The sequence below is a fragment of the Nerophis lumbriciformis genome, linkage group LG09 (assembly GCF_033978685.3).
Source record: "Nerophis lumbriciformis linkage group LG09, RoL_Nlum_v2.1, whole genome shotgun sequence".
Lineage (NCBI taxonomy): Eukaryota > Metazoa > Chordata > Actinopteri > Syngnathiformes > Syngnathidae > Nerophis > Nerophis lumbriciformis.
Genome location: NC_084556.2, coordinates 27,912,845 through 27,973,792, shown reverse-complemented (window position 1 = coordinate 27,973,792; position 60,948 = coordinate 27,912,845). Strand labels below are relative to the sequence as shown.

The 60,948-nt window shown below is 38.3% G+C and overlaps 1 protein-coding gene and 1 long non-coding RNA gene across 2 annotated transcripts; one reads left to right on the top strand and one right to left on the bottom strand.

The window, feature by feature from the left end:
• Positions 1-3,280: 3,280 nt before the first annotated feature.
• Positions 3,281-42,167, top strand: LOC133607443 (uncharacterized). The gene is made up of 3 exons (XR_009815415.1): positions 3,281-3,370; positions 22,919-23,041; positions 42,095-42,167. It is a non-coding gene; the product is annotated as an uncharacterized lncRNA (long non-coding RNA).
• hrh2b (histamine receptor H2b) lies at positions 37,340-52,052 on the bottom strand. The gene is made up of 3 exons (XM_061962060.1): positions 51,942-52,052; positions 43,625-44,443; positions 37,340-38,645 (listed from the first exon to the last, which is right to left on the bottom strand). Exons 2-3 carry the CDS (start codon positions 44,243-44,245, stop codon positions 38,208-38,210), a joined length of 1,059 nt encoding a protein of 352 aa, XP_061818044.1. The 5' UTR covers positions 44,246-44,443; positions 51,942-52,052; the 3' UTR covers positions 37,340-38,207.
• Positions 52,053-60,948: the final 8,896 nt, after the last annotated feature.

The window sequence follows — 60,948 nt, the reverse complement described above, 5'->3', positions numbered from 1 at the left end:
AGTTTGTGCATCGTTCTTGTTTTCTGTTCTATTACTCTTGCGTGACGTTGTTTTCTCTGCGCTATATAACTCATTGCCTTCTCGCCACAGGGAAAAAACAACCGCTTTGCATTCAGTGGGGCTATCAGACACCAAAGCAGTTCCCTTGACAGATGTTTGCCATCTCAAACTGCATTTCAGCATGGTCTCACCCTCCACACAGCTGTGCCAAGGCTGCTGCACTGCAGTCTATAACTTCATTATCTTTTCATTATCTCCTTAACAGCTCATGTGCTGCAGCACACAAACCATCCACGTGTGACCTCATCTGGAATATAACTCATGTCAGCCATGACTCCATGTACAGATTGTCCTTTGCATGTATCACCACCAGGTCAAATGCACATTCATTTGACAAAACAGCCCAGCAGGCTGTGGAGGCTTGTGGCCATGAGCACTAAAGATACACTGGACTGTGATTAGTGTAGCCGTGATTGCATTGACACTGAACAGCAATAGAGCTGAAAGGCAACCCGATAGTAGTATATCACTATCACCCTGCGTCCTACCCGTAAAGCCCTGCGTAATGTAAAATGGATAAACATGCAACGTTAGCCAATTCAGTGAATATTCCACCGTTGAGAAACATTGTCTTATTATCAGAAGACATTATGATATTTGAATTACAAATCTGGAAAAAGGCAATTAATTTATAAAGACCTGATTCCTTTTTTCCTTAAAGTTATTGAAAAAGTATTGATCAACAGATTGGGAAAAATTTATAAATAAATGTTGAACATTCGTGGACAACCAATACGGATACAGAGCTAACATCTCAGCATCGATGGCATTAATCTAAATCAGGGGTGTCAAACTCATTTTAGATCGGGGGCCACATGGAGAAAAATCTACTCCCAAGTGGGCCGGACTGGTCAAATCACGGCACGATAACTTAAAAATAAAGACAACTTCAGATTGTTTTCTTTGTTTAAACATAGAACAAGCACATTCTGAAAATGTACAAATAATAATGTTTTTTTTTTTTTTTACACTTACATGTTGCGGTTAATAGTATTATATCTTTATTTGTCATTACTTATACTGTCTTAACAAATTATGTGATAATGTTCATAAGTCAACTCATTGGTGTTCATTTTCAATCTATTAAGATAAGAAAATAATATCAAAATCAAATTGCAGGATGTTATTTATGTAGTTTGCTCATTTTCCTCGACTGGTGTACTAACATCATCTGGTTTATTTTTTTTAAACATATTTAGCATAATCTACAAAGATACAAATAATTGCTATTGTGACATCTAGTGGACACATGTAAAACAGCAGTTTCTTTCATTCAAAAATTTTGGCTCATTTTTATACTTAGCAAACTCATCCCGGGGGCCGGACAAAACCGGGCCGTACGTTTGACACCCCTGATCTAAATAATGGAGAAAATTACCAATGCAATAGATGATGAACAGTGTGCAGCTGCAATGTTTATAGACTTAAACAAATAATCATAATATATTAACTAACACATTAGAACAGTATGCCATCAAGATTCAATTCAAGATTCAAGATGCTTTATTATTGTCCATTCTTTAACATGTACAAGACACATAAGAACTGAAATTTCATTTTCAGCACAGTCCCACTAAGAGCAGACATACATTACAAGGGGACAAGATGGGACCGCCAACGGATCAGCCACTTACAGCACTCCTTAAAAAAGGTGGGAAAAAGGTGACATTGGGAAAAGGGGAAGAGTAAAAAAAGTATCAGTCTAAGGTTGGACCCTCGGGAGGGGTCCAGACCGAGTCCAAGGAAAAAACCTCACATAGCATAGCACACATAAACATGATACATGTAATCACAACAACTCACAACAGAGGGGGAGGGGGGGGGGGGGGGGGGGGGGTTTGGGGCCCTGGAGGCCGGCTGCCGCTATAAAGCGCTACTCAGCCGTCCAAAACCCCGAAGAGGAATTAAGCAGTGGTGAAGGCGTTGATTGGGGGAGGGGCGGATGCGTGCATGTATGCCCAATTAACTTGGGTGAGATGTTGAAATGTTTTTGTGGACTGGGGCCGATCTCAAAGTTCGACACCAGGTGTTATTGAAAAAAAAGAAGGTCAAAAGCATCCATCGTTGAGGAGTCCTTGGGGGAGTTTTTCAGAACAGCCTGTTCCTGATAGCGTCAAGGCCATTCGAAGATGTTTTCTTCAAGCAGTCAAAACAATGACATTCCTGCTCTGTGTCCGTGCTGTTCTCTCAAATTCAATTTCATTCTTCCTTCTCAGCAAGCTTCTCCATGATGAGATCCATTTTGCGATTCAAATCAGAAATCGCCACAGTCTGTGTTCCCACAGCCCGTGTTCCCACAGCCCGACCCCATCCTTCCATTGTGATGAACAGCCGTTGGGCTCCTTGAGTGGCTGCCATCGTCTTCCGAATTTGACGATACACCAGAGCAATGCCCAGCCCAATCAGCAGGTGCCCCGCGATCACGGTTCCAAATAGGTAGATGTCTTCCACGTCCTCGATGGAAAGGACTGAGAGGCACATGATTCTCCATTTATCCCAGGAGTCTCTCACGTACCCCGCAGCAATGGTTCCATCAGGGCAGCCAGGCTCCCCCGAACTTCTTTTCCTTGTCGAAAAGACTTTGTCAATTGCGTCGAGAGTCCGGCTGATCAGATCCATGTTTGATGTTTAGATTTGAGGACAGCGCAAAGAAAGAGGCTTCAAAAAAGTTCAGACAGGACAAGGACACGAAGAAAGCAAGCAGGGAAGGAGGGAGCGGAGAAAAATGCGACCGCCTTCACCAAGAGGCAAGACAGAAAATATTGAATTGGGTAAAGAGCTACTTAACCAACTGGAAGTAAAAGGTGGAGCTAAGAGAACACACGTCAACAGCTATAAATATATCTTGTGGCGTACCCCGTGGATCAGTACCAGGACCAAAATTGTTTATTCTCTAAATCAACGACATTCGTACAGTTACAAAGTACTTAAAAGTTAATACCAACCACATTTAGTACAGAAAAGATCACAAATTAAAGAGATATTTTTACACGGTTTGACCTGTCACGGCCAGGTCAAACTTTCTTTTGGTTTTGTGGTGTTTTGTTCTTGTTTAGCGCTCTTATTTTGGTTCTACTTCCTGTTTTGTGTTTTGTCCTGCTGTGACTTTCCTTCCCTGCCTCTGATTAGTGATCAAGACACTCACCTGTGTCTGATTGCTAATCAGAGGGCTTTATATGCCAGCCTCCCTTCTTAGTGGATGCTAGATCATACCGCAGGGCTCAGATGGTAGACCGGTCGGCCAAAAACTTGGGGGTTCCCGGTTTGAATCCAGCTCTTGCCATACTAGTCACTGTCGTTGTGTCCTTGGGTAAGATACTTCACTCACATTGCTCCCAGTGCCACCCAAATTGGTGTAAATGTAGCTTAAATGTATATAATTGGTTTCTCAATGTAAAGCGCTCCAAGTCATTAGAGAAAAAGTGCTATATGAATATACACTTCACTTCTTACTTCACTTCGTAGGTTTGTAACTTTCATTGTTTGCTTTACCCATGCCATGCCATGCCTTGATAAGGACATTACAATGTGATATGTTTCATGTGCACCTCCTTGCTGCACTCTCTTGCGTTTTTGTAAAAAATATAATTCATACCTGCATGTCGTCTTTTGTCTCTGCATCTTGGGGGTCACAACTATCGCTACACCCCAAATCTGATTTTTTTCCCAAAAGTGACAAAGATCCGATTTTTTTTTTTCCAGTCTAAACGCTCCAAAGTGCTTAAAATCTGATCTGTTAGCATTAGATTCAGGCCACATCAGGAGGAGTCCAAATTGGATTGGAATCTGATCTCTTTAAAATGTGACTTCAGTCTAAACCGTAATGTGACCCGAATGCGACCCGTGTGTGATTTTTTTGTCAGTTTTGGGCAAGCTACGTCATTCGTGTGCGCGGGGAAAGTCGCAGCTCCCCAACGGAAGTGGATACTTCATCACAACATCCGGTTTCGGTGAGAAAAGTTTTTTTTGACGGCCAAATTTTCGGTGCATCACTAGCCAATAGCGCACAACTAACAGACTACATGTAATATATCAATACATATATTTACATATAGCCGTATTTGCTTACATGTTTTGTGCATTGCATTAGTTGTTTACTTAAGTGAGTTGAAATATGAAGTGAATGTAGATCCACGCTGATGTCCGTGTTGCCTCTACTTAACTGCCATAAAAAGATTAGAACCCTCCCAAATATATTACGCTATGTATATGTCTTGAGAAGTGGTTCCCATGGTCTGGTTATGTCAAGGAACCCATTCAATTATTTAATCTGTGTTTGTCGCCTCATTGCGTCACCAGCAGGCTCCATGTTCTATGAGATAGTCACATTCTATGAGCTGGGCAACATACGGTGACGTCGTGATGAGACAAAAGAACTGCCTGGAGAATCAATTAAGGTGTGGATGTCTTTCTTGAATCATAAATTATGCACAATACAATACCGGTACATCCATTTTGGAAAGGCTTCATTTTGTCTCAAAGTGTGCATTTTCCATATATTAATGCTTTAAAAAGCAAGGTGTAAATATCTAAGATTGCAAAAGCTGTTTTCTTTCTGGATTTTTAATATCTTTAGTAAATTATTCACAGTAAATCAATGAAGTGAGCAAAAATGATGGAAACTAATTAACACTGGCATTAATATTTAAAATTTTCCAATTAACTATGTTGCTACTGGATATGTATACAGTAGATATGCACGTACATTCACCACCAGCCATACAGAAATACAATACAAGAGAAAAACATGTTTGAAGGGGTGTCATTCGTCATCCGTTTACTTCATTAGTCCCCGAGGGGAAATTCAGAGGGTGTCAGAAAGGTTAACAATATTTTGATAACCTTAATTGACTATTCGGCAGCCCTCAGTTAGTGCAGAGCAGTTATTCACCACTGCAAACTACAATTGATTGAAAATATATGATGCACATATAAATGTTATACTAAGTCAGGGGTGTCCAAACTTTGACTTACAAGGACTGCACACAAAAAAATTACCGAGTAAATAAATATAGTTGATTTTTACAAGAGAGTCCATTTGACACACACACACACACACACACACACACACACACACACACACACACACACACACACACACACACACACACACACACACACACACACACACACATTCTTGTATTTGTTACCTTGTTGAGACCTCTGAAAAAATGCTTACTTCTTTAGGACCACCCTTTTTAGATATATAAAGATTTGTATTTACAACAAAAATAATATATTCAAACTATGCATATATAAAAAAGCTTGTTGTGAAAGATGAGTTGGAATTTCACAAGAAAAAGTCACAATTTTACAAGAAAAACTCAACACAAGTCAAAATTATTATTATCTTTTTTAATGTATACAATATTTTAATAAAAATTGGAATTTTACTCAATAACAGTCGCAATTTTACAAGAAAAGCTTAACATTTTGGCAATTTTATGAATAAAGTCAACATTTTATAAGAAAACTTTCAAATTTTTGCGATATCATAATAATAATCAGAATTTTACTTGGCAAAATTTTGACCAAAGTCATCATTTTACTCAAAAAATGTCACTATTTTACAAGAACAACAAAACAATTGGCAACATTGTGATACAAGTCAGAATTTTATAACAAATGTCACCATTTTGCATCGAAAAGTAGCAATTTTACATAAAAAAGTAATAATTTTACGAGAAAATATTGCAATATTACAGAAACAGAAAGAATATCAGAAATGTTTCCCAATTTTATAAGAAAAAAGTAGTGAGAAAAATACTGCTTTTTGTTATTTCTTTTTTTTAAACTTTTTTGTTTATCGGTTTTATTCTTCATTATTTACTTCAAGTTATTACAGTATGTCTCTATATACATTTTTATGAATTTTTTTTTAAAATCAATTTTGGCCAGAGGGGCGTGCATTTCAATTTCTTACACACACTTGTTATTACATATGTTGGCCAGAGGGGGAGCACTTCAAATTTTTACACACATTTGTATTTCATATGTTGACCAGAGGGGGAGCACTTTTAAAACGACACACAGTCAAATAGAAAAAATCCCTCCTTTTTGGGACCACCTTAATTTTGATAGATTTCACCACCATGGGTGCAAATGAGACATTCTCTATCAGATGCAATGGTTTTCCGTATTGGGACCATGATTTCGGTTCTAACTTGTTCACCGGTCCTCATATGGAAGGTACTTTTCCTTGTTGATGTCTCAAGAAGGGTTGTAATACAAGAACACACACACACACGCACACACACACACACACACACACACACACACACACACACACACACACACACACACACACACACACACACACACACACACACACACAGACACACACACACACACACACACACACACAATTATAATTTAGAGACACATTGCTTAGTATTTAATTACAATATAATTGATTCTGAAAAGGTATTGTTAACATATTTTCTATCCTTGTTTTTCCATCATGTATTGTCTTGTTATTGCTGCATAGTTCCACAACGAAGTGTCTAAATATATAAACAAGCATTACGGCATGCATATGAGTTGATATAACCATGATTTGTGTCACTTCCCTGTTCATCTGATCTGAAACTGAACCAATGAAGCACACGCCGACATATTTTAAGTGTGATGTCAAGCAATGAACAGCAGATGGCAGCAGAGCTATGTATTGCTTCACCACACAATTAGAGGTGTTTCCAATAGTTTTGCCTATCGTGCAATTAAATAAGGTAAACAAACTAAAATACAGCTTTCACCAGAGGTGTGGACTCGAGTCACATGACTTGGACTCGAGTCATGAATTTGATGACTTTAGACTCGACTTGACAAAATGTAAAGAGACTTGCAACTCGACTTAGACTATAACATTAATGACTTGTGACTTCACCTGGACTTGAGCCTTTTGACTTGACATGACTTGCTACTTTCCCCAAAACCCAAAGATATTAAAGTTATTCAGAAGCGCTATGTATCTTTCATTTTGTACTTATAAATAAAGTTGATTTGATTTGATTTGATGTGTGTGTCTATCTATCAGCGTGTGTGTTGTGTGTGTGCTGTCAGTACAATAACCAATCAAATTAGATCTACATTGTTTTCATCCCACAGCACTCATCCAATCAAATTGCAGGAAAACCAACGAAGAAGAATTGTCAAACAACGCGGCAGTGAGAAAAAATGATGCCAAAGTTGCTTTCGTACGGGTATAAAAACTACGACTTGGTCAACAAAAAACGATTTGCCGTATGCAAAGCATGTAGTTCGAAGATTACAGACGGAGACACAACAACTTCCAACTTCGTTCGACATTTGAAGTTGCACAAAGAAGGGTAAGTTTTGAATGTAAAATAACGTTTATTGGCTAAGTAACATAACTTGTGTTTGCTGTGTAGTTAAATCAATGAGGCTGAAAAAACTCACTGCTAACGTTATAACCATAGACACCTTCTAAGGGTACGCAGCATCGAGTGCTACTGCCTGCTGGCGCTGACGAGACGCGGGGGCGCCATCTTGGAGTGGTGATTTCATCTTACCTCACTGAATACCACTGATTTTCACGTGTTTTTTTGTCATTCATGTAGCTATGATAAAGGACACATGTTTTGGCGTGTTTTATTATTCATAGTTTGCTTAACAGTAATAGAATATTCTTATATGCTATCAGGCCCGGCCCTAATCAATCTGGCGCCCTAGGCAAGATTTTAGGTGGCGCCCCCCCACATCGGCAGTGAAGTGTATATACTCACAAGAACCCGAATAGCTTTGTCTTTGACCTTTTTTTTTTACTTACAACTATACCTAATATATAAAGGGGTGGAAAAGTGACTATTACCTGCAGGGCAAACATTAGCTAACCAGAAGGCAATAATGTAAACAAAAAACACCTGCTTAAAAGATCTAGTACAAATGTCCCTGAGGAATGTAAGGTGGGAGTACTGTAATTACCTAACGTTACATTATTATTTTCCATAACAATTTAGCCCCCTCCACAATATTAACCCGACGTTAAAACAGAACTAGCTATTTATTGATTAGCAATTGCCGAATCATGTAACATTAGCTTAATGCTAAAAAGCCAGGTTACTATCACATTCTGTAACAGACAAATAATTTCATGTTAGATAACGTTACCTACCTGCTACCTCTGTCTTTTCTCGTTTCTCCTCTTCTTTTCTCTTTTTTCTTCCCTGGGCACCTGACAGTTTTGGCCGTTTTGACATCTTGTGTTGATTTTTTGATGTGGTGACGTCCAAAAAGAGTCATGGTACGGGAAGGGAGGGGGCGCACCGTGCGGGGAGAGGAGGGGGGGCGTAATGTTGTAACAAATAATATTTCTATTAAATAGGCTTTACTTTGCCTTTTAATTAACGTGAGATTATTTTTTGTATTTAGAAATAATAGTAACAACTTTTTTTTTTCTTTTTTTTTTCTCCAACATTTGTGGCACTGGCATGGCGCCCCCTGATGGACGGCGCCCTTAGCATTTGCCTATACGGCCTATGCCACGGGCCGGCCCTGTATGCTATAAGTGACCACACGTCCGAGATCAAAACTGGGAATATAATCCCAGAGAAGGGGGAAAAATACGGTCAGCTATTTTTAAATTGAAGAAACAATATGATTAGGTTATATATACATGCGTATATCCTACATAAACAATGTATGAATCAATTAGATATCTATATATGTTAGGGACCTATAGACTGTATCTCTGTTGCTTCAGCAGCAGAGAGTTTATTCTGTCTTGACACTTTGTATAGATATTTTGTATTACATTCTTCCCTTAAATGATAATGTTTGCAGTGATTGTTTTATATGTATTTTTTATGTATGTCGCTTTGGATAAAAGCGTCTGCCAAATACTTAAACATAAACATATATAAACACCTGAAAGTCTTTATATCAGCTAAAACCACCAATCTGTTTCACTGGATTCAGAATAAAACCAAATTCTGTTTTACCCAACAATGTTAGTATTTGAATATTGTTACTTGAAGACTTATTTCTGGTTACAATTAAACTGCTAAGAAAGTATTGTCTTATATTTTGCCTAAAATGAGAATGCATCATAATCAGTGGCGGCTGGTGAATTTTGTTTTAGGTGGGGCTGAAAATGTGTAAAGCAAACCCCTGTAGGGGAGTCATCCTCTCCCAGAAGATTTCTTTGTGATTTTTACAACCAAATATTGAAGATCTTTGCTCCATCTCAACTCTGTGGTAATATTCTTTTCACAAAATACTACCAATAGTACGTTAATGTTAAATCTTACTTGTGAAAAGTAATCCCCCGATTCCTATTTTCAACAGTCCGCTCATTTGAGCAGGAAAACGCTGAACACTTTCTACCTGTCAACTGTGAGTTTAGGCTGCTCGCCGGCTCTTCATCACCACTTCAAGATGGCGGCCAAATTACTCGCGCCACAGCAGCCAATGCTCTGTCTACTTATAAGATGTCAATGGTTATAACGTCATTGCAAACACGGCAATCTGTTGCGTCCACTACAGTTCGCTACCTTATTCATACTTTTTGTCAAGTGATTTTTTTTTAAGCAGGGTTGCATGATGTACCTACACATAACGTTACGTTAGTCAATGTATCACACACAGTAACGTAACGTTAGACGGCGGTCAGCAGCACCGCGTATTTTAGCCACTTACAAATAGACAAACATAGTCAAATAAAGGTCAGTTAAAATGTATACTATATTAAGAATATGTGTACATATTGCATAGGGCCCTGACATCTAAAAAGTACAACTCCGTTCATTGTTATGTTCATGTATTTGTTATGTTTTTCATGTGTATGCACACATAAACACACATATAGTATGAGATGAGATCAATGAGATAAGGTAAAAACAGGATAGAAACTGCTGTGGAACTAATTACAATGCAATATGCCATGGAAATACAATGTTAACACTTTTGTGCAAATAAGTACAGTTGCACTTGTTTTTTCAAATGTGTTTATTCTGTAAAGGAATGAGTTAAATGTTTAAAATGACTGGTTAATAGTGCTATTATGAAGTGCAATGTCAGCCCAATTTTTTTTTCCTGCAATTACAAATGCACTTGTTTTAATAAATAAATACAGTGTTTTAAAAGCATACACAATCTGTGTAAATATATTAGTCTGTGGTTAAAAGAACTTGAAAGAACTCGAAACTCAAAATGCGGGACTTGGGACTTGACTTCAGACTTTCCAGTCTTGACTTTGGACTTGACTCAGGACTTGCCTGTCTTGACTCGGGACTTGACTCGAGACTTGAGGGCAAAGACTTGAGACTTACTTGTGACTTGCAAAACAATGACTTGGTCCCACCTCTGGCTTTCACCACCTTAAACTTTAACCACAAATTAAATAAATGATAACTTCTCTAATAATGCCAATCACAACTTCTTTGGAAAATAAGCAGAAAGGTGTAGGGTACTTAATGTTGTGTCAGGGTAATAGTAAGCAAGAACATAACCACGGTTGACTGATACTATATGTACATTCTGAAAAATAACATGCAATGCAAGGTTGAGGTAGTCAAAAAAAATAAAAACAAAAATTATAGCGGTTATATAAAAGCCCGTAGTGATGTAAAAAATTAAATAAAAGGAGAAACACATTGTCCATTAAAGTTCACTGCTTTTACAGCAAAGAACAGAAAAAGAACCATGGCAAAAAAAGGATAAAGGGTAAAATACAGGGCAACTCTAGTATAACCTTGGGCGTTGAATATGTTTTATGCAAATGAACGGGCCAGTGAATCGGAATATTTTCCAGCCTTGGCTTGAAGTGATGTATCCTGTTTAAATCTCAAGTGTTGTCCCCAGTGTGAGCTCAGCTGCGATGTAGTTCTCTTTGTAATACTGGATTCTGTAGGCTAGTATTTGGTTTAAAAGCTTCATTCACCAAGATCGAGCCCTATTGCTACACTCCGGCAGTGATGGGCAGTAGCAATTCATATTGCTGCATGACAATGTTTTAACCTTCTCTATTAATTAAATATATTTAATATTGAGCCTGCTAATCATTGTGTAATAGAGGAGTCGACCAGAACATGTTATAAAAGAATTGACACAATATTTCAGCCAGCCAGAAAAAAAACAACACCCATATTCCTAAACTGATGCATTAGCATTTCTTTAGGTGCAATTATCCCAGAAAGCATTACAAAATATCTCTGACAAAGCATGATCGTAATGGAACACATTTTTATTTTGTTAATGTCAGGGTTTCTCCTAAATTGCCAAAATGCCTGTGGCGGTGGGGGTGTTTCTCCAATCCTTTTAGTACATTTTCTGTAATAAAAACAATTGGCAACAAATCTAGCATGTATTGTTGGTGTTATTGGCGACAGTACTCGTGTTTAGAGACTGTTAAGATTCTGCCGCGCCATGTCTGTGATGAAAAGTGCCGCAGAGAGCCTGACGTCACACCTACCGGTAATTCACGTTGTTGGGAGCCTTTCTCTCATTAAAAGCCGTCAGTGTCATCTTAAATTGTGAAGATCCCTGTTCGCGGGTGTATCTCGAATATATTAAAGTACACCCACAGCGCGGACACGCTGCCAACCCTGTGCGTATGTCTGGTGTTAATGTGTATGTTAATGTGTTATGATGGTCATTTTTCCCATGGTTTTTGAACACACCTTGTCTGCGGAGAATGAACAAGTGTTGTGTGTCTAGGAGTGAAACACGGAGACAGACGTGTGTGCACGGAGGAAATACTTGCTGGAATTGGGCCCGATGTTAGCATAAAATTGGCCATAAAAGCTAAAAAGAGTGTCAGACTTTGTTGGTTTTCTTCTGGACGCTACAATACATTATTTGACTTTATTTTGTTAGGTGTGGCGGCTCATATAAAGCCCGTAGATTAAGGAGAAACCCTAAACGTAGTTAAACCAGATGTATAGCGTAGCGCTTTTATTTTGAAGCCGGGAAAATGTGTGAACGGTTTGAGAAAGTGTCTTGACATGTTTGGATGTCGGATCCAGTGTTGGCAATAAAAAGTCTCCTTTTGCCATGCTGCCGACCGTCTTTCATTTCTGTTGAGCTTTTATGTCATCTTACTTACTAAAGCAGTCACAGTAACAATCTAAATGTAATGTTATCACTCCAACTTAACCGTAATCTGAACACGGAAGTGAAGCACCACCCACCTCTAGAACAACGCACGCAGCAGGCGTTTGCTGCAGGGATGTCGCCTCTTCTCACGGCGAAAACTAGTCCTTTCAGGAGAACAAATTGCTATGGCTTTAAACCTGATATTTCCACAAGGTAGACTTTCTTTTGTCAATTGCTGCTTGCTTGTGTCTTATCAGTAGCAAGCAAACTGCAGCCAAGTTCCCCCCGCTACGACACGGCCTGAGTGTCAAAAAGGAAGTGTTCGCGTTAATCGCCCTTTAAAAACATTTGTGTCGTTATTGAAATGTATACAAATCCCGTTTCCATATGAGTTGGGAAATTCTGTTAGATGTAAATATAAATGGAATACAATGATTTGCAAATCATTTTCAACCCATATTCATTTAAATATGCTACAAAGACAACATATTTGATGTTCAAACTGATAAACATTTTTTTTTTGCAAATAATCATTAACTTTAGAATTTGATGCCAGCAACAAGTGACAAAGAAGTTGGGAAAGGTGGCAATAAATACTGATAAAGTTGAGGAATACTCATCAAACACTTATTTGGAACATCCCACAGGTGAACAGGCAAATTGGGAACAGGTGGGTGCCATGATTGGGTATAAAAGTAGATTCCATGAAATGCTCAGTCATTCACAATCAAGGATGGGGCGAGGGTCACCACTTTGTCAACAAATGCATGAGCAAATTGTTGAACAGTTTAAGAAAAACCTTTCTCAACCAGCTATTGCAAGGAATTTAGGGATTTCACCATCTAAGGTCCGTAATATCATCAAAGGGTTCAGAGGATCTGGAGAAATCACTGCACGTAAGCAGCTAAGCCCGTGACCTTCGATCCCTCAGGCTGTACTGCATCAACAAGCGACATCAGTGTGTAAAGGATATCACCACATTGGCTCAGGGACACTTCAGAAACCCACTGTCAGTAACTACAGTTGGTCGCTACATCTGTAAGTGCAAGTTAAAACTCTCCTATGCAAGGCGGAAACCGTTCATCAACAACACCCAAAAACGCTGTCGGCTTCGCTGGGCCTGAGCTCATCTAAGATTGACTGATACAAAGTGAAAAAGTGATCTGTGGTCTGACGAGTCCACATTTCAAATTGTTTTTGGAAACTGTGGACGTCGTGTCCTCCGGACCAAAGAGGAAAAGAACCATCCGTATTGTTATAGGCGCAAAGTTGAAAAGCCAGTATCTGTGATGGTATGGGGTGTATTAGTGCGCAAGACATGGGTAACTTACACATCAGTGAAAGCGCCATTAATGCTGAAAGGTACATACAGGTTTTGGAGCAACATATGTTGCCATCCAAGCAACGTTACCATGGACGCCCCTGCTTATTTCAGCAAGACAATGCCAAGCCACGTGTTACATCAATGTGGCTTCATAGTAAAAGAGTGCAGGTACTAGACTGGCCTGCCTGAAGTCCAGACCTGTCTCCCATTGAAAATGTGTGGCGCATTATGAAGCCTAAAATACCACAACGGAGACCCCAGGACTGTTGAACAACTTAAGCTGTACATCAAGCAAGAATGGGAAATAATTCCACCTGAGAAGCTTAAAAAATGTGTCTCCTCAGTTCCCAAACGTTTACTGAGTGTTGTTAAAAAGAAAGGCCATGTAACACAGTGGTGAACATGCCCTTTCCCAACTACTTTGTCACGTGTTGCAGCCTTGAAATTCTAAGTTAACTATTATCAGAGGTGGGTAGTAACGCGCTACATTTACTCCGTTACATCTACTTGAGTAACTTTTGGGATAAATTGTACTTCTAAGAGTAGTTTTAATGCAACTTACTTTTACTTTTACTTGAGTATATTTATAGAGAAGAAACGCTACTTTTACTCCGCTACTTTTATCTACATTCAGCTCGCTACTCGCTACTAATTTTTATCGATCTGTTAATGCACGCTTTGTTTGTTTTGGTCTGTCAGACAGACCTTCAAAGTGCCTGCCTTACTGGTGACGTTTCACTCCGTTCCACCAATAAAATGCAGTCACTAGTGACGTTTGACTCCGTTCCACCAATCAAATGCAGTCACTGGTGACGTTGGACCAATCAAACAGAGCCAGGCGGTCACATGACCTGACTTAAACAAGTTGAAAAACTTATTGGGGTGTTACCATTTAGTGGTCAATTGTACGGAATATGTACTGTACTGTGCAATCTACTAATACAAGTTTCAATCAATCAATCAAAAGTGTGAAGGAAAAAAGACACGTTTTTATTTCAACCGTACATCCCGTCAAAAGCCTAAAGACTGACTGCACAGTTCCTGTCTTCACAATAAAAGTGCCTCTCCATCGCGCCTGCACTTACAAAATAAGAGTCTCCGAAAGCCAGCGCAAACAAGCTAGCAAGCTACGGAATTTGCCGCCAATGTATTTCTTGTAAAGTGTGTGAAAACGAATATGGAAGCTGGACAAATAAAATGCCAAAAACCAACCACTTTCATGTGGTATTAGACAGAAAGGAGGAACTTTTCTTCTCCTCCATTTGAAAACGTGGACGTTACCAGCACTACTGTCTGATTACAATCAATGCAAGTCATCAGAATCAGGTAATACACCAACTTATATTCTTGTCTTCATGAAAGAAAGGAATCCGTATGTTAAACATGCATGTATATTCATTAAAACACCTTTAACATGTAAACAAAAAGGGCAAACTAAATAAATATAAATGATATACTGTATACATCAATTTATGTGTGTATATATATATATATATATATATATATATATATACATATATATATATATATATATATATATATATATATATATATATATATATATATATATATATACACACATATATATATATATATATATATATATATATATATATACATATATATAAATACATACATATATATATATATATATGATATGTGTGTGTATGTTACTCATCAGTTACTCAGTACTTGAGTAGTTTTTTCACAACATACTTTTTACTTTTACTCAAGTAAATATTTGGGTGACTACTCATTACTTTTACTTGAGTAATAAATCTCTAAAGTAACAGTACTCTTACTTGAGTACAATTTCTGGCTACTCTACCCACCTCTGACTATTATTTGCAAAAAAAAAATAAAGTTTATGAGTTTGAACATCAAATATCTTGTCTTTGTAGTGCATTCAATTGAATATGGATTGAAAAGGATTTGCAAATCATTGTATTCCGTTTATATTTACATCTAACACAATTTCCCAACTCATATGGAAACGGGGTTTGTACAAGGTTAATAAAGTTCGCTTCTCTTTCCACCCCTTCATTTATCTGCATTCTTTTGTATTTCAAGTAATCATTACACATATGTATTGTTGCATTTGAAACAATTGTATTGTTGATAATAAAGGTAATTATTGTTATTATTCATTTTCAATAGTGCTATTTCTATTGGTATTTGTATTGCTCCATTTGTAGTGTAATAATGCTCATTTGTGTTATTAATATTAACTGCTTCTTTGCTATCACTTTTACCCTCACATGTGTACATCTCCTATTTGCTGATGCTGTTCTGTTGTTGTTATTGGTATTGTTGTTGTTGTTGTTGTCTCTTTGTCTTATCCCACTCTTGTCCCTGCAATTTCCCCCTCTGTCTTTCTTTTCTTTTCTTTCTATACCCTCCTGCTTCGGCCCGGCTGCACCAAATAATAATATAAATCAATTGAATAAAGTCAAATACAAATAATGCAACAAGAGAAGTATCCCACACTTCTCTTTTGTAAAGTAAATTCTGTACAGCCGACATGGTCATCTAAATCAACAATATGATTTGCCTGAGTAGCTGGACAAGACAAAATAAAAAAAATAAAAATAAAAAATGCCGAATTTGGTACCTACCATGTAGGATACAGTAAACCTTATACTACATGCAAAGTCCCTTGTTATTGTTGTTGGTAATGTTTAAGCTAGTTCGACAGCAGTTGGTGTGAGTAGTACTTCCAAATATATTCCATATGATGAACATTACAGCAGATAGTAAAGACAATACCATCCATCCATCCATTTACCACAAAACCATTATGAAAACAGTTTGTATTCAAACTTGATTAGAGCGACAGAGTAACATTGAAACATATAGAGATAAGGCTTTCAGGGTAAGTATATCAGCATTCTCCCTAGGCCCAGCTCTTGTTAGCCTTGAATGTTTAAATGATGAAGATGAATATGGATGCTGCAACTTTTGCAAGTCACCATTTTAAAAGGTGGACTATTTCATGCCTCGTGTCACTGTGCATGTGGCGTGTGCAAGCACGACAGCACAACAAAATAAAAACTAAGTAAACGAGTGTTCTTTACATTTTCCAGTTTACCTGACATGCTTGCCTGTGTGATGATGAATGTGTGTGGGAATGTGTTCATGTCTTCTTCATGCATAAAAGGTGATCACGGGTGAGCTGCTTGAAAGGAAGGCTTTCAACCTGGGACATCACCTGAGTCATGCAAACAAGGGAGAAAGGGTAGGCTTTACATATTCATGCATATTGTACATACATGCAGTACATTCACACAAACTTACACATATTTATAAAAGCAAGAGGTAATTGGATTCTTTACAATAAATGCATAGTTAGCAACATACTTCCAGAAGCAATTGCTAAAATGCTATTGCATAATGGGTCAAACAATAATGCATTTAGGACAGGGGTATCCAAAGTGCGGCCCGATTCATTATTAATGAGGTATTGTCAGGAATTGGAAAGCGATGCTTGCAGCGTGACCCCAAGATGCAGAGAACAGCAGATGGAATGCAGGGGGAAAAAAGCTAGTGCAGCTAGAAAGTGCACACAAAAGGTAAAACAACACAGGGGTACAAAGCAGACTAGCTAGCAAAGGTTGCAGAAAATCACTACACAGTGAAAGATGATCCAGCGACAAACTAAGGATAAGGCTGGCATATAAAGAGCGACTCTGATTGGCAATCAGGAACAGGTGTGTCCTGCTTGCCAAACAGTGACCAGTGTGGGAGGCAGCGTTTATGGTGCGTTCCATTTGTACTGGGAAGTCGGAATTTCCGAGTTCCTATTCGGAATATGAATTGGAACGGCCACTCAATGTCGGCTTTCCGACTCGGAAAGTCGGAGCATTCTCACCACCCCTGAATTGGTTTCAAAGATGATAGCTCTGGATGTACACAATGATATCCGCTTCTATAACATCCGTTTTTAGCACTTATGATTGTTTTTTGTTGCAGCATATCAGCCATATACAATGTATTATTGTGTGTTTAAGGGACAAAGGGTAGTAAATGGATGGATAGATATATATGGTAACGTCACTGTAGTGTAAACTACATTTGGTATACATGCAAAACATCGCCAGCAATAGCGTCTTTTTCCTCTTCATCCACCGTGTTTGAAGGTTGCAGAAAGAGTGCATCTTTTCCCATAAGTTGTTTTATATTTAGATAAAACAAGCGCAAAAATGGCTTTTGTTGATGTGACCTTTATCGTTTACGACATTGTAAGTGGAACGCTCACAACTTGGCTGTGACGTCATTTACGGCTCCGACTTTCAACTTCTGAGGTAACTGGAATGCAGTAGGAAGTATAGGAACTAAAACAATAAGACTCACAACGAAAATAACACCCACCCAGGAAAAACAACGAAAGTCCAAAAATTGTCAATGAGGGTCATGACACTAACAACTATTTTCATTGTCACCTAAAACAGAATGGCTAAGATAACAATGTTTTATTTCAAATATCATAGCATATATAGATGTACATTGATTAGTTTTTAGCATCTTTAATACCGGTATACAAAATGTATCAGGGGCCCCAACATTTTCATTTTTCCGTATGCCGCACTCGGTTGAAAAAGTTTGGATACCCCGGATTTAGGAACTTCACATTCAATCAAACACAATCAATATAGCCATTACAGTCGTAATATTTATGATATGTGCCAATATTACGTCGGACATCAGGTACAACAGAGATAGGCTGTTGACTTGTAATGAGCCGCAGATGCCTGGTGTGACGTCATAGGTCAACCTATGTTCCCCCCACCCCAGTGTACAAGAGGCACACAGCAAATGACCAATAGTTGCATTAGAGAGTGTACATGGACCCTGGGATATCAGTAGGTGGGAAAAAACAAAAAAACTAACGATTTGAGGAATCAGACTAATTTAGTGCATGGAAACGTGAACGTTTAAGGCAGACGGATGAGCTGTTTACTGATGTCAACCAGGTGGATCGATTAGCCCATGGTGGTAGGTTTATGGTATGGACAGGTGTATGTTATGGACAACAAACACAGGTTCATTGTAGGTTGCCATTTGGAATACATAGATATCGTTATTAGATCCTGAGGCCCATTATTGTGCCCTTTATCAACGACATGTTAGAACAATCTGTACACAATCACTTCAAGCTGAAAACATCCCAATACTTGCATGGTCGGCATGATAATGCACAGCCCCATGTTGCAACAACCTGTACACAATCACTGGAAGCTGAAAAAAACTGTGTTTGCATGGCTAGCATACTTGCCAGACATTTCTCCCATTGAGCATGTTTACGGACGCTCTGGATCGGCATATACGACAGCGTGTTCCAGTTCCAGCCAATATCCAACAACATTGCACAGCCACTGAAGAGGAGTGAACCAAATCTGTACTATTCCACAGGCAACAATCAACAACTTGATCAACTCAATGCAAAGATACAGTATGTTGAGAGAAATGGTCCCACTTGATACTGAAGAGTTCTCTGACCGGGGTCCCCCAGATACGGTAAAACTGCACATTTTGGAATTGCATGCTATACTGGCCATCTTAAGGCACACCTGTGCAATACTTATGCTGTGTAATCAGCATCTTGATATGCCACACATATGAAGTGGGTGAATTATCTCAGCAAACAAAAGGTGCTCACTAACCAGTGTTGGCGCGTTACTGTAAGGCGTTACTGTAACGCTGTTATTTTCAGCGGTAACTAGTAATCTAACGTGTTATTTTTTATATTCAGTAACTCAGTTACCGTTACTACATGATGCGTTACTGCGTTATTTTACGTTATTTTTTATGTAGTATCGGCTAGAAACAGAAGATCTGAGTGTGTTTTATTGAAGAGCTGCGGTGTCGTCCTTCTGTGTCACAAGGAAAAGAAGAGGCGTGCTGTGGGTGGGAGGGAGGCAGCTCCCAGACCGTAGTCGAGGAACGCAGGGGAGACGTTCTTCCAGGGCCTATGTACTTCGGGGCTAACAACCTTCACTTTACCCGGCAGTGGGTCTTTACAGCGCCGGACTCGAGGGTGAATGACGAGGCCGGCGGTTTGTTGCAACTTTGTGACTTTATTGGTGTCTTGCACACCGCTCCCTCACTTCTCTCGCCCACTCACTCACTGACGTCACTCACCTCACATGCTGTCATATCTTAAAGGGCCACACACACACACATACGCTACTCTCATAACAAGTAACAAGACATCATGGCGAAGCCAGAAGTCGAGTTTCCTAACATGGAGACATTCTCGCTACTTTTATTTTGTCGAGCACAAAGAAAAGAACATTTTAGTTAAATGTATGTTGTGTCTTGGATCAAAGATCCCATCTCCTTAAAGTTAAAGTTAAAGTGCCAATGATTGTCACACACACACTAGGTGTGGCGAAATTATTCTCTGCATTTGACCCATCACCCTTGATCACCCCTTGGGAGGTGAGGGGAGCAGTGAGCAGCAGCAGTGACCGCACCCGGGAATACTGCCCAAAACAGCAATTCAAATCTGCTGAAACATCTACAAAAGCAACATGCTTCGACGAAGCTTGTAAAGAGAGACACAGACTCCGATGCCACTTCAGCTCCACTTAAGGATTTTAACGGAGGCACTGCTAGCCAGGACAACATTGATAGAGCTATTGCAGCGTATGTGCTAGAAGACATGCAGGCAATTTCTACAGTGGAGTCACCCGATTTCAGGCAGCTAATTAGCATGATACCGGCTTCAAACAGCAACTGGCACAGAAAACGTGTTCCAAGTACCTGGACAGTGAGTACATAAACATGGAAAGCGAGCTAAAGAAAACACTCCAAACTCTGCCTCTGCTCATCATTCATCATTGAAGGTACACACTCCGTCAATTCTCTTATATACGCTTTCAGTCTAGACTTCTAGAGTGTTTGATTATCACATCACTCTAAATGTATAGACTATAAAGTTCACAAACATAAAGAGAGATCCTAGTGGGCCAGGCCAATCTTTCCTTTTCTCTTAACTAAAACTGGGGAAATGTGTAGAGTGTTCTGGGCTTCAGTACAGTGTTGATCTCCTGAATACATGATTTTATTTCCGAATTCCTTGAGAGAAAAAAATGCCTGGTTAGGCTTTGTGTATGTCATGTGTGCCTTCCTTGGGTAAAGCCAGGTTTACAGCTATATTGTTATTATGCTGTTTGTTACTTATGTATGTTATGTTGCAGCTATTTAAAATAGTGTTGTCAATTTGTTCTGGCCTGAAATAAATTGGCCCTTTGAAACATATCTTTGTCTTTGTATGTTGTATGGAGACCACATTGCTTAGCAGCATGACAGCATTTAAAGGGGAACTTTTTGACATTTTGCCTATCGTTCACAGTCATTATGAGAGACAAGAACACACATGTCTTTATTTTAATTAGTATTTTAAAGATGATAAAAACACCCCTGGAAGATGCAGAAAATGGGAGTCACCATTGTAACCTTCAAAGCCCTCTAAAACAACTTAAAACCCTCCAACGTTTTGTATACACATTGCAAGTCTATATATAATGTAATAACAAGTTCATAACAATGTGTAATATGTACAATATTTACCGTATTTTTATAAATGCGGGGCTGACTCCTTCCATGCATTGATTTTAGTTTCAATAGCTGCACACTTCTGACTTCTGGCAACAAATGTGTGTTCCTACTTCCGGAAACAAAGGCGGCACGTTTTAACCATGGCAGACTTGGTAACAGACAACTATTTTTGGACAAATGTGCATTCACAACCTTATCTTTCTGAAGCTGAATGAAGAGTGGATGAACTGCTGGTTATAGAGGCCAGCAGAAAGAAGAAAGTCAAACTTTAGAGCAGACAGAAGTCGATAGAGTGAGGTGAAAGTGATACAAAGCTGCAAATGTGGAATTTGGAGACAAGCTATTTTGACATAAATGGTGTGCTTACCCCACATAAACTGGAAAAAACGTCCCCAGCCAGCTGGACCAATCAGCCAACTGTCCATCGAGTGAGTCACACTTTGATTTTGATTATAATACACGCAGCACGTCATGCGTGTTATTACAAATTCAGCGTGTTATTACAAATTCAGTACATACGCTGTTTTGCTACCTGTGTACAAACAAAACATAAAAATGTGGGCTAATACTTTACAGATACTGTAATATGATCGTTCATGTTTTTCAGTCTGTACAGATTGGTGTCCTATCCCATTGAGTTGTGCATTACAAACTCAAACGCGTTTCGTGCTGAGTTAGAAGCTATCTTATCTCTTTCCGTAGTTAGCTTTTATGGCTAATACCGAAACACGCCAATGTGTTACTACACTAGAATGAACGTTTATCTCTCTTACAACAATGTCACTACAGTTTGGTTATTATACAGGTTACAGAACGTAAATGAAGTATTGGCGACGGTTTTTGAATGCGATTTTAAAGTGATTTAGAGGTAGAATTGATTGCTCCCATTAGCTGTATTGCTAGCCACCTAGAACGAGCTGAGTTTTACATGTTGGACTGGAAAAAACAAACAAAAAACTTTTGTCTTCTTGTCTCTAATAATGATTTTGAACAATAGGTAGAATTCCCCCCAAAATGCTGTTCCCCCTTAAGCCAGACAGTGAGCTAGCGCTAGCTTGCTTCTCCGGCAAATGAGTATGAGCAGCGGTTGGTGAGTTTATCAAAGTTTTGATTTAAATTTTGATTTGTTGAGAGTTTTACTGAGCTTTAGCATTATCCAATCCATCATTAACACCATCACAGGTGCCATATTGTAATACGTAGATCTGTTTTTAAACCCCTCGAATATTCGTCACGATTATAAATCAGCAAAAATGCCTAACTTGTATTTAATAACACTACATTTTGACAATTCATCAGCATATGCGACATATGGAAAGTGAAGGGTTATATTACCTTTTGCGAGGCCTCCTGAAAGCAATCTCTGGACAGACTGGATCAACTTGAGCACCCCCTGTCGGCAGCGGCAGGCACAGCCCGCCATCCTCGGTCACAAGGATGCTTGAAAAAACAGCTTCTTCAAATATATAAAAAAAAATAATTTGGATTTACAAAATTTTTTTGTGAATAAATTTTGAGGGTCTGTATACTCTCAAGAAATCTGCCTCAACAGTTGGTAGAAAGGACACCAAAGTCCATGATGGAGATGGAGAAAAAAGTAGACAAAAGAAAGGAAAAAGTGCTCAAATGTATATGTTGTATATATATATCCTGGAAAGAGTTTTTCCTCTGGAACAAACCTCTTGTGGTCGAGAAAGTTGGGAAGACAGCAGCTAAAACCTGCAAGAATTACAGCTAAAATGCAAGTTCCACAAAAAAAAGCACAGAAAATGTTACCCGAAGACAATTATTTTCTGCAGTAAAAAGTAAGGACTCTCATCTTCATCTTCTTAAAGCATCTTTGTTGTATGAGCCATCCCTAAATTGTATCATGGTCTTTTCTGAGGTACGAGGTTTTTTTTCTGCTTTTCCGAACTGCAGGATGTTAAGGATCTCTCCTCTGGTGCCTGTAACAGATTTGGACTGCAGAGTGCACAGCACTTAACCACCTCCGCCTACGTGCTCCCTCCTCCTCGCGTCCATATGAGTGGCCTCCCCCTCTCGGTATGTCTAATCTTTAGAATCTGTTCCTATCTTCTTGCAGGTCCTAATGTGCAGTTTGGTGCTGGTTTTTGAGGCTTAAGTCCTGAGTCTCTTTTTTTTTTTTTTTTTTTTTTTGGTCATGAGAATCTTACACTTTTGTTCAAATCAAATATTATGTAGAAGCTTTACTCTAGCCTTTAATTCCTGTATAGGAAATTATTAAAGCCCAGTGAACCTGAAATGCTTACATTAGAATAATAAGACATGATATGTTTGACACATTGCTGTGTAAACATGAAGCAGTGCGGGAATAAGATAATACACTGCATATTTGGCTTCAACTAAATAAAAAAAATAAAAAAGTTTATAGTTCAATGCATCATACTGTGGAGTGCTTTTAATATGTTGGTTATACTTATTGGCAAAATATTAGAAGCTATGTAGATGTAGTGCAGTTTTAGACTACAAACTATCTGACACATATTAATATTCGTTATTCCAAACTGAACATTAATAAGGACATACTTCTTTATAAAGCTCCTGTATTAAGTCTTATTGGAATTTGTATCTAATGCAGTGGCCATGGAAAGAGCTACAGTATGAATATTCTAACAATTAGTTCTATCAGGAAAAGACGAGTTATGTAATCTTGCAGTTTGCTTGTAGAGACAGAGCTCTTTTTCTCTCTCTCTCTGCACTCGTGTTGGCAATGCTCTGGCAGAAATGGATGCTACACACCTTTTTTCTTTGTATTTTTTTTTTATGGCATTCATCTATCCCAGCATAATCACACGGGACTTTCTAATTGGACATGTTTTGAAATAAATTAAAAAAGGAAACCCACTAAAATAATTGGAGAACATTATAAATACAATAGGACCACTATAACATTGCTGTAAAGCAGTTGGGTCCAAACTTTTTATACTTAAAAAAAGTATGTTTTGGTAGTTAATATTTGGTAAAAAACAACAAAAACAACAACAACCCAAAAACAAAAAAAACCCAAATAGATAAATGCAAAAGTTTGTGTTGTAAGCAGTAACTGTTCTAGCTTCAATGGGGCCCTGGGCGAGGTCCCCTGCATCATGAGTGAGACAGCTGGTTGAGGTAGTGACACCTTGGTTTTTTTGTGCTGTTTAAAGTCAAAGTATTTCATTGCTGACGTCCTTCTAATAAAAATTATATATAAGTTCCCACTTCGTGTCCATATCTAAAACTGCTACTTGGTGGAGGTGACAAAGTGTATTGTTAGTATTACTACAGGTGTTGTGGAATAGTCAACTCTTTGACGATTCAATTCGGAAGTGTCTGATTCACTATCAACAATCAACCTCGCCAATGTTCCCTCTAATTGTTCATGTGTGTGAGCAAACGCACAAACTCCCTGAGCATTCAGTGGAGCACATGTGAGCAACATCAGACGTGCACACTGTGGCCACACCAGCGTCACACCTGTCCCAAACCTGACATCATAACAATTTAAATGTTTCATTAAAGTAATTTTCTGATATACCGGTAAGTGAATTTGCCCTCTTACAATGACAATAACAAAAAAACATGTTTTTCATGACCTATGTGCTAGTATTGTATGTCTGGCTGCGGGTCCTGCCTTTAAAAGAAATGTTACCCCTTTCAGAGATTACATTTAGTTCCTGTAACTTTCTGTCTGTAAAATACATCTTTTTACTAGCATTTATAAAATCTAGTGACAATATTTCATGAATAATATCCTTAGATTAACATTCTTAATAAATGGCAGTAAAATAAGCACACATCTGATTGTGGAGTCAGAGTGTTACAACCTGGCATTTACACATTGTGTGGCGTTGGGGTTGTCCGACTTTTTGTGTGGTCATAAACGCAGCACTGGCTGTCATGGGTGCGTGTGTTGGTGCAGGTAAGAGAGCGAGCGGCTTCTATTGAAACGACGGATGATAACGTTGGTTTAAGCCTGGTTTGTATGGCAGAAAATGATCAGTTTTTATAGATAAAAGTTTTTTTTACTCATGTTTTTGGTGTGGTTACAAACAGTTTTGCTCAATAAAGTGATTGGTGGAATTCCTGTCCGTAAAGTGTCTCGACAGACGATGATTGAACTGTGTTGACAAAGATTGTTTTATTCATTGGGGCCACTCTTGTTGTCACCTGTCTCTCACGGAGTTGCATTGCAAAATCATACAGAATAAATTGTAATGTGTTGATTTTGTTTAAAGTTCAGATGGGATTTTTGATTTCCTGCGCGGCATTAATTTGCTGTGCGCAGAGGACGCGTGAGCGGTGCGCAATTGCGCAGGCGCGCACCTTAGAGGGAACGTTGAAGCTTGCAGTCAATCATTGGACATTCAACCCCCTCTTTTTCTCTGGAAAAGAAACGAGTACGGTACAGCGGGTATGTTGGGAGGATGTTGCGAGATGGACCGGAACCCAAAGTCGGACACAGCCAAAGCCCGCCGTCCGCCCGGGTGAGACTCATCGGAAATTGGACACATAATGCATCGGGACGGACTGCCTCAGTCCAGAAGTGTAACTTCGACCAGTTTGCTCAGGCTTAAGACATCCCTCAATGTGCTCCTCTGGCAACGGTAACAATCCTTTTGCAGGTTCCCCGACACCGAGTCGTTTGTTTTGGGCCTCCGAATGCTGGCAGCCAAAACTTAATACATATTCATACTGACCTCCTTCAAGCTCATACTGTCATTGATGGCATGTCAGTAAGGCTATCCATTGTATTTGCACTATAAAGTAGCTGTATTATTTACATTTAGGCTATTTGTGCCCATTGGCACCTTTTCAATTTGGCCCTTGGAGGCAAAATATTTGAGCACCGCCCTTGACAGTCAAGTTGAATTGTCTTCTCGGCGCTCTGCCAATATTGGGCCGATCCGAGGTCTTTACTAAGCATTCCAATAACTACTGGGTTATTTTGTTAACAGTATCCGAGTGTTTTAGCCTATTTAGCCTATTTGCTAAAAAACAACAACTTTAAGACCAATGTCTTGGGAAAATACATCACTCTTGAATCAACACCGTTTATCGTTACATCCCTAGTAAGGACTCCCTACATTACAGTCTTTTTTCCCAGTATTTTTTGCCTTTACAAAGACAGTAGTTCTGATTGGACCCCTTTGTGATTTATCCCCGCCCCTCTCTCATATGTAACTGTGATTAGATAACTTGTACCGCCTGCCGTAAAATGAACTAAATATGAATGGATTTCGTCTGTCAACATTTTATTCGTCCACTAAATTGTCAGTTAATTTTGTCCGTGTTTTCGACAACATGCATTTGTTTTGATTCATTATCGTCCTATTTTAGTCATGGGAATATCATCATCGGGCAACAGTGAGGGCCGGGGCGTACTCGATTGGACATTGCCACACTTTGGGGTTCGCCAAAGTACTATCAAGCCCGCCATCCCTTGATAGTACTTCTGGGAAGGTGAGGCCTCTGTGGCGGACTGGGCCGCAGGGTTTCCACAGCAGTAGTGGCTGAATGTTTACCCCAACGTCACAATAGCAGTGCCCAGCCAACGAGGGCCTCCTTCTAAGATAGTGGCATAATATCTCCGCATATATGCTCTAAGGAAGCATGCTCGGACCAGTGGATGTTTTGGACGAGTCTGAGCAAGTTGGTGTAAGCTCTGTCCAGGCGCTTCTGTTGTGTGGTGAGAGTCCACACTTCTGCGCCATAAAGGAGAATAGGCTCTATCAGTGTTCTAAAGATGTACATTTTCGTCTCATTACCAATGTTCGAGTACCATAACTTATGCAGCTTACTGCAGGCTGTCCATGCTGAGGCTTTGCGGGACTTCCAATCTTTTGCGGCGTACATTATGTAAGACCCAAGATACTTGAAGTCGGTTACTTGGTTTATACTGTTGCCAGAAGATGACAAAAGGCAGCAATTTGGAACTGAAGAGATTACTTCAGTCTTGCTTTTCTTGCAATGGGGTCCTAATAGGCAGGCAGGAGACATTTTCCAGTGAGTGGAGAAGAGATTCATCGTTTGTGACAAGATCGAAAACCAGAGCGATGTCATCTCCAAAATCAAGGTCAGTAAAGTGCAGTGTTGGGTTAGTTTCTGAAAACCAGTAACTAGTTACAGTTACTAGTTACTTTATTTCAAAAGTAACTCAGTTACTAACTCAGTTACTTACACCAAAAAGTAATGTGTTACTGTGAAAAGTAACCATTTAGTTACTTCTTTTTTCTTCTTCTTTTTTTTTAAAGCTCCCATTAATTCCCTTTTAGCCTTCATTTCAGTACTGTTATTGCACTGGAGAATAATACAATCTGTTGATCAACTTGACATGCATTTGCATCACTGAACTCTGCTAAACAATGTGGTCTACATACAACACACAAAGGTAAAGATATGTTTCAAAAGGCCAATTTATTTCAGGCCAGAACAAATTGACAAAACTATTTTAAATTGCTGCAACATAACATACAAAAGCTACAAACCGCATAATAACAACATAGCTATAAACTTGGCTTCACCCAAGGAAGGCACACATGACATACACAAAGCCTAACCAGGCATTTTTTTCTCTCAAGGAATTGTGAAATAAAATCATGTCTTCAGGAGATCAACACTGTACTGAAGCCCAGAACATTCTACGCATTTCCCCAGTTTTAGTTTAGAGAAAAGGAAAGATTGGCCTGGCCCACTAGGATCCCTCTTTATGTTTGTGATCTTTATAGTCTATACATTTAGAGTGATGTGATAATCAAACATTCTAGAAGTCTAGATTGAAAGAGTATATAAGAGAATTGACAGAGAGTGTGTGTATCTTCAGTGCTGAATGATGAGCAGAGGCAGAGTTTGGAGTGTTTTCTTTAGCTCGCTTTCCATGTTTATATCCTCACTGTCCAGGTATGTGAAAATGTTTTCCGTGCCATTTGACGCCGATATCATGCTAATTAACTGCCTGAAATCGGGTGACCCCATTGTAGAAATAGCCTGCGTGTCTTCTAGCACACACGCTGCAATGGCTCTATCAATGTTGTCCTGGCTCGCAGTGCCTCCGTTTTAATCCTTAGGTAGAGGAGAAGTGGCATCGGAGTCTGTGTCTCTCTTTACTAGCTTCGTTGAAGCATGTTGCTTTTGTAGCTGTTTCAGCATATTTTAATTGCTGATTTTGGCAGTAGATAGGATCTTTGATCCAAGACACAACTTACATTTATCTAAAATGTTCTTTTCTTTGTGCTCGACAAAAGAAAAGTAGTGAGAATATCTCCATGTTAAGAAACTCGACTGCGGCTCCGCCATGATGTCTTGTTAGTAAACACAGACACGCCCCCCCTTCCCTCCCCCCCTCCCCTTCCCCCTCCCCACACCCACACCCAGACACACACAGAGCGCGCCTCTTCTCTCCCTTGTGACACAAGAAGATTCATAAGGACGACACTGCAACTCTCCAATAAAACACACTCAGATCTTCTGTGTCTAGCCGATACTACATAAAAAATAACGTAACATAACGCAGTAACGTGTAGTAACGGTAACCGAGTTACTGAATATAAAAAATAACTCGTTAGACTACTAGTTACCGCCGAAAATAACGGCGTTACAGTAACGCATTCCTTTGTAATGCGTTAGTCCCAACACTGGTAAAGTGTGTGGCAGGTTGCCTTCTGCTGCGTCTCGGGTCGAACAGTAGGCCTTTGAGGTTAATTGTTTCCAGAGAGAGGCGCAGGTTTTAGTCCAATATAATGATAAACAAGAATGGAGCTAGTGTGTCCCCTTGTAAAATTCCCGCCTTGATTTGGAAGAACGCAGTTTTACCATCAGCTGTATTAACTAGCCTGAGTGTTGGCATAGAGTGCTTTAATGGCGGCAATGCCAGGTTGGGGGATGCTGTAGAGGGGGAGGTTATTGAACATGGCTTCACGATTGATAGAGTCGAATGCTTTCCGAAAGTCCTCGAAGCAAATTGTTAAGTGCTTGTCGAGCCTTTTCATTTCTTCAATAATGCAACATAAAGACAACATTTGTGAGATGGTAGATCGACTCCTTCTAAAGCCATTCTGTTTTTTGCGAAGCAGCGGATCAACTGCAGGCACAAGCAGATTAATGGCATGCCTGTCTTGAGTTTCCAATATTTTCTACAACTCTTATTTTTTTTGTGATAGAGTGATTGGAGCACATACTTGTTGGTCACAAAAAATGTTCATGAATTTTTGAGCACTCCACTTGACAATTTTGGTGTAATTCAACTAAATGTGTTGATTTTTTGACATGGACTTGTTTCTTCAGCATTGTCCACACATTTAAGTCAGGACTTTGGGAAGACCATTCTAAACCCTTAATTCTAGCCTGATTTAGCCTTTCCTTTACCACTTTTGACGTGTATTTGGTGTCATTGTCCTGTTGGAACACCCAACTGCGCCCAAGACTCAACCTCCGGGCTGATGATTTTAGGTTGTCCTGAAGAATTTGGAGGTAGTCCTCCTTTTTCATTGTCCCATTTACTCTCTGTAAAGCACCAGTTCCATTGACAGCAAAACAGGCCCAGAGCATAATACTACCACCAGCATGCTTGACGGTTGGCTTGGTGTTCCTGGGATTAAAGGCCTCACCTTTTCTCCTCCAAACATATTGCTGGCTAAATTTGTGGCCAAACAGCCAGCTCAATTTTTGTTTCATCTGACCACAGAACTTTTGTCCAGAAGGTCTTATCTTTGTCCATGTCCAAAAATCTTCAGTAGACCCATTATAAATTCATTAAAGAACTAAACTTCATGAATGTTTTTTGTGACCAATATATATATATATATATATATATATATATATATATATATATATATATATATATATATATATATATATATATATATATATATATATATATATATATATACATACACAGTATATATAGATATATATCCATCCATCCATTTTCTACCGCTTGTCATATATATATATATATATATATATATATATGTATGTGTGGGAAAAAAATCACAAGACTATTTCATCTCTACAGGCCTGTTTCATGAGGGGGGGTACCCTCAATCATCAGCACTATTTTTTGGATAACCTTATTAAGACATATATATATATATATATATATATATATATATATATATATATATATATATATATATATATATATATATATATATATATATATATATATATATGTCTTAATAAGGTTATCCAAAAAATAGTGCTCGATACCGTAGTAGAGCGCAATATATGTATGTGTGGGAAAAAAAATCACAAGACTATTTCATCTCTACAGGCCTGTTTCATGAGGGGGGTTCCCCCAATCATCAGGAGATGTTAATGGGAGCATTCACATACCATGGTTTATATAGGGCACAGAGTGGGTGTGTGCAGGCTGGCGTAGGGGCGTGGTGATTGGCTCATGTGTTACCTAGGAGGTGTTTCCGTCTGTGGCGGCATGCTGTTACAATTTCGCTGCGCTTGTTGAGGGATGACAGGTCTGGACGGTAAATAATAAACAGTTTCTCTTTCAAGCATAGGTTGCATCTTTTATTACCACTATTGTAAGGTGTGCTGGATGCAAGAATTTGCCATGTTATTGAATATTCAACATTATTGTCTTTGAGGTCCCAAATGTGTTTGCTGAGTTCTGTGGTATTCCGCAGGTTTTGGTTCCTGAAAGAAGCCTTGTGATTGTTCCATCTGGTTTTGAACTCTCCCTCGGTTAATCCTACATATGTGTCGGATGTGTTAATGTCCTTGCGTGTTACCTTAGATTGGTAGACAACTGATGTTTGTAAGCACCCCCCGTTGAGAGGGCAATCAGGTTTCTTTCGACAGTTGCAGCCTTTGTTGGTTTTGGAGTTGCTCTGTCCGGGGGCCGACGGCTCATTTGCAATTGTTTTGTTGTGGTTTGAGATAATTTGTCGTATATTGTTCATACAGCTGTAGCTCAATTTAATGTTGTTCTTGTTGAATACTTTTCTTAGAGTGTTGTCTTTGGGAAAGTGTTTGTCAATCAGATTGAGGAATTGTCAATCAGATTGTCAACTAACATTGGACACAAATTCCTCAATCTGATTGACAAACACTTTCCCAAAGACAACACCCTAAGAAAAGTATTCAACAAGAACAACATTAAATTGAGCTACAGCTGTATGAACAATATACGACAAATTATCTCAAACCACAACAAAACAATTGCAAATGAGCCGTCGGCCCCCGGACAGAGCGACTCCAAAACCAACAAAGGCTGCAACTGTCGAAAGAAACCTGATTGCCCTCTCAACGGGGGGTGCTTACAAACATCAGTTGTCTACCAATCTAAGGTAACACGCAAGGACATTAACACATCCGACACATATGTAGGATTAACCGAGGGAGAGTTCAAAACCAGATGGAACAATCACAAGGCTTCTTTCAGGCACCAAAACCTGCGGAATACCACAGAACTCAGCAAACACATTTGGGACCTCAAAGACAATAATGTTGAATATTCAATAACATGGAAAATTCTTGCATCCAGCACACCTTACAATAGTGGTAATAAAAGATGCAACCTATGCTTGAAAGAGAAACTGTTTATTATTTACCGTCCAGACCTGTCATCCCTCAACAAGCGCAGCGAAATTGTAACAGCATGCCGCCACAGACGGAAACACCTCCTAGGTAACACATGAGCCAATCACCACGCCCCTACGCCAGCCTGCACCCACCCACTCTGTGCCCTATACAAACCATGGTATGTGAATGCTCCCATTAACATCTCCTGATGATTGAGGGAACCCCCCCTCATGAAACAGGCCTGTAGAGATGAAATAGTCTTGTGATTTTTTTTCCCACACATACATATATATATATATATATATATATAATATTCTGCTGATTACATTTGATGATAAATCGTTCTTCAATCTGCCTTCATTATCAGAGACCGATCATTAAAAGAAAATGTTTTTTCTTCTTTTTTATTAAATCCACATTCTTCGCCCACCTACCATATTTGTATTATACTTGACAATTGCCATTCTACTGTGCTCAGCTTGAAGATAATTTGACTGCGCAAAAACCAACCTGGACTTGATTCAAACAAATTGTCAGTTTTTACACTCTTCCGCCGCACGACTGAAATAGCTATTCAGAAGAAATTAAAAAAGATTTTTCTCTTTTTCCACACCACCTACACAGTTGCATAATGTGTGCATAATGTATTGAAAGTCTGTAAGGCCACTTGCCCTACAGATAACTGCTGAATATTTCAATGCATTCTACTGTTCAAAACTATTCTGTATTGTTAGATCATCAAAAAACAATATTATTTTGTTGACTTGATTGTGGGATTTTAGCTCATGGGAGCTTTTGCAACACAACACAATCCACTCTTCCTACATGATAAAGGAATCATATATTTCAGTTTTATTAGGCTTTTCTAAACCATAATAGATGAGTGTAATACTATCGTAATAATAACTGACAGTGACTATAGACCACTCATATACAGTAGTAGAACAGCCAATCAGTACTAAAACCTGATGGCTAGTTATGACTGCCATCTAGTGGACACAACTTTCATTTCATTTTCATCTTTCCTTGCCATCTTTTCTTTTCCAAAGCCTGCAGCAGTCACCTTCGGCTGTATTCCAAAAATGAGTGTAGTTTGTTAACTTGCTGCCCTGTTTTCTAGCGTAAGGCTGTCGAGTATTTTTCCTTCATTAAAGGCCTTCCGCCCGAATGCAGCTGAGCTCCAGCACCCCCCGCGACCCCGAAAGGGACAAGCGGTAGAAAATGGATTGATGGATGGCTAAAGGACAACTGTTAATCTAAGATAGAAATAAATACATACTCAAACAATTAAATGTTTCATTACTTTATTATAAATGGAATTAAATACTGGCATGTGTTAATTAAATGTGTCATTAACTGATTCAATGTAAAATTACATTTTATTTATTCATTTAATCAATAATTGATTTCATTATGTCATGATTTAAATGGTTGGTTATTTCGTGATTTAATAAAAAAATAATGGTTTCATTATTACGTGATTTAAGGGTTAATTTTAAGATTTAATTAAATAAAGAAACAATTAAATAATTATTGAAGATACTTTTTTTCTTTTTCTCTGATTTTGACGGCCACATGGGACAACATTAAATCAATACATCAATCATTACAAAATTTGTTAAATATGTCGTCAAATAAACTAAATAGATAATTCAATCATAACATAATGAAATCAATGATTAATAACATTGTGAAATAACTTATACAAACATGGCATTATTAATTAAATCATGAAATCCCAAAATAACTAAATGATTAAATAATTGAACATAATCTTACATTAAATCAATTGATGACACATTTATAACACATGTATGTATTTAATTTGAATTATAATCATACACACATTTAAGTAATTATTCAAATATTTATTCATTTAATTTTGTCCCATTTGGACTCCATAGTCCAGTGGTGTCAAAGTCCTGAATGAATTATCTCTGGCCCCCAGGATGATATTTGATTAGTATTAGAACCGGCCCGCAGGCCACAGCCGCCTGCTGCTGTTTTGCAGGCACCGATACTCTATCAGTGTTGCTAGGAATTTTCAAAATGGGGTTCCAGGGACCCCATCAAGTCATAAAAATGGGGTCCCAGAGTAAATTTTTGGGGTCCCACTTTTTTGTAACCGTTTTGAAAACAAATGATACATGTATGCCTTATCCTGTTATATCCATCCATCCATTTTCTACCGCTTATTCCCTTTTGGGGTCGCGGGGGGCGCTGGAGCCTATCTCAGCTACAATATCTCACATTCTATATTGTGTTTTGCAAAAAGGTTGTCATAAACGTTACTTAATTCATTAAAACAAATAATACAAAAGAAAACAAATGTTTATGCATATGTTAATTTATTCAGTCATAAACATTCATTCACTTTCTTCTCTCCTTCATGGATCTAAACTTTACCGCTGCCTGTATTTTTTTTCATACTTTTATTGTAATATTTTCAGAATGTGTTTTTTTATTTTTGGCCAAAGTAAGACAAAGAAAACAATCTGAAGTTGTCTTTATTTTTTTGTTATAATGCCATTATTTTAATAGTCTGGCCTGCGTGTGCACAGATGTTCCTCCATGCGGCCCCTGAGCTAAAATGAGTTTGACACCCCTGCCTTAGTCTGATGCATTGCACAATTTAAATACATTTATATTTTAGTCAAGAAAGTAACACCTTTTCCAGTTGCTCTTTGGGTAGAAAATAATGATCAAATACCATTATTTGTTTAATGAATAGGATTTTATTCACAGGCTGAAAAATTAATTCAGCTTTTTTGGACTGTCCTATACTAGATTAACCCACAAAATTATGCAGTTAGAGCTTGTTTGACAACCATTAACCCATGTAGAATGTTTCTCTACATGTGTATAAAAACAGATTATTGTGTTTCAGACAGTTTCCCAACAAGCAGTGGTGAATAAATAATGACATATTCATATGCAGTTAATCCCTGCAGTCATTCGGCTGCCAGGGTCGAGTCAAGCATTTGAATAACACATACCAACACATTGTTGGTCACTCATTCACTTTCATTGTCATGGTTGAGGAGGAAAAAGACCCAGATGGCAAACTTTTAACCAATTTTGTCTCCGAGGAGACTACTTGGGAAGTCAAATAGAAGTTATGAATTAAATTTGTCATGACGTATTTCTTCAATGGCAATGTCATTGAGATTCAGCCCCACTTGAGAGTACCAGTAACAGTACACCATGATCACAGATTGGTACATTCCTCAGTTTTAAGGTCACAGTTCTGTTTATTTTTGGTACAGTAAGTACCAAAAGTAACACAATGCAAAACATAAGGTTACTAAGGTTACTTTTTTTCCTTTTTTATTGAGACAAATATTATTTATGTACAGTATTTAATATTTGTATGCTTACTATGGTATATTATTTATTTGTTCACTGTTCTGTTACAGAGAACAAGGAAATTGGATAAAATTGCTATGGTATGAAAAGGGGTAGGATTAAATAAGCTCTGCTTCTTCCTACTCCTTTTCGGACGTGCTGTAATGAAACAACTGGAATTGTGTGTGTCATGTCTGTTGATCCTGTTTTTGTTTGGCCATGTGCTGTTTGGTTTTTGGACACTTAGCTCCCGCTGTTTTCACTCCATTGTTTTTGTCACCATAGCAACTTATTAGTTTCACCTGTTTCACGTCTTGGACTCGTGCACCTGTCACTAATCATGTCACTGTTATTTAAGACTGTCTTTTTCTGGTGGTCGTGCTGGCGACATTACCTCTGCTCACTTCATGCCATGATTACCTCTGTTACGTCTACTACCCATGCTATCTATGATACTCATGTTTATCATAGTTCATGCTGTTCATTCTGGTCACAGTAAGTTTTATTTATTTCATGTCCATAGTTTTGCCTTTGTGCTAGTTTTTTGTTTCATGGTCAAGTTTGCATTTCCGCCTTGTGCGCGCTTTTTGTTTGTACCTTTTTATAGTCATTATTAAATCATGTCCTTACCTTCACGCCATGTCCGCTCCAATTTCTTTGCATCTCGGGAAAACAAACCCCGCCAAAGTCCTCGCCTTGACAAGGTGATGCATTACATTGTATCGTATGCGTGTTCGAAATAAACTGAAACTGAACTGAACTGAACTTAACTAAAGCTTTTGTGTTTAGTGTTATTTATAATGAACCAAAACAAATATTTCCAGGTAATTCTCCATTAAACACAAATCTACAAAAAATAATAAAAGTACAGATACAGCATACAGAAAAATTGAAGCGGGCACACTTTCATGGATTGTGTTCGTTAAAGAAGCTAAGACCAGTCCAATGCAAGGGTCGTGAGCTAGATGACAGTTTGGGGTTTTTTGTGTTGTTTTCCTGTGCTTCAACGTTCCTGACTTTTATTTTTGTTCCAATTCCGGCTTTGGTTGTCTTGCACTGACTTCACCACTATTCCTGAGCTCTGTTCTCCGCACCTGCTCTTTATTAGTGGTCACGGGATTTACCTGCCTCTGATTACTAATCAGGAGTGTTTATCCCGCAGTGTTGCTTCCTTGCGACTGGTTTGTTGTTTATTGTGACTAATATTCACGGTGTGCCTTTTGTTGTTTTTGTTCATAAACCTACTTAGATACAATTGGTCTCTTTCTGTGAGCATAATTTTAGTTGCAAGCCTCCTCGCCACTAGATAACGTAGCAAATGCTACAGTGAAAGTGCAGTAACTTGGCTCATAGTACATGCTGGATCTAATGAGACGGGAAGACAGCAATCAGAAAGGACCAAAAAGGATTTCAAAGTCCTCATCAGAAGGGATGTATACTGAGCACCATCTTTATTTACACCAATTACATAAGTAATTGATAAGAGTACTGATGAATACGATAAGGGAAATGGATATTGGTATTGGTATCAATAAAATCCTAACGATATCCAGTACAGGCCAAAAGTTTGGACACACCTTCTCATTTCATTGTGTTTTCTTTATTTTCATGACTTTTTACATTGTAGATTGTCACTGAAGGCATCAAAACTATGACACCTGTGACTACCTATTGAAGCTCATCGAGAGAATGCCAAGAGTGTGCAAAACAATAATGAGAGCAAAGGGTGGCTATTTTGAAGAAACTAGAATATGAAACATGTTTTCAATTATGTCACCTTCTTTTGTTACGTACATAACTCCACATGTGTTTATTCATAGTTTTGATGCCTAATGCCTTCAGTGACAATCTACAATGTAAATAGTCATGAAAATGAAGAAACACATTGAATGAGAAGAAGTCTGCCGGAATGCTTTATATCATTATTATATAATTTTATTAAACAATTGTAGTTGTTTGTACAACTATTGTAATGCTTTTCAAACAATATATTCATATCTAAAAGTTTGTATTTCTTTTTAAAGACATGTTACATGTTAAAATTGTGATGTTTTTTTTTGGGGGGGTGGGGGGGATTCAATTGATTTCAATAAATTTCAATGGGCAGGGCTGATTTGAGATTTGAGTGTTTTGAGTTAAGAGCTCGGTCATAGAAAAAAAATATCTCATGAGGTATTATTGTTTAAGAGCTTTTTGATAAAGCAAATTATTGTAATATCTAATATTAATCTTGATATATCTGTCCACTGAGATCTTTGATTGTCTTTGGGTCCACTTCCACGGCTTGTGGAGATACATTACAACACTGAATGTACACTTTCTGTCCCTCACTTGAAATGCCTATCGTGCACAAAATTGAAGTCTGCGTATTTAATAATTAAGCATGAATACATGTACATTTACATGCACATGATTGAAGGAAGTGTCAGGCTTGGTCAAAAGGATATGCAGAGTAGGGAATACTTTGACAGGCTTTTATTTTGACAGCTTCCATTCACCTCCAGAGTCAGGGTAATACAACATCTATATTAACAAAAACTTGTCGGCGAAAAAGGTTCCAAAAAATAGGAACAACCGAAAATCACTCCGAAAGGAGGAAAACACAAAAACAAAGACAAACTATAATTGGCGCCGTATAAGCTATAAAAGGTATTAACACAAAACGCTCCAACAGGAGGAAGAAACAATGGCTATGAACAAATTCTACACTTATCTAATCTAATAAAGTTTAACAAAAAAATGTCACTCAAAAATTTGAGGAAAGAATGAGTTGTAACAAAAAACTGATAACTCACCACTTCGGCTGAAAAAAACAAATAACAAAAAATCACTCTGCTGAGGAGGAAAAAAGGAAAACTCAAAATAGCAACGAAGGAATTCAGAATCAAGGAATATAAACACAAGACGAGGCAAGGCAAGGCAAGGCATGGACATGGAAGCTAGAGAGACACGAATACACGACACAATGTGGCACAGATCAAGGGGCGGCGTGGGCTTATAAGACACATGAGGGTGATGGGAAACAGGTGGAAACAATCAGGGTTCAGGGATGACGTCAGACTGATGACACAAAAGGAAGGGCAAGTGATCTGACAAGAGAGGAGTTACTTTTCAAAGTAAAACATGCAATTCACAAGACAGAAGAAACCTAGAAAAGACATCTCTCACCGCGGTGGGACAGGAGGAACACAAGAGACTTTAATGGAACAAATTGTGTGCCTACTTGGCATAAAAAAAAACCCAGCCATGACCCCGAGTTTGGGAAAAGTTGCAATAAGCAGATACATAATTGTTAGTTTATCCACCGTGACTCATTAAGAATACCAATTTAGTGATTTTGCATATTTAAATTGTTCATCTCAGTCTCCTTAACTGTGTTTTTGTGCTCCGCAGACACTTGAGAAAGCCGTTGTCCATCAGAGAGGGTTGATCTTTTGTACACTCGCAGTTTTCTGCGTGACGATCCCTTGTAGAAAAGCAGCTCTGCGTATGCCTTACGAAAGTCCCTATTCAAGGCGGGGTAGAGGATGGGGTTCAGGAGCGAGTTGAAGTAGCCTAGCCACAGGAGAACAGAGTGAAGCGTGGTCGGGGGGTTCATGTGTTCCTTGATGCCTGTGCAGGTAAAGAAGGTGAAGTACGGGAACCAGCAGATGACGAAGGCTCCCAGCACAGCGGCCAGCGTGATGGTAGCTTTGTGCTCTCTGGCTATGGCTGCGGTTGACGCCGTGCGGGCGAATGACGGCGTGGCGGCACGTATTCGTTGCACCTGTGATCAAAACGACACTCGAATTTGTATTGTAGAAATGATACATATTGCAACACTGTACATTTTCCAGTGTGTTCTATTAAATTAGAGCCCCAGTGGCAGTGTGTGAACTGCCCTGCATTAATGGGACTTAATGGCATTCTGCTGTAGATCAGTGGTTCTCAAATGGGGGTACGTGTACCCCTGGGGGTACTTGAAGGTATGCCAAGGGGTACGTGAGATTTTTTATAAATATTCTAAAAATAGCAACAATTCAAAAATTCTTTATAAATATATTTATTGAATAATACTTCAACAAAATATGAATGTAAGTTCATAAACTCAGTGAAGCACAAGCTCAGGTTCCTCACTAAAATTTCTGTCAAAAAGAACTGTGAAAAGAAATGCAACAATGCAAATTCAGTGTTGACAGCTAGATTTTTTTTGGACATGTTCCATAAATATTGATGTTAAAGATTTCTATTTTTGTGAAGAAATGTTTAGAATTAAGTTCATGAATCCAGATGGATCTCTATTACAATCCCCAAAGGGCACTTTAAGTTGATTATTACTTCAATGTGTAGAAATCTTTATTTAAAATTGAATCACTTGTTTATTTTTCAACAAGTTTTTAGTTATTTTAATATCTTTTTTTCCAAATAGTTCAAGAAAGACCACTACAAATGAGCAATATTTTGCACTGTTATACAATTTAATAAATCAGAAACTGATGACATAGTGCTGTATTTTACTTCTTTATCTCTTTTTTTCAACCAAAAATGCTTTGCTCCTATTAGGGGGTACTTGAATTAAAAAAAATGTTCACAGGGGGTACATCACTGAAAAAAAGTTGAGAACCACTGCTCTAGATGACTGAGTAATATTTCTGTTGAGCTGTAAAGATTACAGGTGACACTCAAACAAGCCAGCCGATAGCAGACGGTCCAAAAGCAGTGAACATTTGCAAATAAACGATATGTTACAGTTATACCTCACCTGAAGAGTGCCACAACTTAAGAGTGTTTTGAGATAAGAGCTGTCCCATTTGCGTTAAGTTGCAAGCAACTCCATTAGCTGGTGGGAAAAATTCCACAGTGAACCCCGTAAGATCCGCCCCAAAAACATCTAGGGCCTCATCGATTAAGAGTTGCGTGGATTTCCTACTCGAAATTGGCATACCTTCGAATCCAGAAAACATTGTGTGCAAGAAAAAGTTCAGATGCATTAAAGTTTTCACACGTACTAATCCAAGCACATTTCTTTGTTACATCCCAATTAACGAGGAATTGACTGCAGATGTATGTGTGGCTGGGCACGCCCGGACCACGCCCAGGCCACGCCCCCTTATAGATGCGTAAATCATATTGAAATTAGCCATCTGCCTGAAATTTGCAGACTCTGCCCAATCTGAATTCAGTAGGAGTGCTTCTTTCTCGTTTTTCGAGCGAACGAAATAGGGTTAAGATTGTGAGCTCGTCATCTAATTTTTACTTGACTTGACAAAACCCGGGATGATACAGCGAGACCATGCAGCTAACCGGGGTTTGTTTTTCGCTAAAGGAGGAGAAGACGCGGCGGACACAAAGTAAGGAAGTCGGGTCGAAAAATTTCTGGTACGAAACGTTGGCTAAGGTTAAATTTACTTCTCTCTCCAATGCTAGATCCTACACGTATACATGTGTATATTGACAATAAAATGCTTTTCTATTCATTATCATGTTAATATTTTCACTACACTGCTGCTTAAAACCATTGTAAAGAATAGAGGCCTGAGCTGGCTAATACAATTAACTATGCTATGAGCAACATATTCTTTAGCGAGACTCGCAAACATAATAACAGATTATAATACTAACTGGTCCATTACCAACACAGTATGCACAGGTCCATTTGAAAGTAATTTTTAGGAAGATTATTCTTTATTTGATGCTATTGTCTCACATTAGAAGGCTAAGCTAGCGACACAACAAATCAAGCTAACATTGCTAATGTATTATTCACACATTTCTAAGATACTGTTATTACTTAACGTTTTATTTTTTCCTCCATTGCCATAAATAGTAGTCACCGATCCCGCCATTAAAAGTAGCTTTTTCGGAAAATACATCTTTTTGTGAAGGTTTGTGGTTGAAGTAGAACTAATCTTTGCACACAATCGGATTGACTTCCTTACAGTTGCAGGCACATTACCATGACTCATAAAAGTTAAAAGTAAGGCACTTTTTACTTCAGAGTAGGCTGAAAGTTTGTGTAGTGACTTGTTAAAAGTTAAAGTTAAAGTACCAATGATTGTCGCACACACACTAGGTGTGGCGAAATTATTCTCTGCATTTGACCCATCACCCTTGATCACCCCCTGGGAGGTGAGGGGAGCAGTGAGCAGCAGCGGTGGCCGCGCCCGGGAATAATTTTTGGTGATTCAACCCCCAATTCCAACCCTTGATGCCGACTGCCAAGCAGGGAGGTATTGGGTCCTTGTGCTGGTTAAAGCAAACAAACAACAGAGCATTTTCCGTCATTGGTTTTCATCGTCGACATGATGTTGCAGCACAGTCGGTTTTACATAAGTTTGAAATGGCTGAGTTACGCAAGGATGTTTGGGTAAATGTCTACCATAAATAGATAATCCGATGATGTCACACATGGAAAATAAGTCACAAAAGGAGCTAATTCCAAACGGGCCGTTTGAGGTAGCATGAAGGAAGGCAAGATTGTTTTATAAATATGTCTGCAATGCCTCCATTTCAAAATTGCGGGACTTATGCAGATTCCAGATACACATAAGAAGGTATCATCAGGTAAAAAAGTTGCTTTTGCACATTAGGATCCTTTTAAAACAAATGTTTTTGAAGTGGCTTTTAAAAAACAGGCCGAGCTAGGCATTTCTATACTTTTTAGTACTGTTACATTTTGTTTATTTAGTTGTATTTGTTTTTATCAAACTATTCTCTTTTTTGTTTGTTTTCAAACCTCGCAGATGTTTTTATTTGTTTTATCATTTAAATATTTTCTTTGCTGTAATCTTTGAATTTTTACAGCACTATGAGGCAGCTTGAGACGTTGTTTTTAAAGGGGAACTGCACTTTTTTTTTTTTATTTTGCCAATCATTTATAATCCTTATGTGAGACAAGCACAGATATGTATTTCTTTTTTTTGCATTCTAACTAGAGCCTATTGGAGTCTCTCTATTCTGCTTATAGGGCGCTTAAAACAACATCCAAACACCTCCATCAAAGTTTTATATGCAGGCTGTAAATATTTATGCAATTTAGTAACAGCCACATTTAAAATGGGAATATTTTAAGCATATGGCGGCACATTAATTTCACAAACACAATCATTTTAAAAATGCATCACAAAGCTGGCTTTTTCCTTCGTCAACATCACTGATTACTACTCACTGCAGACGCCATGAGAGCCAATATACATAATAAAACATCACTTACTGTACAATGTCTTCTCTCACTAGGATGCCGACTATTAGGATGTTTACATATTCCTAATAAGATAAAGGATGAATCATAATCCTCACGAAGAAAAAGGTAGGTGTCATGTTTGTGTGATCATGTTTTGTTTTGGTTATGTTCAGGTTTGGTTTTTGGACTCTTTGTACACTCTTGTTTGTTTTGTCACCATAACGACCATTAGTTTTCACCTGTCCTCATGTCACGCACCTGATTCATTTGAACTCACACACCTGTCACTAATCAGGCCACTGTTATTTAAACCTGTCTTTTTCTGTTGATCGTCCTGGTGACATTATCCTATCATACCTCTGCTCACTTCATGCCATGCTACTTCTGACACCCCTGCTAACTCTGTTTGACTTCATGCTACCATAGTTCCATGCCAAGTAAGTTTTTGTTTATTGTTCATAGTTTCTGCCTTTGTGCAAGTTTTGTTTCATTAGCCACGTTTTTGTACTTCCGCCTTGTGCGCACCTTTTGTTTATTCCTTTTTATAGTTATTATTAAATCATGTACCTACCTTCACGCTGTGCCCGCGCCAACTTTCCTTTGCATTCCGGGAAAACAAAACGCCCCTCAGTCCCCTTATTGACAGGTAGGTAGAACCAAGCGTCTTTTTGTGAATTTATTTTGCCATTCCCGGGTCTAAATTGGATGCCAAAGTTGACCAACTTGTCAAATTATGTCCTCATCCTGAGTGAGAGGCAAAATGTATGATCTAGAATGTACTTCCACAAGCCCCAAGACAAGAAAGCAGCTCACCAGCCATTGATGTCAATATAGCAGCACAAGCTACTTAGCGCTCTGTAATCACGGTACTAATATAAATAGTTTGTCTGCGTTAGCGCTTATTATAATAACAATATCACTAATATTTGGTTAATATTCAGGTAATGAAATGTAAATGGAGTATTATTGGCGGCTTTTGGATAGTAATTCAGAGGACTCTATGGACGGAATAGAAGACCTTCCATAGACGCCATTGTAAGCTGACTTTTTTTTAACCTTTATTTACGAGTTAGAATGCATAAAAAACAATACATCTGTCTTATTGTCTCTCATAATGATTGTGAACAATAGGCAACATTTCCAAAACAAGTGCAGTTCCCCTTTAAAGGTGTCTTTGTAGCTAGTTGAAAACAATTCAGTGTCTGCTTGGTTGGACTCAGACCCAAATAAAGAAATAACTATATGAATGTTTGCATATACTGTAGGTATCCATCTTTAAATGTGAATACTGTGAGTAAATTTAACGCAGCCTAAGACCAGTATTAGACTTACATTGGTCCGACTTAGTCTTAGATTTACAGTAGATTGGTTGAAATTCTTAGACTTAGATAAGATCTGAGTCTAACACTAGATCTGATCAATCCAAGCCTGAGAGCATGAACTGACGAAGCCTACATGGGTGACAGGCGAAACGTCTTCTAAAACAAACTAAGCAGTCCAGATGCGAACAATTGAATGGCCTGGATGAATGAAAACGTCCACAGACATTGGTTAATTAAAACTTTGCTAATTAAGTTACTCACCTGTTGTCGTGCCACTCTGAAAATGCAAAGGTACATCCCACAAATAATCAGCATTGGCAAATAAAATGAGCACAGGACATAAAAAATGATGTAATTGTTATTCCATTCAAACTGGCAGTAACGTCCCTCTTTGTCCTCTTCGCTGGCGTGCCAGTCCAGGTGCTGCACTCTGTAGTCCGCCGTGTTCCAGCCCAGGTGGATGGACACAAAGGACACCGCCAGCGACAAGGCCCAGATGGCAACAAGGGCCACTGTCACTCTCGGGGCGGTGATTCTGGACAAGTAGCTGAGGGGTGCTGAGATGGCCAGGTATCGATCGACGCTGATTGCCAACAGGCTCAAGATGGAAGCGGCACACAGCATGACATCCAGGGAGATGTAGATGTTACACATGGTGCCTCCGAGCGGCCATTTCCCGCCACGTAGTTCCAGCGTGGCCGAGAAGGGCAGCACAAGCAGGCCCATCAGCAGATCCGTCACCGCCAGCGACACCACAAAACAATTAGCGATGCGCCACAGTCGACGGCTGAGGCCCACGGCCAAACATACCAGCACGTTCCCGCCGATGGTCAGGATTATGAAAGACACCAAAACTAACCAGTGGAGGGCTGTGGAAATCATGATGAGCTCCTTTGGTCAGTTTTCTCTTGGTTGGAAAGGCTTTGTCATCCACTTAACTCCACAGCGTGTTTATTATTTGATCATATACTCCTCTTCTTGTGTATGACGATCATCATGTTCATAGGTCACCGCGTAGAAAGGTCCTTCCAGACGTTTTTTTTATTTTGTCTGCTGTGACGCTCTGAGCTCAACAAGGCCCTGGTGGAAAAAAAAACAACGACTATTTATTGAACATTCACACACACTACCTTCCTTATTTCCCGTCCACTTACAATTCATATGTCTTGTAAGCAGAGGAGAATTACATTAAAATAGTCAACATCTTGTGATATACGCCAGTGGAAAGAGTGCAAGAAATGAGTGAGGAGATTCCAACTGATGAGCTCAGTGGCACATTTCACTTCAAAATACACCCGAATGTGGCTTGAGATAATATTGTTACCAAGACATGCATTCATTAAAAAATATGTGAAATGGTGTCAAATGTCAAGCAATTTACTGCGATTAATTCCAGTCACTGCATTTTTCAGACTATATGACACACTTAAAATCATTTAATTTTCTCAAAAACTAACAGTGCACCTTATAACCCGTACAAATTAATTCTGGTTGTGCTTACCGACCTCATAGCAATTTTATTTGGTACATGGTGTAATGATAAGTGTGACCAGTCGATGGCAGTCACCATACCAGAATCGTGTTTAAAGAGAACTGGGCCAACTCGGTTTCTCCTCAATGACATTTAAAAGGCACGCACGTGACTACAGGACGCCATGACTGCTACCAACTTTGGCTGATGCTATGTGTTTGCGGCACTTACTCGTTACTTTTTTAATTTTTTTTAATGAATTTATTAATCAATCAACAAAACAATACACAACAACGCCACAACAATGCAATCCAATTCCAAAACCAAACCCGTCCCAGCAACATTAAGAACACCAATAAACAGAGCGATTGAGAGCAATTGAGGACCCACAAATCCAAATGTAGTGAAACAAAAATGAACATTATCGACAACAGCATCAATATAAGTAACAATTTCAAAATAGCAGTGATTAAAGAACCCTCATTGATATTATTATTAAAAACATTAATAAAAAATTATTCAAAAATTAGTGTCACAGTGGCTTACACTTGCATCACATCCCATAAGCCCGACAACACACCGCGTCCAACATTTTCCACAAATATATAATAAGTCATACTTTGGTTCATTTAATAGTTGAAACAAATTTAAATAATGGATCCCATGTTCCAATATATGACTCATTATTATCTAAACTAAATGCAGTTTGTTCTACTGATATCATCTCCATAGCTTGTGTGTACCAGTCAGTATGAGTTGGATTATCAACAGCTATCCATTTTTTAAATATTACCCTTTTTTTTATTATGCATATTGACGTTTAAAAATGCCCTCTTGTTCAGCAAGGGGCTGCTTCATCCGCGAGAATTGTGGAAAGCTTTTACATTGCTTTCCCCACAACAAAGAAGACAAGTATGGTAAGGGAAGGTCGCCATCAACATTGGAGAGTCACCAACTACAGCATCTCGTGCGAGGTAAACACGACACAATGACTGCGTTTTGTTCAGGACAGAACACACAGAAGCTGATACAAATAAGAGCAGAGATGAACAAAAACAGACTTAAACTAAAATAATGCAATTCGGTAGCAGCAGAAGAGAAATACAAACACAAATACAAAGAGACGGACTTTGAATGAATAAATGAAACCACGTTTTTGGGTGTAGTAATAGATAACACAATAAACTGAAACCCTCATAAAAATATATAACATAAAGTGCCAAAAATACATCAATAATGAATAAAGCAAAATATGTTCTGGACTAAAAATCACTCCATATTCTGTACTGCTTGCCAGTGTTGCCATATTTAAGTTTTTGTGCAGAAAATAGGGAAATAAGTACGCAACCCAAAACCAGTGAAGTTGGCACGTTGGTAAATAAAAACAGAATACAAAGATTTGCAAATCCTTTTCAACCTATATTCAATTGAATAGACTGCAAAGACAAGATATTTAACGTTCAAACTGGTAAACTTTGTTATTTTTTGCAAATAGTAACTCATTTAGAATTTGATGGCTGCAACATGTTTAAAAAAAGCTGGCACACATGGCAAAAAAGACTGAGAAAGTTGAGGAATGTTCATCAAACACTTATTTGGAACATCCCACAGGTGAACAGGCTAATTGGGAACAGGTGGACGCCATGATTGGGTATAAAAGCATCTCCCATGAAATGCTCAATCATTCACAAACAAGGATGAGGCGAGGGTCACCACTTTGTCAACAAATGCGTGAGCAAATTGTCGAACAGTTTAAGAATAACATTTCTCTACCAGCTACTAGGGATTTCACCATCTACGGTCCGTAATATTATCAAAAGATTCTGAAAGAATCTGGAGAAATCACTGCACGTAAGCAGCAAGGCTGATAACCAACATTGAATGCCCGTGACCTTCGATCCCTCATGTGGTACTGCATCAAACAGCGACATCAGTGTGTAAAGGATATCACCACATGAGCTCAGGAACACTTCAGAAAACCACTGCCAGTAACTACAGTTTGTCGCTATATCTGTAAGTGCAAGTTAAAAAGTCTACTTAGCAAAGTTAAAGTCATTTATCAACAACACCGAAAAACGTTGCCGGCTTCGCTGGGCCCAAGCTCATCCAAGATGGACTGATGCAAAATGAAATGTATTCTGTGGTCTGACTAGTCCACATTTCAAATTGTTTTTGGAAACTGTGGACGTTGTGTCCCCCGGACCAAAGAGGAAAATAACCATCCGGACTGTTCTAGGCGCACAGTTGAAAAGCCAGCATCTGTGATGGTATGGGGGTGTATTAGTGCCCAAGACATGGGTAACTTACACATCTGTGAAGGCGCCATTAATGCTGAAAGGTACATACAGGTTTTGGAGCAACATATGTTGCCATTCAAGCAACGTCTTTTTTTATGGACGCCCCTGCTTATTTCAGCAAGACAATGCCAAGCCACATTCTGCACGTGTTACAACAGCGTGGCTTTGTAGTAAAAGAGTGCTGGTACTAGACTGGCCTGCCTGTAGTCCAGACCTGTCTCCTATTGAAAATGTGTGGTTCATTATGAAGCGTAAAATACGACAACTGAGACCCCGGACTGTTGAACAAGTTAAGCTGTATATCAAGCAAGAATGGGAAATAATTCCACCTGAAAAGCTTCAAATTGGTCTCCTCAGTTCCCAAACGTTTACTGAGTGTTGTTAAAAAAAAAAGGCCATGTAACACAGTGGTAAAAATGCCCCTGTGCCAACTTTTTTGCAATTAGTTGCTGCCATTAATTTTGAAGTTATCAAGCACTCAGCATCAAGGGTTGGAATTGGGGGTTAAATCACCATAAATGATTCCTGGGCACGGCCACCGCTGCTGTTCACTGCTCCCCTCACCTCCCAGGGGGTGAACAAGGGGATGGGTCAAATGCAGAGGACAAATTTCACCACACCTAGTGTGTGTGTGTGTGACAATCATTGGTACTATAACGTTATCTTTAACTCAAGTAAAAGTAAAATGTAGTCATCAAAATAATTACTTGAGTAAGAGTAAGTAAGTATCCCGCGAAAAAACGTATAATGTAACTATTTTTTAAAGGTTTTTTTGACTACAGTTGTAGTAGTGTAGATGTGAATGTGCATGTGTAGAACATAACATTCATATACAGTTTGTTGCAACATGTTTTCTCTAGTTAGAAGTGGAATTATTTTAGGTTGAAATGAGAACATTTCTAGTGACACAGATGACAGCACATGATATAAATGTTCTTTTTACTATTTTGAAAATAATCATTGAAGCTTTGTGCAGCCTTGTCTGACACCATGTCACTTTTTACAGTCAATTTGTTTATATGCACTAAATTAGTCTAATTTGTTAAATAATATAGTTTCTTCTATTTTCACATCTACATGTGAAGTTCTAGTTTCCATGCTCTTATCTAAAGTGACTGATGACCATATGCAGTGTGTCTCTTGTACACTAGGTGGCAATTGTGGTAATTCCAGCTTGTTTAGCTACGTGGGAATGTAAATACAAAAGAAGGCCACCTGCTAATAAGCTTTTTTTTTTTGATTGATTGAAACTTTTATTAGCACAGTACAGTACATATTCCTACAATTGACCACTAAATGGTAACCCCCCAATAAGTTTTTCAACTTGTTTAAGTTGGGGTCCACGTTAATCAATTCATGGTAAGCTAGCGCTAGTAGCTTTCCAGCTCCAGATCTAACACATAACTACAACTTTCCACTGCTATTTATTGTTGTTTGTAATGTTTTAATGTGCTTAAATGGCCCTTGTGGTTATTAGGATCATCCGAGACATACAAAAGGTTCGCTATTTTAGTCTAATGTTGTAGGAGGTTTCTGCTAACCAGTTGTCTCAAACAGCAGGGATGTGCTGGTGTCATGTCGGGTAATTAAAATGTATTATTTTGGGAAGATTCTTACACTTGTTGAACAAGTAGGTTTTTATTTTATCATACCACCAACCAGTGTTAGTTTTGACAACAGTTTTTAATTTAGTTTCAGTCATAGTCCTTTGACGAAAATGTTTTCTAGTTTTAGTCATATTTTAGACATATATATTAATGTAGTTATAGTCTAGTAGACTACATTTCTCAACATTTTAGTGAACTAAAATGACAGTAAACGTTGTCAAATAAAATATAAAGACAGCGCTTCTTTGAAGTTGTCTTGAAAGCCCTTTTATTAAATATTTATTATTGCATGGTTAAGTTAAAAGTTAAAGTACCAATGATTGTCACACACACACTAGATGTGGCGAAATTATTCTCTGCATTTGACCTATCACCCTTGATCACCCCCTTCTGGGATTTACTCCCGTCCCTCTCCTGCATGCTACTGTGATTGTATGGATTCATAACTTGACCCACCTGCCTAGAGACAAAATTAAATACTGTATGATTAGATTTCGTCAACATTTTTATCTCGTTGTTATGTTCGTCGACTAAATTGTCAATTAATTTTGTTATTGTTTCCGTCAATGTGCATTTGTTGTGATTCATTATCGTCCTATTTGAGTCAGGGAAAAATAGGTTGTTGACAATAACTAAGACAAACATTTTTAGTCAACAAAATCAACACTGCCTTGTTATTCTTAGCAAGGAAGAATGCAAGGCTCTGTTTGATTGCTGGAATGAAGTCAAATGTCACTAAAGCCTACATTGTATTGGGGATTTTTTTTTGTATGACTGGGTTGAGTGGCCGCACAGTAGGGTTTCTTGGCGCAGGGGTCATCGCGTGTTGTTCTGGCCTATGGAGCCATGGTGTTTTTTTTTGGTGTGTTTGTTTGTGTTTTTGTCATCTTTTCAAAAAGTTTTGGGGTGTTTTTTTATGAATGGGGTTTTGGTGGTCAGTTGTTTCGCTTCTGGTTTATGTGGGAACTGCACTTTACTTTTAATTTTGCTTATCATTCACAATCCCTATGTAAAACAAAACACATATGTCTTGCTCGCAAAGTCAGCTAGGATTGGAGCTACTGGAAGTCATGGCGTCATTGTGTCTATTGCGTGTCTATTATGCCCATCAAACCATCTAAAAAACATCCAAAAATTGCCAACAATACTACATTTACATTCCGTGACCTGAATATTAAGCAAGTATTAGTGATTTTGTTATTATAAGCACCAACGTTAAGGACCTGCTTTTAGCGATGCATTGATCACAGACAGGTAACTAACTCATGTTGCTATTTTGACATCATCATTTGGTGAGCTTCTCTATCGCCTCTGGGCTGGTAAAGGTTATTTTAGATTATAAATCATGCCTCTCACCTGGAAAGTAGAAGGTTGAGGCCATAAACCGAGAAGTTGGTCAACTTTGACATCCAATTTATACCCGGAAATGCGAAAGACACGAAAATATGTTCATTTGCACCCACCTTTTTTTAACCCTTCGTGAGGATTAGGATACATTTTTCATCGAAACGGAAAGATATAAACATGCCATCAGTCGGAATCCCAGTGAGAGCAGACATTGTACAGTAAGTGGTTGTGTTATTGTGTTGTTGTCTCTCATGAAGTCTGTCATGATAAGTAGTAGTTGTTGTACAGTGAGCCTTTCATAATGATTTGAATTATATTTTGAATTATATTGGAAATAGAGAACGCTTTGATGCGTCTATAAAATTAATGCACTGCAGTATGCTTGAAATAAGCAACTACTATATTACATTTAATGTATACCGTATTTTTCGGAGTATAAGTCGCTCCGGAGTATAAGTCACACCGGCCAAAAATGCATAATAAAGAAGGAAAAAAACCATATATATGTCACATTTTTTGGGGAAATGTATTTAATAAAACCCAACACCAAGAATAGACATTTGAAAGGAAATTTAAAATAAATAAAGAATAGTGAACAACAGGCTGAATAAGTGTACGTTATATGACGCATAAATAACCAACTGAGAACGTGCCTGGTATGTTAACGTAACATATTATGGTAAGAGTCATTCAAATAACTATAACATATAAAACATGCTATACATTTACCAAACAATCTGTCACTCCTAATCGCTAAATCCGATGAAATCTTATACGTCTAGTCTCTTACGTGAATGAGCTAAATAATATTATTTGATATTTTACGGTAATGTGTTAATAATTTCACACACAAGTCGCTTCTGAGTGTAAGTCGCACCCCCGGCCAAACTATGAAAAAAACTGCGACTTATAGTCCGAAAAATACGGTACTTACAGTGTGTGTACAAAACCTTGATGGATGTTTTGTTGTGCTTCTTTAGAGCACTTTATAGGTGGAACATAATGACTCCTATTGAGTTCATTGTTGGCTGATTTTTGCTAATGCTTATTTTCTAGTTAGAGTGCATGAAAAAACCAAAATCATATTTTTTCTTCTCTTACATAACTATTGTGAATGACAGGCAAATACATTAAAAAAAGGCAGTGTTCCTTTAAGCTAGCCAGTGAGTTATTGGTATCATTTTTGGTTAAAATAATTTAACGACGTGCAAGTTGAAAACAGGCTCTAAATTTACTATCAATGCAGTATTTATTTGTTTGCATTAAAATTTCAAAGCTTTTGTAATAAATAGCTTCACAGTCAAACTAATAATTTCCTTACATGTCCAAAACAGATTCCAATGGTCGAAATATTTGCTTCAAATTGATGACAATGTGATTAACTCTTGTTTCCATGTAGACTACAGCGGCTCATTACTGACATAGTTCTCAGAGTTCAGGGATGAACAACTTATGCCACACTTAAGAAGGAAAATATAATTCAAAACATTATGAAAGGCTCACTGTACAGCAGGAATCAAAACCCAAAACAATGCAGAGTGAAGTTTTGATGTGGTTTTCATTCATCTCACTTTTTTGTGTTGATTTAATTCATGAAACCTTATATGAGTTTCAAATATAGGGCTAACTATACATTATACTGTGAATAGAAAATGTACTATTGTTTAAAACTGAATTATCCTATCCCATGCAAGTCCTGTAAATGTTTAACCAGAATGCACATGTGACTAAGCAACACATTTAATAATAACTATATTCATCTTTGCTCTAAGGAAATGACTGAGAGTGGTGTTGTTGTTTTTGCATGGCTTATCCTTATTCTACTAGTCACAATCTCAACACAAGTGGTGACTCACCTCATATTGTGCAAGCTTCTTCCCAGGTCATAAATAAAGTCTACTGCCAAGGAGAAACTATGTATTTGCTCTCTCTCTCTCTCTCTCTCTCTTTGACTTTTTTCCTCACCCCGTTTTTTCAATTTAATTTATTGACCATATAATGCAGCCAAGCAAAGATGCCCACCCACCTGTGGAACACTCATTCATGGCTGGGGTTTAATCAGTCACTATGTGTTTTTGCTTTGAAAACATGCTTTTTATGATCAGACGTAACTAGGTATTATTTTTTATAGTTATCAACCCGTCTTATATTTACTACATGTTTTTAAAAGTAAGACTTTTGAGCCGCCCTGCGATGAGGTGGCGACTTGTTCAGGGTGTACCCCACCTTCCGCCCGAATGCAGCTGAGATAGGCTCCAGCAACCCCCCGCGACCCTGAACAGGACGCGGTAGAAAATGGATGGATGGATGGACTTTTGAGCCATTTAAAACATTTGGAATGTTTATTTTTCACAATTTTAGTACAAAAAGTAGTAGAATGAAACACAGTGTTCAAAGCTGCTGAATAAATGGATAATATATAAATGTACTATAACCCAGAGGTTGTTTCAGGTAGTTGTTATCCATGTGGGACGGAAATCGTCCAAATCCGAGTTTGCGCATGTGGAATTTGAACACACACTTTGTACACATTAATCTCAAGTTACAACTTTGCTAAACTACAGGATCAAGGTGTTTATAAAAGACCACAAACAAGAATACACAGAGGAAACTAATTAGAGCTGTTGACCCTCAGTCCAACAGGGAGCTATAAAAACAATATTTAGGCCCAATGAGAAACCCAGCAAAGACAAAAAACATTAGAGAAAAGTAGAACACACACGTTTGTGCAATGTTTTTAAACAATTGCATTTTTATTTTATATTGAAGCTTGATGTGTACAGTATTATATGACTCAGTTGTTCCACCTGCTGGACATGAGTGGTTACTGTTATTACAATTAATGCATACTGTAAATCCCTGCAAAACAGATTTACAAGCCTTGCAATAAATCCTCAGTTCAATGTTTTATTTATGAACGTGGGTTGGCAAGATATTAAGATTAGTTGCAATTATTTAGAGACTCCCTGTCTATCGCCAATGCTTCATTAGAATGCATTCCATACGAGACTGAGGTCTTTTGAAATCCTACTTGTGTTAATTAAAGCTGCTTATTATTGTAATTGTTGTGGTTGCAGACTATATTTTCCTGCTGTGTTGACTGTCAATCAGTCTCTCTCATGATGTTTTTTTCAAACCAGATACGAGCGAGCTCAAGGTGATGTTTTTGACTAACAAGCTTCAGTCTTTCAAAGGCAGATGCCTGGCCTGCTTCACATCATTGCTGCACTTCAGCATCGAAGAGCTTTTATCCTCTTTCTACTATCCATCCATTTTATACCGCTTGTCCCTTACTCATTTGAAAATAGTATAGAGTAACAGAGTAAAGTCGCTCCCATCCAGATATTTACATATTGTACAGTGTAATAAAACTCTACAATGTAAGTGATTATGAGACATACTTGCCAACCTTGAGACCTCCGATTTCAGGAGGGGGGGCAGGGGCGTGGTTAAGAGGGGAGGAGTATATTTACAGCTAGAGTTCACCAAGTCAAGTATTTCATATATATATATATATATATATATATATATATATATATATATATATATATATATATATATATATATATATATATATATAAGAAATACTAAGTCAAGTATTTCATATATATATATATATATATATATATATATATATATATATATATATGTATATATATATATATATATATACATATATATATATAAATATATATATATATATATATATATATATATATATATATATATATATATATATATATATATATATATATATATATATATATATATATATATATGTCTTAATAAGGTTATCCAAAAAATAGTGCTCAATACCGTAGTAGAGCGCAATATATGTATGTGTGGGGGAAAAAAAATCACAAGACTATTTCATCTCTACAGGCCTGTTTCATGAGGGGGGGTTTCCCTCAATCATCAGGAGATTTTAATGGGAGCATTCGCATACCATGGTTTGTATAGGGCACAGAGTGGGTGGGTACAGGCTGGCGTAGGGGCGTAGTGATTGGCTCATGTGTTACCTAGGAGGTGTTTCCGTCTGTGGCGGCATGCTGTTACAATTTCGCTGCGCTTGTTGAGGGATGACAGGTCTGGACGGTAAATAATAAACAGTTTCTCTTTCAAGCATAGGTTGCATCTTTTATTACCACTATTGTAAGGTGTGCTGGATGCAAGAATTTGCCATGTTATTGAATATTCAACATTATTGTCTTTGAGGTCCCAAATGTGTTTGCTGAGTTCTGTGGTATTCCGCAGGTTTTGGTTCCTGAAAGAAGCCTTGTGATTGTTCCATCTGGTTTTGAATTCTCCCTCGGTTAATCCTACATATGTGTCGGATGTGTTAATGTCCTTGCGTATTACCTTAGATTGGTAGACAACTGATGTTTGTAAGCACCCCCCGTTGAGAGGGCAATCAGGTTTCTTTCGACAGTTACAGCCTTTATTGGTTTTGGAGTCGCTCTGTCCGGGGGCCGACGGCTCATTTGCAATTGTTTTGTTGTGGTTTGAGATGATTTGTCGTATATTGTTCATACAGCTGTAGCTCAATTTAATGTTGTTCTTGTTGAATACTTTTCTTAGGGTGTTGTCTTTGGGAAAGTGTTTGTCAATCAGATTGAGGAATTTGTGTCCAATGTTAGTTGAGACGTTTTTGCTGTATGGGGGGTTGTACCAGATGATGTCGTTTCGTTTTCTGTTCTTTTTTGGCTGGTTTCCTGGCGTGGGTTCATAGGTGAGGGTGAAATTGTATCCGCTTTCATCAAGGGCTTTTTGGTACGGGGGGGTTGCTTGGTCAAATTCAGTTTTGCTAGATGACAGCATCGATAGCCTTTTATTAATTCCGGTAGGTATTCTTTTCGTGGTGGTGGGTGGGTGGTTGCTGTCATGGTGCACGTATTGGAGTGTTGTGTTGGGTTTCGTGAATGGTTGGTAGCTGTTATTTCTCAGGTTGAAAGTGACGTCAAGGAAGTTGACGGTTTGCTTGTTGGCTTCAATCGTGATCCGTAGGCCGTTCTCTTTGAAAATTTGGCATATGCGCTTCTTAGTATTCTCCGCTGAAAGCTGAATTTGAAAGCTGAATTTGACCAAGCTGAATTTGACCAAGCAACCCCCCCGTACCAAAAAGCCCTTGATGAAAGCGGATACAATTTCACCCTCACCTATGAACCCACGCCAGGAAACCAGCCAAAAAAGAACAGAAAACGAAACGACATCATCTGGTACAACCCCCCATACAGCAAAAACGTCTCAACTAACATTGGACACAAATTCCTCAATCTGATTGACAAACACTTTCCCAAAGACAACACCCTAAGAAAAGTATTCAACAAGAACAACATTAAATTGAGCTACAGCTGTATGAACAATATACGACAAATCATCTCAAACCACAACAAAACAATTGCAAATGAGCCGTCGGCCCCCGGACAGAGCGACTCCAAAACCAATAAAGGCTGTAACTGTCGAAAGAAACCTGATTGCCCTCTCAACGGGGGGTGCTTACAAACATCAGTTGTCTACCAATCTAAGGTAATACGCAAGGACATTAACACATCCGACACATATGTAGGATTAACCGAGGGAGAATTCAAAACCAGATGGAACAATCACAAGGCTTCTTTCAGGAACCAAAACCTGCGGAATACCACAGAACTCAGCAAACACATTTGGGACCTCAAAGACAATAATGTTGAATATTCAATAACATGGCAAATTCTTGCATCCAGCACACCTTACAAAAGTGGTAATAAAAGATGCAACCTATGCTTGAAAGAGAAACTGTTTATTATTTACCGTCCAGACCTGTCATCCCTCAACAAGCGCAGCGAAATTGTAACAGCATGCCGCCACAGACGGAAACACCTCCTAGGTAACACATGAGCCAATCACCACGCCCCTACGCCAGCCTGTACCCACCCACTATGTGCCCTATATAAACCATGGTATGCGAATGCTCCCATTAAAATCTCCTGATGATTGAGGGAAACCCCCCCTCATGAAACAGGCCTGTAGAGATGAAATAGTCTTGTGATTTTTTTTCCCACACATACATATATATATATATATATATATATATATATATATATATATATATATATATATATACATATACAAGAAATACTTGACTTTCAGTGAATTCTAGCTATAAATATATATTTCTTTTATTATATATATATACATGAAATAATAAAATAAATACTTGAATTTCAGTGTTCATTTATTTACACATATACACACACATAACACTAATCTACTCATTGTTGAGTTAAGGGTTGAATTGTCCATCCTTGTTCTATTCTCTGTCACTATTTTTCTAACCATGCTGAACACCCTCTCTGATGATGCATTGCTGTGTGGCACGCACAAAAGTGCTTTCGTCAAATGCATTAGATGGCAGTATTGTCCTGTTTAAGAGTGTCACAACATTGCTGTTTACGGCAGACGAACTGCTTTACGGTAGACGAAAACGTGACTGCTGTTGTTGTGTGTTGTTGCCGCGCTGGGAGGACGTTAATGAAACTGCCTAACAATAAACCCACATAAGAAACCAAGAACTCGCCCTCCATCATTCTACAGTTACAACGTGGTTGGGCAGGTACGCTGTTTATATTGTGGGAAAGCGGACTCAGGTCCGCATGGACCTGAGACCGCCTGAATTTCGGGAGATTTTCGGGAGAAAATGTGTCCCGGGAGGTTTTCGGGGGAGGCGCTGAATTTCGGGAGTCCCCCGGAAAATCCGGGAGGGTTGGCAAGTATGTTATGAGAGCACTTGTAAGTTTGGAAAAAACGTGCAATAACGCCAACGTCCAACAAACATTACGGTAAATGCAAAAAAATACTGCCAAACAAAAATGCTGAAAATCCCTGCAAAATATGCACACACCGTCAAAACCACTGCATGAAAGGAATGCCACAGCTTCACAGAAAAAAACAGAAGTTTGCCAGTCTACCAGGACGTTATCCAGGTTCAAGATTCAAGATTCAAGATTGTTTATTGTCATATGCACAGTTAAACAGACAGTTTGCCGTACAATGAAAATCTTACATTGCTAGTCCACCCTTCAACAAGTCACATGGTACTTAGCTAAAAATAAAAAATAAAAATAAAAATGTATATACCAGGCACAGTAAGTAACATAACATTATTGCACATTCTGATTGACAGTCAACAGTATAAATATGGAGGTGACCTTGGGTCACAGCAGCAGTTAAAGTGTCTTTAGTGATCAAAGGTGAAAAGTGTCTACAGTGATGGTTCACAGTTCGGGGGTGGTCATGGTAGCTGTCTTTTGTTCAAAAAGATAACATTCACAAGTTAGCATTCACAAGCCTGATGGCCTGTGGGTAGAAACTGTTTGTCAGTCTCGTAGTCCTGGATTTCAGGCTCCTGTATCGTCTGCCTGATGGTAGGAGGCTGAAGAGACTGTGCTGGGGGTGTGTACTGTCCTTTATGATGTTGTGTGCTCTCCTGGTGGCCCTGGTAGAGTACATGTCCTGTAGTGAGGGGAATGCATGCTGCTCCTGATATGTACTGAGCAGTTTTTTAGGTCTACCATAAAGTCAGCCAAGCTGCTAGAAAGTTAGCACGCTACTATAGCAAGTTAGCCAGGCTACCAAAAAGTTAGCTAGGCTATTATAGGGAGTTAGCAGGATGTTTGTGGAATGTGAGCGTGTACACGTGTTTTGGGAGTAGATCAGAGATTGGCTGAGAAACAAGTGTGTGGAGATGTCCTCATTCTCTATAGAAGAGATCAAATTTGGTATTTTTATAAACGACTGTAACGTAGAACATTTTTGTCAACATTATTATGCTCCAGGCAAAATGTTTTCTACATAAATGTCGATTTGTGAAAGCAAGGCCTACATTTTATAATTGGCTTAATGGTTTACAATTATCAATGAAATCTTGGCGGATGATTAAGAGTACAAAAACTCTTACATTGATGTCTTTGCTAAAAACATTTAAAGTGATTTAGATAGCCCTTTTTTTTACATACTATTTTTTTTTTCATAGTATACTATTATTATTATGTATTAACATTTAATACTCTATCTGTATTTGCTTTTGTTTTCTTTCCTTGACATGTTTTGCCGATGTCGTGATTTGCTCAACCTGATGTGTAAATTGTTAGTTATGTTGAAAGTGCCTTGACTTTTGGGTGCATTATAAATGTATGTTTGTTGTTCAATAAAAAAAAAGAAAAAAAAAAAAAAGAAAAAAAATTATAGGGAGTTAGCCAGACTATCAGGACGTGAGCAGGTCTACCAGGAAGTTATTCACGCTATTCGGAAGTTAGCCAGGCTACTATGAGGTCGGCAAGGCTACTATGTGTAAACAGGTTGAAATTATATTTTTATTTGTACAGTTGAAATGTCACCAAATCCTGATTATTCATGGTTCAAATATGTTTAAGATGTGTTTTTATTTGCAAAATTCATGCCTGAATGTTGTATTCAGACCAAAGTGTTGGTACCTGTACTGTCACTTTAAGAAGTCTTATGACCTTCTTCCTGTGCTCCTCTCAGTTCGCGCCAGACTCGCTGAGAGGAGATAATATATTATTTTGCTTATCACGTTTGAACATTTATTTCGGTTTTTGGACAATATGAACCTTGTTTAATACATGTACAAATGTTAGTATCAATGATGTGACCATGCCATACTTGCCAACCCTCCCGAATTTTCCAGGAGACTCCCGAAATTCGGCGCCTCTCCCGAAAACCTCCCGGGACAAATATTCTCCCGAAAATCTCCCGATTTTCAGCCGGAGCTGGAGGCCACGCCCCCTCCAGCTCCATGCGGACCTGAGTGAGGACAGCCTTTTTTCACGACGGGAGGACAACAGGGTGACAAGAACTAAATCATCCAGACTAGAGATAAATTGTATTATTATGTTTATCTTACCTACAAATAAATATATTTATTAATTACAAAAAAAACCAACTAAATACATTTTTACTATATTTTGCTAAAAACATCAAAATGAATTGTATTTTTATTTTTTATTTTTTCTGACTCCTTATTACATCCAGCCATAGAATTATACATTAAAATAAACATATTTGAAATAATTCATTTTAAATTATCATAATAATTCATTTAAAATGACCATATTTAATTATTAAAATAATTGCTTGTTTATCAACAACTTTAGCATTTTATTCAATACATTTTGAAGCTCTCAGAAGCCAAGTTATATTATATTCTTTAATATTTATTTATGCAAGTTTGAAGTATCAATTATCGAAACACAGTGTTGTTTGCATATTTTCAGTATGTATATATATATATATATATATATATATATATATATATATATATATATATGTATATGTATATATATATATATATATATATAAAAAAAAAAAAAAAAAAAAAAAAAAAAATATATATATATATATATATATATATATATATATATATATATATATATATATATATATATATATGTATGAAATACTTGACTTGGTGAATTCTAGCTGTCAATATATTCCTCCCCTCTTAACCACGCCCCCAACCATGCCCCGACCACGGCCCCCCCTCACCTCCCGAAATCGGAGGTCTCAAAGTTGGCAAGTATGGACCATGCAGTCAAAGTGTCAATCGAATATAAACATTGTAAAAACTGTGAAACCTCTGTGCTGTGTGGAGGAGACTGCATGTTACGGAGCCTTATTGTCTTTTGTTCATGTGTACAGTTGTGTGCGTTATGTTCGCTATAATTGATCTGGCATGTGTTTACAAGGGCTATTGCTGGTTGTATTAAGCATGTTACCAAATACATTGAGCATTTATAAAACCCAAAACCCGTGAAGATGTCACGTTGTGTAAATGGTAAATAAAAACAGAATACAATGATTTGCAAATCCATTTCAACTTACATTCAATTGAATAGACTGCAAAGACAAGATATTTAATGTTCGAACTGAGAAACTACATTTTTTTTGCAAATAATCATTAACGTAGAATTTAATGGCAGCAACACATTGCAAAAAAGTTGGCACAGGGGTATTTTTACCACTGTGTTACATGGCCTTTCCTTTTAACAACACTCAGTAAACTTTTGGGAACTGAGGAGATCAATTTTTGAAGCTTTTCAGGTGGAATTATTTCCCATTCTTGCTTGATGTACAGCTGAAGTTGTTCCGTTGTGGTATTTTAGGCTTCGTAATGCGCCACACATTTTCAATGGGAGACAGGTCTGGATTACAGGCAGGCCAGTCTCGTAGCCGCACTCTTTTACTATGAAGCCACGCTGTTGTAACACGTGGCTTGGCATTGTCTTGCTGAAATAAGCAGGGGCGTCCATGATAACATTGCTTGGATGGCAACATATCTTGCTCCAAAACCTGTATGTACCTTTCAGCATTAATAGTGCCTTCACAGATGTGTAAATTACTCATGCCTTGGACACTAATACACCCCCATACCATCACAGATGCTGGCTTTTCAACTTTGCGCCTCAAACAGTCTGTATAGTTCTTTTCCTCTTTGTTCCGGAGGACACAACGTCCACAGTTTCCAAAAACAATTTGAAATGTGGACTCGTCAGACCACAGAACACTTTTCCATTTTGCATCAGTCCATCTTAGATGAGCTCGGGCCCAGGGAAGCCCGCTGCGTTTCTGCGTGTTGTTGATAAATAGCTGTCGCTTTGCATAGTAGAGTTTTAACTTGCACTTATAGATGTAGCGACAAACTACTTACTGACACTGGTATTCTGAAGTATTCCCAAGTATATGTGGTGATATCCTTTACACATGACGTCGCTTTTTAATGCAGTATCGCCAGAGGGATCGAAGGTCACAGGCATTCAATGTTGGTTTTTAGCCTTGCAGCTTACTTGCAGTGATTTCTCCAGATTC

Bases quoted from the DNA above. Each gene is read 5' to 3' on its own strand.
- hrh2b (XM_061962060.1), bottom strand. From the start codon at position 44,245: ATGATTTCCACAGCCCTCCACTGGTTAGTTTTGGTGTCTTTCATAATC. The intron at 38,646-43,624 runs GTGAGTAACTTA...TTTTGATCACAG, and splicing joins TCAGAGTGGCACGACAACAG to GTGCAACGAATACGTGCCGC.